Source organism: Larimichthys crocea, chromosome II (assembly GCF_000972845.2).
Source record: "Larimichthys crocea isolate SSNF chromosome II, L_crocea_2.0, whole genome shotgun sequence".
Classification (NCBI taxonomy): domain Eukaryota; kingdom Metazoa; phylum Chordata; class Actinopteri; family Sciaenidae; genus Larimichthys; species Larimichthys crocea.
Genome location: NC_040012.1, coordinates 564,569 through 636,657, shown reverse-complemented (window position 1 = coordinate 636,657; position 72,089 = coordinate 564,569). Strand labels below are relative to the sequence as shown.

Genomic DNA, 72,089 nt, shown 5'->3' with positions numbered 1-72,089 from the left:
GATAGATATATATATCTAAAATATATATCTATATATATATAAAATCTTTTTTTAAATATAGTTTTCAATTTGTAGAAACCTTTTATTTTCATGGTCACTTATTTTAATATATTTTTCTATTTTAGAAAACATTTTTATCTCTATGGGTGACTTTCTACTTTTTATATAGTTTTTGTATAGATGTTTAGCACGGGTTAACTTTTTAAAACAGTTAATATGTAATATAATAGTAGTTAATATGTATATATTATATTATATGTGCATATATATATATTATGTTTATCTTCTATGCAAATGTTTAATTCCTCTGCGCATTTGTAATTCCTCTGTACACATTTTAATCCTATGCAAATGTTTAATTCCTCTGGAAATGTTTAATTATGCTACAAATGTTTTTTTTTTATTAAATGTGTTTTATTTTTCTGTACATATTTAAATTTAGATCCATCTGAGGTTAATTTTAACATATTTACTTACTGTGGTTACTGTGTTATAGGTTAATTCTAATGTATGTTCAATGTATGTTTGCATGCTGCTACTGGATGCTTGAATTTCCTTCAGGGTCAATAAAGTATCTATCTATGTATTATAGTGCTTAGTAATTGTGAATTGGTTGTACATCTGGGCCAAGTGAGCCCCTTTAAGCTTCAAGTTTCTGGTGTCAAAAATGTAATGCTGTATCAAAGTGACCAGTGTGTGTTTTATCTAGTGGGCTAATTGTTGCAATGCAATCTCCTCACCTTGCTCTCACCTTCCTAGAGTGAAGGAGAAACGACAGTGGCAAAACACATGAAAAGCCCCATCTGGGGTCATTGTCCGTTCTGGGCTACTGTAGAAACATGGCTGAATCCATGGGAGAGGACCGGCTCCAACTGTAAATATAAAAGACTAAAATATTTTTATTATCAGGTTATTATACACTAATGAAAACATAGTTATGCGTTTCATGTCTGCTTTATTTTGAAAATAGGTCATTTAATAGTTGTATTGTAATGTGCACCACTAAAGCACACTCTCAGCTGAGTCCTGCTTTATTATCCAATCTTGTAGTTCTGCGTCTGTGTGTTAAAGTAGTTTTATGGCCTTTAGCGTTACTCTTATATACTGCATAGTCCTAAAATAATGTCATTAAACATATGAACACACAGCAGATCTGAGGACAGGTAGTATTTCAGCGTAGAAAAAAAACAGTAGACGCTGCACAGAGCGGGGGCAAACAGGGGTTAATGGCAGTCCACCAGCTACATTTTTGGTAAAGTAATCAAGTTTGCCCATAACAATAAAAGAAACTGGAAAGTCTCTCAAAGTAGATATTCTGACAAGTATACCTCTGTTAAAATCACATAGAACACTGGGGAGCATGTCGAGAGCAATTCACATGAAAACCACCTCTCTGAATGTGTCTCTATAATGTAACCTCATGTATATTTTATTATAACCCCTGTGGTGTTCTGTATGTGCTCTGTCCTGTGACTGTGGGTTGTTCATAAACAGACAAAATCAGGCTTTGCAAGTTTTTATTAGTCAATACTATTGATATACAGACTGTAATCCTCTGCCACACAATGTTATAGAAATACTGTTAATCGTGTTTTTCATCTAAAGCAAGTTATATTATTTTTATTTATGTAAGAACAAAGTGTTACTCGGAAGGTGGTCAGAATGGAGGAGGGTAGGAAATAAAGAGTGCAGTGACTGCTGTTGTTATGATGTGTTCAGTATTTAGACTAGGAATATTTTGTTATTGAAAAAGTTGCCAGCGTGTATATATGAATCTGTTGCACAAGGTCAAACAATTCTTCTGCATCTTGGAGGGAGTTTCAGCACATTTGAAAGAAGAAGAAAATGACAAAACATAAACACACTGGGGGACTTTGGAGGTTGAAATTCCATAATTGTGCAGCAGGGGGAAGAGCAGGATAGCAGATTCATTAGGCTGAATGCCACGGTGAAGCAACCCAACAGCGGCAACATAAAGGAAGGCTGGATTCAGTAGATTTGTAGGAATTTTAAACGTCCACTTGCAGAAACATTTCTGCCAGAAACAAATACAATAGACATTTACAGCAGTTTTTTCAGGACATTCTAAAATGATATTTTTTTTTTCATAAAGGTGTATATTGAATATAGAGAATGAATTGGGTTTACATGTTTAGATGGAATAAAAGACAGGATACAATTTTGGCTTGTGATGTTGGTGTTTGGTTGTGCTGCTGTCATTCTGAAACATTGACTGCTCTATTAAAACACTTCACAACTTTACTTTAGACCAGCGCTCCCTTTTTATCTGTCCTAAGGCACCAAACATAAAGATTAATGACCATGATGTTAAATTGATTTAAAAAAAACAAAAAAACCCCACAAAGGTTAATTGTTAAAACTAATGAAGTTGTCAATGACAAGTCATAAAGTCAGCAGAAGAGGACTAGATACTATTAAAGCTACTTTTATGGTAAAGTTACATGATATATTATGTACTTAGCCATTATTAGTTTAAGTGGTTGTCTGTGTTAAAACGTGTCTTTTCCACGGTATCATTAGTTTCTTTGTGGGTGCAGAAAAGCTCTGGGTGGTGCTCACTTCTCACCTGCTGCACACACACACACACACACACACACACACACACACACACACACACATCCATTCTTTTAAGAGCTCAACATCCACATACATGACTGGGCTTGTTAGAGGTCACGCGGCTTGTACACAAAGGAACAACATTTAGTTTGAAGCCACATGTTTCTAATTAAAATAGTTAAAATTGCCTCAATGTTGTTTCTCTTTTGACTCAAATCCCCAAAACTTTGTTTATTAAGTGTCTAACTGACAAGAAATGAGGCATTATTGGTTTCAATCAGGGTCGATCACAGCAGTGAGAGTTCGCCTTATGTGTACACATGGAGAGTTAAAGAAACAGAGTGAAGAGAACAGTCTGTTTCACATTGCCCAATGAGCACCCTGCAGCTTTTTACTCTGGACTCCATCAGGACATTGCCAACGACTCTGTGGTGGTGTTGAACTAACATACATCATCACAATAATTCATTATTTATTTCCCCATTTATGACAACTGGAACTCACAATGAATAAGTACATAATACTGCACAGCTGAAGAGCTGGATATTGTATTAAAGTAAAACCTTAAAGGAGAAAATACATATTATAGTGAGGCTAAAGTACATGGCGGTACTCCTGAAGTCTTCCAAACAGGATCTGGACCAAGATCCAAGGAGCCAAGTCAAATAAATCTACCATCTAAGTCACTGCGGGTATGTTTATTCTGAAGGCAGTGTTACAAGTGAGGTAGGATCCATTTTGATAATGATGATGACCATTGGGATTATGAGTCCAGGCCACACTGTGTAAGTCGATCTCCTGTGTAGAGAAATGTTTGGCAGGCTAGGTGTCCAACACAGATGTGTGATGCGTCTTCTTGTGGCTCAGTGGTAGAGCAGGTTGTCCACTAATCACAGGGTTTGTGGTTAGATCCCCAGCTCCTTCTGCCCACATGTTAAAGCATCCTTGGACAAGACATTGGATTCCAAATCTGATAGTCAGTAGTACATTTGAGGTAACATATTTTGGACAAAAGTGCTATATAAATACAGCCATTTATATACATTTATTTTCTCCTATATTTAACTAAACAGCATTCTTTGACCCCAATTAACATCATCTTCAACCACAGAAAAGGATACTACTTAAGATTACACTTTAAAGGCAAAGGTAAATGTCAAGCTGCTGGTGTCCGGACAAATTAAAAGTGACAGTCAAATAGATACGATTAATACCCCAATTTCTGCATTGCATTCATGTGGACAAAAGATACAGGATTTGAGTATCTTTAAAGTAAGCTTTCCTCCAGTTTAAGACCTGGAATCAATTATTCAGCTCATCCAAGGTGCATTTCAGTAAGGCAGAGGTGGCATGTGGCCAGTGTTTGAGACATGTAAACAGCATTTTGATTGCAATGTATGATTTTCATAAGCACATCCAGAGTGAAGACCCCCAGGGAACAGGGATTGTCTACTTTAATTTGAATATTTTAAATGTGGGTCATGTGTAGATAGAGAGTGCAATAAGTGTGTGCTGTGCTTATTCAAATACAGTTTTCCATGTTAATGCATACCAAATACTGCCTGGGGCCATTGTTTCAAACTCTCTTGTGTTTTTAACATTTTTGGAGTGTTGCAGCCTCATCTCCAGTATGATATGTATGTTTTACGTGTGCTTGACAGTAAATACGCCATAGACTATCACATATAATATACGAAATGAACTATTCTCTCTCCTTGAAACAATAGTTTCTGCCCTTTTCTGCACAGCTTAACACAACAACAACAGCAAAAATGTTGCTCTGGATTGGGGTTTATTTGTTATCAGGCTTTCACTTTTACTTTTCTCTTCCAACTAAAGTGAAGTCAAGTTAGGTCAAGTCAAGTCAAATCAAGTCAAGTCGAGGGGTTTTATTGTAATTTCAACCATATGCAGAGTACAGAGACAGAGACCAGGCCAAAGACTATGGTGCTACCCAAAATATAAAACATAGTGCAGACAGGACTACACACACACACATTACAACACAAAATACAAGAAGGGCTACAAAAATACATTCACATTCATACAAATCAATTTGATAAGAAACAACAGACGGAGCATAACAGACTAAGGATGTGTATTTACATGTATGTATGTTTGTACATGTGCTATATATGGATATATACAGTATGCCTATATTAGGTATATACAGTAGTGAGGTAGATTGAATAAAAAATGAGTAGCAGCAGAGATAAAAGGTGCAAAGTGTGCATGGATATAGGTGCAATGTGCACATTGTTTCATGTTTGCAGTCATATAATATAATAACAACATCTGCATGCTATTTTTTTATTTTTTTTTCATTTTGCTGTTGTTTAACAGTCTGACTGCCTGTGGGAATCCTCTTTTTGGATTTGTAATACACATGCAACGCTCTATTATTCATTACCCGTTTAATTGTCGCTCCTCTGGTCACTTTACTGTGCTGCTAACTGGAGACATTGAGAGGTGGTCCCTTAGACTTCTTCACCTGCCAACATTTGCTTCTGATGACTCATAACACCTGTGAATAAAAACTTTATATTCATAGTCACGTGGCAGGCTTTTAAGGATAAGCTGTTGGAGGTTTTCAAATCCAAAAACTGTTGAAGCATGATAGATCACTCACCGTAAAAAAAAGCCTGCAACAATGAGAGCCATGTTGTTTTGTTTATAGAGAGGACACAGGGTCTTTATCCAAATACAGTCATTCACTTTCTGTGCCATGAGCTCTGGTCACGTTTTTCCAGCGCAGGATGGGCTGTGTGTGAACCAACACACACACACACACACACTACGGAGAAAGAAAGATGAGAGATGACACTATGAGGGTGTGTGTTTGTGTCAGTGCCGCACATAAACCTACTAAACCATGTCCAATGGGAATGGCAAAAACACTCTCTTAGCACAGCGTTGACAAGCAGTTGGCATATTTAAGAATATATACATCTCCTCTTGTTCTCCCCCCTCCACTCAACAGTCTCTCCTTCAAGCCGCTCTCACCTTGATGGACGTGGGACCTGGAAACTGTGGGAGAGATGACTTTTCCATCCCAGTCTGGTTTTTCTCTCGAGCGAAGAGATGAGGACTGCAGCTGTGTGGGAGTTTACAACATCAACCTTAGCCATGAATATGTTGCGATTTTCCAAATTCAAAACGTTCAAAAGCAGAGTGTAAGATGAAATAAGTCTCGGGAGGATGTCACATTTCAATGTAACTATACAATTTACAATGTGTCACACTGCAATACTAACTGTTTTATAACAGAGTAGCAAACATCCCAGGACTTTCACAACTACATATTTAGAGATAAGGAAATGGGAAGACAGAAATGAATATGGATATTAACACTAAGCGGCTGATTTCTATTAACACATTCCATACACACACATGCTGAACACATGAAGTGCACACACATGCATAGTTCAATGACATCTAATATTATTGAGCAAAAATTCACATCAGTCTGGGTAACTTTTATGCATTTCCTCCCAACTGTTAAATTCACTTCTCATCATCTCACGTCCTGATTAAGACTTCACAGAGAAATATTTAGCAGTGTGTGTGATATAACGAGAGATTTATTTCACTTAATGAACATAGGAAAAGCTAACTATTTAATGGTGCTGAGGGCTACTACTCACTAGTTCAGAGTGTCCAATTGTGGTCCTGAGAGGATTATAGCTGCCTATCTGGCCCCTGCACACCATGAGCTTGTGACTCAGCTATTGTTCCAAACAATGAGCCATTCTGTCGTGTTGTATAGGATTACAGTGCCGAAGAAAAATCTCATGATTTCACATGAGAGAGGAGCAAAAGACCCACAGAGAGTTGGCTAGCTGCAGTGAGACAAATGGATTTCTCCTTATGCATCTGGTTGAAACTTATATCCTATATTCGGCTATAAAAACAGAACAACAGCACTTTTGTTTTAATTCATTGTCTTAGCTTGATTTGGAATGCAATATTTTCTGTTAGGCACTTTTACACAGATATTGGAATATGTTTTAAATTGTGTTGCATTTCAGAGGAAGTAGCGTGTTGATAAATTCTAATAACGCGCCATATGGTGGAATAGAGGGGCGGAAGGAAAGGTTTACTAAAGGCTGTCTTCAATTATAGAGCTAATCTTAAGTTTAAAGGTCCCGTCCCTTTGCCATTCTCTAAACATGCACAGAAATCAATCCAGTTTTTCTTGTTTTTCTTCAGCAGCAGCGGCAGCCTTACCGTCTGTGAGGTCTCAGCTGACCTCATCCATCACAGGCAGGAGGCAGTGCTGAGAGGGAGAGAGAACGATGCGAGGTCGCAGCGGAGAATTCCCTTGTTATTTGCTCAACTTCAGCGTTACACTTCCCCCTAAAGGCTTGCAAGAATTCCAACTCTCCTGTCATTGTGTCTTTTGCACGGTGTAAAAATTAGGGAGACGTCACAGTCAGATTCTTCATCCCACTGAGATCACAGCTGGATTGGACAGCTAACTTGTGAACTGCGTGTACTCAATCTTCCATGTTTTTGACGGGAGCCAGAGAGTGATGAAATACCTTGAACGTGAACATGTGTGACTTTTTGGAGCACTTGGTAAAACGACTGATGCTGTTGCCTTATTTTCAGCCTTTTGGCCATTATTACTGTTGACTATGATCAGATTGCACTTACTAATTCGTAACACTGTGGCTCTGAGGCAAGATAAATTTATTTGGAAACTCCTGGGTTATCCAGTGCAATGAGGGATTATAACTGACATTTCAGATGAGCTTACTTTCTTTGCACTCATTGATTTGTGTTTCTTGCACCAGCAGTGTATCATTGACACTGTGTTTCCAGGTTTGAGAAATCTGTTTAGTGAGTACTATGATACTAATAAAGTTGAAAAGGATGGCCAGAGAAATGAAAACAAGAAATTATTAAGAATCTGTTTTTATTATTCATATTTTTAAGATGTTTGATTTAAGATGTTGCAAGATAAAGCAAGAAGAGGCTTTGGGTCCTGCCCCGGTGCAGGAGAATGAGAGGGAGCTGGGCTTTCCCTCTGGATTTGTGGGAATGACAAGAACAACCATTATGCAGTTTCACAGGGCAACAACTTAAAATCATGAAGAGAGGGAAACTTGAATTTAGGACCTGAAGCTCTGGCAGTGGCTCCTCTTCACTTGTAATAGCTTGGTAGCAGACTGCATGTCTACATTTCAATAATATGACCTTTTGTAACTCTTTGGCACTCCCTGCATGTGGTTAATGGCAGCTTCATATACTGGAGTCCAGCGGGTTTCTGTGCCAACAACGGCGTGATTCACTCGCAGAGGAGCAGCACAAGAGCTGCTGGAATGAGTGAGAGGGAACCTCAGTGTTGGACATCATCCTGCGAGCGAGCGGCAGGGGGAACTGCGGGATGTGTGGGGAATGGGGATGGGGGTTTGAGGGGTTGAAGGAAGAACAGAGTGAGCAATGAATAGCGCTGTCCAAACCAACAAACACAGTTTAGTTTTAGTGGGTTAGCGTGGTGTGGTGAGTATTAGTCTTGGATGCTTTTCTGCTGTGGAGTCTCAGCAAACAACCAGCTTTGATCGATTTACTGTAGAATGAGGTCCTGACTGGCAGAGAGAGGAGGCGTTTGTTTCTCTATGTTTTTTTTTTAATCAAAAGAAATAAACAATTGTTATCCTGCACTATTTATCATCTTGATGGTTTTCATTTCTTAAGTACTTAGTTTCTTAAGAGAAATAACAGGGATCTAAGAACACCCAGGCGCATAAAACATCCTATAAATATTCAAACATAAAGAAAAAGAGAGAAGGAAACATTTGGCTCAAAACTTCTAACCTGGCACAACAGACCGAACTCCTAATGACGCCTTCCTCTTGTGCCAATTATCAAATCAACAAGTTGAAACTGGAGCGCGTTAAGTGGCCAGCCTCTCTCGCCTCGTGTGAAAATGAGCCCACTGGAAGTGAGTAAACCTCCAGAGAAAATGAACTTTACACAAAGACACAGTCAGGAAATGAGCTGATGTGTTTTTCCTCATTACAGTTGCCAACACAAGGTTGAGGTGTTAATTGTCCTCTTTAGAAGTGCACGCATGAGTTCACTCACCTACATTTTACTGCTCTTGTGATCACAAGATGTCCAACTCAGTTTTAACTGACAGACTAACTGACATGTTGTCCGCAGGCATACAATTTAAGGATGTGTGCACAGACAAGAGCAACTGTCTTTCTCTGTAACTGGAAACTTTTTTTGCATACGAAAACTCCGAAAAGGACACAAAGGTCACACACTCACACACACACACAAACACACAGCTCCTGTTTTTTCTCTCAGATAAACAGCTGGATGGGTGTTTCTGTTGGAAGAGGGATTAACTGGCCTCAAACCCCACTGGAAACCCACTGGGCTAAGGGTCACATACATGCATAAACATGAAACCATGGTGGGAATACACACACACACAAACATGAAAGCAAGAATTGATAATTAAAAAAAGATGGATGTTGCTGTGAGGTGACAGATGTGGTACTGACAGACCTCTTTGGCCACTGACATGTTGAGAAATGTCACACAGAAACCACATATCAAGGAAATAGTTGGCGAGGGGTGAAGCTGGCGATAGCAGCCTAGATAGGACAATAAATTACCATCTGAGCATCTATCTTTTCAGCTTGCTAACATGGGATGCAACAACGTGACACTGAAATTTATGTCCAGAAAAATAGTGGAGATGAGCAATTACATAGATAAAGATTTATAGGGCTCAGGCAGCTGTGACACAGGACGTAGTGCGGGTCGTCCACTGATCAGATCGGATCATTGTGGTTGGTTCTTGGGCAATACTGAACTTCAATTGCTCCCGAAGGCAATGTGTGAATGTGCATGAATGGTTTGCTCTCAAATACTGATGAGCAGTTGGCACCCTGCATAGAGGCTAATGCCATCATGAATGTATGATGAATGAGATGCGCAATAAAATCATTGCAAATGGTCCAGAATGCTGCAGCGCGACTGGTTTTCAATCAACCCAAAAGGACACACGTCACCCCACTCTTCAGCGACCTGCACTGGCTGCCTGTAGCTGCCAGAATTAAGCACAAAGCTCTGATGCTAGCCTACAAAACCATCTCAGGATCTGCCCCTGCCTATCTCAGCGTCTTACTAAAGGCTCACGTCCCGACCAGGGCGCTACGCTCCGCTCATACAAACCGTCTAGTTGTACCCTCGCCTCTCACAAAGCGAGGTCACTCTAAACTCTTCTCTGTGGTTGTCCCCAAATGGTGGAATGACCTACCAACGGCTACTAGAACAGCAACATCCCTTTCGACCTTTAAAAAACTTGTAAAAACCTTTCTGTTTCGAGAATGCTTCCCTGCCTAACAAAACTAACAAAACTAACAACTACTCTGTGCTCCTTTACACCTTTGTCAGCTTATGTCCTCCTCTATAAGTCGCTTTGGATAAAAGCATCTGCTAAATGCAATGTAATGTAATGTAATGTAATGTAATGTAATGAGATATGTAGAGTCTTGAGTAGTCGAAGACTAGAAGGGATATATAATTACAGTCAATTTACCATATTTACAGAATATAGCAGAGAAGTATTATAAAATTCATAACTATGTTTTTATTAGTGTAGTGTTTTGTTTTGTTTTTTACCTCAGAACTGCAAGTCCTCTTGTATTAAGTCTGTCATGTTGAACCACCATGTTTCTATAGTAACCAGTGGCTCCAGATAGTTTCTCCTTCAAACCTTTTCCATTTTCATTCCCAGGTTTGTCAAATACTGACGTGAGAGGTGTTTAGTTGGTTGCAATCTGTAACCTTGCTGCTAGATGGCACTAGATCCTACACACTTACACGCTCCCTGAAGTGCTATATATAACTGACGCACTTATGTAAACATGTTATTTTGTTAACACGGAGTGTAACACGGAAAACGTTTTGGATTTGGGTTCATCTAAATCTAAAATGTATGATCCTTCTACTCATTACAATGTAAACACATACAGAAAAAACTGCAAAGAGCAAGAGCTGCTGTGAAGCACCGCGCCCTTCTGGTGACCAGAATGTTTGAAAGAAGTTGTGAGAAAATGTTTGCTTCTAATAACTTCCATGTCCACAACCATCTTTATTTGTTTCAGTGTCATGGACACAAAAGTAACACCACAGATGAAATGAATGGAAGAGGTGAGTCTGTAAGAGAGGAGCAAAAATAGATGCACATCACCGCCCATTTTGATTATTTTTTTTTTTTTTTTTTTTTATTTCCATAACCTCATTGTAATAATTGCTGAAATGGGAAGTTCCCCCTAACATCCGTCTGATTAGTCATTTACGGTGCATGCTGTGGACAGCTGAGAGGAAATAAGGAGTGACCAAAGCCAGAGATCAGTGGAGACAAGTGGGGAATTTGTCTGGGTTGGTTTGGTATCAACATTTACTCTTATCATAATCTCATGGAGGAGGCCACAATGCCTTGAAATGAATGGTCACATGAAGAAATTATAAGACACGATCAGAGACAGCAGTGTGCAGAAACACGAAGCATTTGGAAGTTGTGATAAAAATTCCCCTGTAATAAATGTATCCTGAAGTGATTTATGAAACAAATGACTTGACAAAGAAATGCGCTATAAAAACTGGAAATACAAGTCCAGACAAACTCGTCATTCACCTTAGGGGAGGAAAATTAATCTAGTAGTCTATCCTTTCAGTCTTAGAAGATTAAACCTTCTAATCTTGGAAAAAAGTGTTTGGAACGCGTTTTAAAGGTTTCAGGCTCCGATAACTTAAATCATGATGAACTGCAGCGACACAGGTGTGCAAGCCTTTGTCCTTGATGGTATACATCTGAGAGCCAGACTCAGCAAGTTATGAGTGAGTCACTGTGAAGTGCTGACTCTCATTATCAATGCTTTTTCTAGAGATGACTCAGGTTTGCTCTTTGTTTCCCTCAGGTCAACATTTGGCAGATCTTCCTGCATGTCCCCTGTTCCACCTCGAGACTTTATGTTTTTACATCAGATCCCATTTATATTTGAATCTATTAATGTAAACACTTATAGGTTGATGGTTTTAATTAGAAAATCCACATAACTGATTGTATCTCTGTCTGGGCAAATCTTAGACTTTGTGTCAACACTTTGCAGCATTTCACACTCGTGAAGCTGGAAACAGAGGCATGTTGTGTGTGATAGTGCAGATGTGTGTGTACGTGTGTGTGTGAAAGAGGACGAGAGAAAGCCAGGAATCATTTCAGACAGGAATGTCCTGATGGGACAACATAGCATGGGGTCTTGGCCAAGGGAAACACACAGCGAGCCAGGGAGTGAGCACATGTCCTCAATTTTCCAAAGCAGTGACAAGTTTACTCCATTACCACTCTGCCCACTTTCCTACTACAATTGTCTGAGTGGATTAACTGGACATTCAGGGCACACTCTTGTTGAACAACTGTCTCAAATTCAACAAATGGAAAGTGCTGTCATGTAACTAAAATGGCTTTGAGCTCCGGACTATTAGACTTAGAAAGCCTTGTAACAAGGTCCAGAAAACTCAGATCATCATTAGTACATTTTAGAGGTGGGTGGAAATCTTAGGTTCGGAGCTGTATATGAAGGCTACGCATCCACATGCAGTGAGTGATTATAAAGCCATTTAGCTAAACAGCAGCTTGGCAGGCAGTGCAGATCCCTGTGCAGAACATGGGCCCTACATTTCTGCATGACTATATCATGGCACAAACTGCCGGGTTGTGTTTTTCTACATGTCTCTCACAATTCAAATTCTGTTGGCAAAAATGTTGCAAGGTTGGCCAAAACACACACAGACGAAACGGCTCCATGTAGCAACTGGCATTGGTTCGACGCGCGGGCTTCACGCGTTCAGACTTATTTTAGTTTATGTTTTAACATTTGGCAGGAGAGAATTATTTACACTCTTTTGATTTCGTCACTACAGAAGAGTTGAAGAGTTTATTGAAATGGCCGCTGAACTCATAGTAGATGGAGTTGCTTCTGATGGTTTGACAATAAACGCTGATTTTAGAGGAATGTCAAAACATCAAGAAAAAAATCTAAAAGGAAGTGTTTGATCGAATTCTAACCTTTAAACTTCTAAACAAATCCATATTTGCTTCACTGTTTGTGTGCTTTGTATTTGGTCCTGTCTGATCTTCCCTCTTCATACCGCATCTGAACTGCACCGGTTTCCATTATTTGTGTAAAAGAAGTTGACACAGCAAGTGACTTACGATAACACCAACTTTTAATGTCCTGTTCCAGCATGTTGAATACCAAAATCACAACTCACTTTGCAGATTTGTCTCCATCTTTGCTGTACTCAAAGTCACGCATGGTGCAGGGAAAGTGTGATCAGGCAGCCAAAAACATCTGCCGACATCTGTCAATGTGCAGACTATGCACCATTACATACTTTTATTGTTAACAGATTTTCAGAATCAAAATAAGGTGACCAAAGTAGGGAGTGTTGGTGTTTTTCACAGGACTTTCCCCCATATGAGATGAAAAAGTTTCTACAGTAGCCCAGAATGGACAAACCAAACACTGGTTCTAGATAGGGCCTTTTACATTTCTGCGTGTTTTGCAGCTGCCACATTTTTTTTCCTTCAAACTAGGAAGGGGTTACTGGAACAGGTACTTGCACTCTTCAACTACATCGCTAGATGCCACTAAATCCACCAACAATGACAAAAAAAATCTGCATAATAATGAAAATGTTCATGCACATGCAAAACATCACGTAGATGTCTCAATTCAACAAGCAGCCTAAAATGTTACCATGACTTGGCTACAGAGGGGATGTTTGAGAAACCGAATCTTAGTGGAACCTATTGTCTTAGTGCTTGAGTATAAGGTGTGACGGTTATATGAGGACAATTCTGCTAGTAGGAATGTCAGTGCCTGTTAAACTTCCCAGCAGCTAGAGGATTTCATGTTTATTGCTTCTGTCTGTCTCCCTGTCTGAGACATGTAGGTCATATCTTGTTCTGAGATCAACAGCTGCTTGTGGCTTCTAGCCTTTCCGCCCACCCAAAGCCATGAGCTCTCTGCAGTGTGAACTGGCTTTGACCCGCTTGACATGAAATTGTTGCTTTCATGTCCTGTCCAAGAAAACTGCTGACCTGCTGATTTACTGCTCTGTGATGGGGCTCAGATTGAGAATGTAAGGGGATTTTACACAAACTGTACTGACTTACCGTCACTGTGGTATATGGATATATTATAAGGTAGCTGGTGACCAAATATGACAAATTTATTCAGAAGAAAAAAATGCTTTAAACCAAATTAGGAGCAGATTGAATGTCTGTTTTTGAGGATAGATGTTGTTATTAAAAGGAATGTAGCCATGACTACAGGGACAGGTAGGGAGGATAACAGATTAAACAATATGAATAACGTTTTTTTAATGTTTGACAGAGCAGATGTGACAGCAGTACGTGATTAATCCTATAGTAATTGTAATATTAATTATATTATAATATATATATATATATATATATATATATATATATATATATATATTATATATATATAATATAACAATATATATATGCATGTTTGCTGAGAAGTGGGTGTATTAAAGAATCACCAATATGATACCTATGCAGAAGAATGACCATGACAATGACATTCCCACAAACCCAGCCTGAAAGTGGCCCACAGTACAAGTTAGCAAGACAGGGGAGCAATATAAATATGTCAGCCCATCCCAATATGCAAAATAAAGCTTCAGAATAAAACCTTGAAGTATAATATTATCAAAGTAAGAAAAAATAAACTTCTATCAGAACGAAATAACAGTACAGAGCTAAGAGAAAGAAAAGAGAAAAAAAAAAAAAAATCACCTACCCTAGAATACACTTACAACCGCTGTTGTGCTGAGTTCAACACAAAGCTAACTTCACACAGTAATGTTATAACTTTAGAATGTAAATATGTGTGTGTGTGCTTTTAATCCTGTGTTAGTTTGACGCAGTTTTGATTAAAAAAAATAAAAAATTGTGAACTGTGATTAACAGCTGTATGCACTACTTGCGATTAGCGCGTTAGCAGAAAGCAGGTAGGACTTTAATGAGCAACAATGGAAAACAAAGGAAACACATAAACAGTGTGTGAAAAAAGAGTTCCAAAAATATAGAAGGTGAACAGAAGGTTCCATCGTATGGAAGGTGGATAAGGTGAACTTGCACCTGTCCAGCTACCAGTCAACCCTCCATACTTTGGTCCATGCGGGACCCAGCGCGCAGATAGGTTTGAGAAACTGGGGGGGACGAAGCTCATGAAAATCATGACAAATGAATTAACTGTCATCACACACAGAAACCCCTCACAAAAATGCTAAACTCGTTTTAAAAAATGCTGAGAACTGTGCTGGGCTAAGTACGTTTTGTCAGTCCTTGTTAAACAGTAGGCCATGCTCGTGCGTGGCGAGGAAAGTCAGATTAACATAAAACGGCATTACGTTATTAATGTCCAACGAGGTATTTACATGTAGGCCTACAGGCTACGCGGAGACAGAAGGGCGAAGTTGTCTCTTGCCTCGTCGATTTTACGTTCCACGAGAGGACATTGCTTCGAGACTCTCAGAAATGCAATGTGGTGTGATGAAGTATATATTTAAAAAGTACAATTTACTTACAGAAGTGACTTTTTGAAAAAATGACGCAATAGTCTTTTGCTTTTTTGTTGTCCTTCTCATCATGCCATGCCGTGCTGAACGTGCAGCTAGCTGTCCAAGTGATCAGTTGGTAACCGTGGCAACCAAAGTCGACGATGACTCCACACTCTTTGCTGCACAGTCCAAACGAGTCACTTGCTTGATGCGTACGCGTTGTTACACACAACGCATGCACATCAGCACACACCTCAGTAAACCAAATATTATGTTAATTCATATTTTGGTTTCCTCGTGATGCTTGAATCAGAAGATTTGAAGAAGACAAAGTTTTTAAAAAAAAACAAAAAAAAACAAAACGTTAAGCTACATAAAAGTGGGTGGGACGGATCTACGGTCATTCAAAAGTGGGTGTGTCATGACACACCTGACACACCCACTATCTGCGCCCCTGCTTGAACCTGCCACCCTCCGGACTGAGCTTCTGTCGTCCCAAGTAAGGTATCTTTAGAAATGAACGAAGCTAACCCTGTAAAATGTCTTCTAATGTGCTGTGTTCTGCTAATATTTATCTGATTTTACTTTTAACAATCAGTCACATCATAACTAATACCCCATGTGCTTAAAAAGGCCAGTATTGACAGTAGTGATGTGGCAGAGAGTATTAGATCAGTGTGTCATTAGTGAAAGCAGATAATAAATAGATAAAAGCAGTGAACATGTGCATGGACTGAGGCAATGTGAACAAGATGACAGAGAAATGACTTTTGGTTCCCTCCCCCCTGTTTCATCTTAAAAAGCCTGTGAGTAATCGCACCAAGAGGACTCGGCAGACTCTCAGCTGGCCCTCTCCGCCCTGGCCTGGATCTCGGGGGCTGACATATTTATATTGCTCCCCTGTCTTGCATAACCTTGTACAGTGGGATCCAGTTGAACAAGTGCCATGGAGAGTGATAGCAGAGATGGAAAAGCCCAGCGCACCCTCTGGAGACAAGAGTAAAAAAAAATTCTGCAATGCTTTTTCTAATTGAAATTGAAGAGCAGGATGCTTTGGTAGGGTTTATCACAAAAGCTTAGTTTTTGTGGTGTTCCACTAATCCCCCCGAAGGAGACTTTTATCTCTTTTGGTTGCTCCCTCTGCAGAGCTCAGGATCAGCTTGGCAACATGGATGTAGGTTTCACAAAGCTGCACTGCTGGTTTGGATAAAATCATTGATGTAAAAACTTAAGCAGTTTATTCACTCTGAACCAAACCCTCACTCACTGATTTGGCTCTAAATTTCAATTGGGAGCAAAATTCAGAGTTTAGATATGAATTATTCTTAAGTAAAGCACAAGAAAGTTATTATCATTTCTCAAGAAACCTACTATTGGCTCACAAACAGTCTGCGCTGATGCATTCTTTGTAATGTGCTCCAGAACTGAGTTGCAGTTTCACAGCATTGCAATGAGCCGAAGTCAGGGCTTTTCAGCACGCCATACTCAGCACCTCACCCTGGTTCTTTCCAGTTACTGGTTTATATTGGTTAAAGATTTGCAAACAATTTGGCATCCTGCAAAGAGCAGTCAGTAAGACACACTGTGTGCTTTCTGTTGTTGCTCTTGTGGGGTATAAAATGAAGCTTCAAGCTGGATGTTTATAATATTATCAGATTCTTAAAGTCAGAGTCTTAAAGTCCAGATAGAATTTTACAGTGCTGATTAGACCTCCATTGTCACGAGGCGTGATGTTTGATGAGAACAAGTGCAAAGGAAAACACCTTCTTTGTGTTTGTTTAACGCCTCAGGAGCATCAGTACCTACTTCAGCATGTCAGTGAATAAGTTAAATTTTCTGCTTTGTTTCTGTGTAACCGCAATGAGCAGTCCAATATTTCAACTAAAATATTTAATCACATTTAAGGGTCTGCAATTGTAACATTTAATAGATTTAGAACAATGTTTCAGCATCTGTTACATATCATTTATATAAAATTTCTTGTACTAGAACATAGTTTGGCAGTATTAAAGTCAGTGTTTGGACCTTATTAGAAGGAAAAAAAACAGTGACTGTGCCCTCCAAGAACCCTCATTAAAACAGACTTAAACAGCAGCATAGGCTGACCCTTTTCAGATATAGACAGTTTACACAACAGGCAGGTTTATTCCTAATAAAAATATTATTTACTGTTAAATCCTCATTCAAACAATTAAACGAAGCAGAGCTAATTTTGTGCCTGATCCCACTTTTGGCCTGAGTATACAAGTAAATTAGAAAATGATTGTTGTATGGGTATGAGGGTATGTAATAAATGCTCACATGGCTTTCATTGGGCATGGATTGGGAACATTTTCTGTTAAAAGGAAGATTTTATTTCACATTCACTTTCATGTAACCGTCACATTAAAGGGATTAAGGGCTCAAATATTTTAATAGAAGGAAAAAAGTAGAGCATCAAGAGCAATCAAGAATATGCCCTGAAAGTGTTTCTTGGTTACATTTTTGACTTTAAACTCTGTTACGCTCTGCTGTCTTTATGTCGTAGCCTTATCTTCTCTCTGCTCTCCTTCCACACAGATATACTTTACAGAGGGACCACCCGGGACCCTTTCACAAAGTGGAGTCCTTCCTTGGCGAGGGCGGTTGCCACAGCCTGCAGACCAACAAGGAAGAAGCAATCAAAATTAACAAGAAGAGTCCGGAAATTGTTCATCAAGCCAGACTTGAGATTTCAGTCTGAAAGGATCGCACACCTGTTACATAATCAGATGGAATGGGTTCTTTTTTGACAGGATTTGTCCTAATTTTGACCTGCTGGACCAAAGTCTTCATGTGTTTTTGGCAGACAGAAATAACAAAGACTTTAACATGACAGAGCTGAGGCTGGTTATTGAGCAGCTGGCCATCCCTGTCCCACCTGAGGTTAATAGACCTTGTGCATGTGGACCTCATGCAATCAACTGCAATTGACTGCAATCAACAACTGCTTGAAGTCAGGCTAATTGACTTTGGCCTGGTTGCAGCTAAGCCTGGTACAGGGCAGAAGCTGCACCTCCCCGCGCAGAGCTGTCCACAGGATGCTCCCTGTAATCCGGCAACATGGACTACGACATGTTGGTTTCATTTTTGAAACACAAGGGCAGCCAGCACACAATGTACTGGACCGTGAGTTGGGACTAGTTATCATTTCAATAGAGATAATTGGCCAACAGCGTGGGACATTTAAATTTCCCTCAGGCCTTCGCTCATGAAACGGGTTCTATGCTCAGGAGACAAGGCAATTCAAACTTGACAACCTGGATGCCCTTATCTATTTGATGATGGAGGAAAGAGAGCAAAGTCATCTGGTAGATCTCTTAAAGAGGATGTTGCACCTTGATCCACATCTACATATAAAACCTCTGGAGATGCTGCAGCACCTGTTCTTCCACAGTTCCTCTATAGACCCCTCTGTCAATACAAAAACAGACAATCGATCAGCTGATATGGAGGACAACACCAATAACACTGATAGCGATGACGAGACTGAAAACACAGAAAACATTGAAAAAACATTGGGAACACATTGGAGGGCCCACCTGTGGAAAACAGTGGCTATGGACAGACAGAATAGAGCTTCTTCAGGAGGATGAAGAACACCCTGCAAGCCTGCTTCAGATGGAAGAGAAGGCCAGCCTCTCCAACGCCCCCATCTCTCTTTCTGTCTCTCTGCCTCTCTCTACTGTCTAAATAAATGTTATTTAGAGTTAAATATATCTGTTGTCCTCAGATGTTCTCACTCCATATGAAAAGTGTCCTGACATTATGACTTATATATAAAAAGTTAAGGTTTCCTCTGCATTGCTTGTCTACTTGTCTACTATCTAAATAAATATTATTTAGAAGTAAATATATCTGTGTGTGCTTATTCATACCCTCCAATATGGGCCCAAACATATTTTTATTTAGTATGTCTTTATTGTTTTAACATAAAAAAATAATCTCTGACATCCTGATGATTGGTTGAAGTTCTCCACTCGTTTTTTTCTCAATATGTAAAGAAAAAAACAATTTAATAGTAGAGATTAAATAATAATTAGTTGGTTTATTTTACTGTACCTGGCAGCTGTGTTAGTTGGAATTGATGCTAATGAGAGAGAGAACTAAAAGAGTAAAGATGGGATCCTTAAACCAAAACAATTATCTGAAAGATGCTAAAACATCCCATGAGAAACAATTAGCTGTGGGTTCATCAATACAAGCAACCTCTCTCTCTCTCTCTCTCTCAGACACACACTTGGATGGGGATAAGTAAGATAAATAAGGTCTGATAGGTGATATAAACCCTCAGGTTCTCATCACTGTCTTTCACTTTTTGCACTTGTCATTTGAACTCATCAACACTCCATTAGCATTCCAGCGCTGTCTTTTGCTTACTTAAGATAAATCTTCACAGGTTTGTGTTTGAAAGGGGCTGGCTCAGACATGAACATTACCTGCAGCCATCTGTGTGTGCGTGTGTGTGTGTGTGTGTTTGTATTTAGGTTCATGATCGCGAGCCTATCCCTCTGTTTCAGAGTCACACTTGGATAGGTTTGCTTGCTGATTAGTTTCACAACACGTTTCATAACAGCGATGGCATTTTGATTAGGGAAGGAAAGACACATTTGTGAGCAATAAGTAGGTCATAAACAACTAAATAAAGAATTCAAGTAAGCAATAAAAACAATATGCTGATCAATTAAGACTTACTGTTATATGTGTGTGTCTCACATCTGTTTACATTGTGTGAGGCCCCCCACTCATTTTATCAAACAGTGAAAACATGCTGCAGTAATGAGCATGCTCTGTTAGCACAGTAAATAAACCTTGAGCTGCTCTTATACACTTCACTTCTGCTGTCACATAACGTCACTGGGCAAAAATTTCACGACTGTAGCCACACTACCAGCAACAAAAACGGCTATGACTTAGATGGAGTATGATTTCTGGCAAGTGTATATTTGCTTGTAATGGGCTGTCATTTTCAGTGTTTGGTCAGGGGCGGTATGATGTCAGAACTCAAACAAGGATGATATAACTTTTGATTGTGAAGGTTATACCGTGAAAGAGGATGAAGACACCAGGTGAACTCTTGTTTAATGATATGTCATTATGTAATGTGACATTGTGTTTCAATGTGGACTTACAAGGAAAACATTTTTTTTTAAAGTAAGTAACATTTTATTACTTCTGATGGTGGTTATTCAAATTAAAATGGAAAACACTCAACAGCAAAATTTCTGTCCACAAACAATATTGTCTTTGCCACTTTGGATAATCCCCATACATCAGCGGTAGGAACGAATGTTAAATAGACTGTATTTATATAGTTCCTTTCAAGCCAAGGTGCTTTTACACTACATATCTCATTCACCCATCCACATACACATTCATACACTGACAGCCATTCATATACATTCACACTGCGATGTTAGGGGAGCGATTTGGGGTTCAGTATCTCACTCAGGGACACTTCGACATGCAGACTGAAGGAGCCAGGAATCATCGGCAGCAACCTCTGTGGCTGGGTGATGTGGAATTTCAAAAAACTGTGATTCCTCAAACGGCCACTTGAGGCTGGCTACAGAACACTTCAACCTCCATAAGCGCCTATTCAGACAGACCATGGGCGTGTCTACACCTGCTAAATGTAACCACTGTGAAACAATCAGGAAATAACCTTTTATTTGGCTGATTTACAGCTTTATCGAGGCCAGTGCTCGCTCTCTGTTGTTGTTACAGTATGTCTCTGTCTCTGTCTCTGTCTCTCTAATCATCGGACACAAAAATTGCGAGTCGGACTCAGATTTATACGGAGCCCCTAAAGGGACATGGTGAAAGAAAAAAAAATGGAAGTGTTTCTGGTGCGCACTAGAAAGTTTCTCGTGCGCACTAGAAACACTTCCGTTTTTTTTTTCTTTCACCATGTCCCTTTAGGGGCTCCGTAGATTTAGAAGCTGGTACATGAAATAAACAAAGTCAGAACACACACACACACAGGTAGATTATCAGAGTTTAGTCCGTGGTCCACCTTGATAGGCTGTCTGTGGAGATTTGACCGATCTGAGTGTCTGATTGGCTTGCGGGATGTGACGTGGGGCTCCGGTTTCCCAAAAGTTGAATCTGGCTCAACTTCTCTCCCGGAGGCAGCGTCATTTTTTGCAGCAACCCCTGCGTTGATGAATTTAAAAAACGTTGCCGGCGTCTGGTTTCCCTGTTCCTGTCTGAATGTGCACTAACTCCCCATGTTGAAATGTCCAACTTCACAGCAGAAATAAACATGTTTACAGCCTGGTACAAAGAACAGTTTTGGTCTCTGTAGCTAATTTTCCCGTTCATGACAACTGTACTGAGGGTGAATTTATGTACAACTGACCAGTTCAAATTATATTAGGTCTGTCGATGATGCACGACTTTGCTTATATTTAGGATAGCCAAAAGGCACAATGCATATTTTAAGCTTCAGAACAGCTCATCTGAATCCTGTGGGTGATGTCACCCATATGCCGTCCATTCTTTATACTGTCAGTGGTAGAAAATAGTTCCAATGAAAATGTTCTGTGAGGTCCTGACCTTTGTTTCTGGAACACTCTGGTGGTTTCAGAATACATTTTCAACACTGTGATCACAACAAACAAAATTCCATTGTACTCTGCCTTGTTAGGTTTGGTAGCATAAATCTTATAACCTTTGCATGTTGTGAGAAAATATTCCATGCTTTTCTTTGTAGGAAATTACCCTTTAAATCAACATTTGGAAAAAAAAGTTTATGTTTTTTTTAATCACCTGGAGTCTGTAAACGTGTACTTTATGCCTCATTTAAAAGTAATTTGTCAGCACAGTTAAATCAGAGCTGGTGTTTTTGGTGCGTATTATACTTTATACTATACCTAGATTTAAGTGTTTACACTGAGAAACATTACCTTTCACTAAATCACCCAAACTGCATAAAGCTCAAGATGTGAATCATCGGTGGTTTCTCCACAGAGGCAGTCGTTACATGGATCTTCTTACCACTACGAGTGCTTTGCTTTCAAACTGAGTACTTGAAGGTGAACGCTGAGTATGTAACATTAGACATGGTCACATTCTTTGGTCATGTCGACTTCGACTTCCTGCTTCTGCTACATCATTCAGATTGACTGAGTAATGATGCTAGCAGTCGAAGTCTGGTCTAGACCAGTCTGTTCTGGCCTTGTGTGCTATGGCCCCCCTTGGCTTACATAACCATTCACAACTGTGTTCAATAGAAGCCGATCTTCAAACGAACAACAGACTACAGACTCATAGACAACAAGTAAAGACATGTGGAAGGCAGATTGCCAAACAGAGAAGAAAGTAAGAAAGGTCAAGAGAGTGTATGCCGGGGTATTAGCAGGGGTTTTTAAAAAATGCATTTGATGCTTGGATGCTGCTCAGTTTGAGTTGTTAGAGTTATAAGAGTAGAGACCAGTGATCTGTTCACTGGCCACAATTGAAACCACAAGTTTTGTGAAATGTGTTGTACTTATCGTTATTTCACTTGGATGTTTGATGGCTGGAGAGGTGGCAGTTCATCTTCTCTGCACATGAGAGAAGCACTGAACCTCTAACTGTTTGGGTCGCTTGACTTTTTGTCTTATGACTTCTAAACTTGTCTGGACTTGTCTGCTTCCTTTAGCCCCTCACAAATAGATCATCTTGTTGATAGTACTACAGGCTCATTATGGACAACTCTAGACTCTATTGCTCTATCTGAAAAAGAAGACAATTAAACAAAGAAGGCTAGCACCATGGTATAGCCAGAGGACTCGTAACTTAAAGCAAGAGGCACGTAAACACTAATGGCATGCCACTTAACTGGAAGAATCTCATCTAGTCTGGCAAGATAATCTCAAAACATACAGGAAGGCTCTCCGTAATGCCAGAGCAGCCTACTACTCTTCATTAATAGAGGAGAATAAGAACAACCCCAGGTTTCTCTTCAGCACTGTAGCCAGACAAGTAGTAATGACTTCATGAGCTTCTTTAATGATAAAATTATAACTATTAGAGACAAAATCCATCACCTCTTGCCCTCAACAGGCATTGATCTGCATTCTGATACAGCAAGTTTGGAAACAGCTGTAAAACCTGATATATACACTGCTCAAAAAAATTAAAGGAATACTTTGAAAACACATTAGCTCTCAATGGGAAAAAAAAATCAGGAGACTGGGTAATGTGTTAGGAATGAAAGGATGCAACGTCATTATTGGAAATAAAAATGATCAACCTACAGAGGGCTGAATTCAAAGATAAAGACATCAAAGCAAATGATTACTAATTATACAGTAGGCTAGTCCATTTTGCCAAAATGTCTTTGTAGCAACTCATAATGGTAATGAGTAGTTTGTATGGCCTCCACATGCTTGTATGCATGCCTGACAATGTCGGGGCATGCTCCTAATGAGATGAAGGATAGTGCCCTGGGGGATCTCCTCCCAGATCTGGAACAGGGCATCACTCAGCTCCTGGACAGTCTGAGGTGCAACAAGGCAGTGTCGGATGGACAGAAACATAATGTCCAAGAGGTGTTCTATTGGATTTAGATCAGTCGAGCATAGGGGTCAATCAATGGTATCAATTCCTTCATCCTCAAGGAATTGCCTGCATACTCTCACCATATGAGGCTGGGCATTGTCATGCACCAGAAGGAACCCACTGCACCAGCATACAGTCATAACGTTCTTCACAGCGTTTACAGACCCGTTCACGTCTATCACATGTGCTCAGGGTGATCCTGTTGTCTTCTGTGAAATCGCAGGGCGCCAGCGGCGGACCTGCCAATTCTGGTGATTTGTGGTGAATGCCAGTCGAGCTCTACAGTGCCGGACAGTGAGCACAGGGTCCAGGGATGTCGGGCCATCAGGCCACCTTATGAAGTCTGTTTCTGATTGTTTGGTCAGAGACATTCACACCAGTGGCCTCCTGGAGGTCATTTTGTAGGGCTCTGGCAGTGCTCATCCTGTTCCTCCTTGCACAAAGGAGCAGAAACCAGTCCTGCTGGTGGGTTAAGGACCGTCTACAGCCCTGTCCAGCTCTCCTAGAGTAACTGCCTGTCTCCTGGAATCTCCTCCATGCTCTTGGGACTGTGCTGGGAGACATAGCAAACCTTCTGGCAATGGCACATATTGATGTGCCACCCTGGAGGAGTTGGACTACCTGTGCAACCTCTGTAGGGTCCAGGTACTGCACCATGCTGCCAGTAGTGACACTGACCCTAGCCAAATGCAAAACTAATGAGAAATTGGTCAGAAAAGATGAGCAGGTAAAAAAATGTCAGCAGCCTCCACTTGTAAAACCATTCCTATTTTCGGGGTTGTCTCATTGTTGTCTCTCTAGTGTACCTGTTGTTAATTTCATTAACACCAAAACAGATGAAAATGATTAACAATCCCACCAACTGCTTACCTGACCGGATCAATATCCCAGAAGTTGAATTTACTTGATGCTATACTCTGATTAAAAAGTGTTCCTTTAAATTTTTTGAGCAGTGTATTTAGACTGTTTATCTCCCATCGACCTTCATGAAATAATAATTTCAAACAAACACCTCACCTCACCTCACCTCACCTCACCTCTTTCTAGAGACTTGGTTACTGACCAGGATTTGTCCTTTAACGTCCACATAAAACAAATTTCGAGGACTGCATTCTTCCACTTACTTAACATCGCTAAAATCAGACGCATTGTCTCTCAAGCGGATGCAGAAAAACTAGTCCACGCATTTGTTACTTCAAGGCTGGACTATTGTAACTCTTTGTTATCAGGCTGCTCTAATAAGTCTCTTAGGACTTTGCAGCTAATTCAGAATGCTGCTGCACGTGTTCTGACAGGAACCAAGATCAGAGATCACATCTCTCCCATTTTGGCTTCTTTGCATTGGCGACCTGTTAAATCTAGAATATTTAATCTAGAATTTAAAATGATCTTCCTTACATACAAAGCTCTTGATGGTCAGGCACCATCATATCTAAAAGAGTAACTAAACTTTTTCCCTGGAGTTTCTGTGCTCTCTCATCCAGCAGGTTCTCATGGATCGTGGCTGCTGCTGTGGTCCTGCACAACGTCCACTACATATATTATTACTGTCATTATTGCTCTATTACAGTTTATAGTTAGTTAATGTTTTGCTGCTGCTGTGCATCTGTGTCTATCTATCTCTCTCTATTTATCTGTCTATCCTCCCCCTCTCTCTCTGCCCCTATCTTATCTCTAACTCAACTGGTCGTGGTGGATGACTGTCTACCAATGAGCTTGGGTCTGCTCTTGGTTTCTGCCTGTTAAAAGGAAGCTTTTCCTCGCCATCATCGACAAGTGCTTGGCCATGGTGGAACTGTTGGGTCTCTGTAAATAATATTATAAAGAGTACGGTCTAGACCTGCTCTGCATGAAAAGTGTCATGAGATAACTTTTGTTATGATAAATAAAAATGACTTGAATTGAATTGAATTAAAATAAACACTATTTGTGCAGAAGACGGCACAAAAGATGCAATTTGATGAGTTTTAAGATAATTAATAATTGAATTCAATAATAAAGGATCTTTAATTCTGTATTTTCCACAGATGATCTAATCAAACCATATCTGAATACAAAGCCAAACAACATAAACAAACAAATCCAAAGAATAAGAACAGTAATGAAATTTGGTTAAATACAATGTTGTCATGCTGCATCTCCAGTCACAAATAAATCAAGGTTTAGTGTTGATAAGTTTTGTAAAAAAAAAAAAAATATATATATATATATATATATATTAGAGAGCATATATTGTACAACAGATGTTTTTAATGTGCACTCAGCTGTAAAAAAAGAAAAAAAATCACTATCACATTATCTTTCCATCTGGCTTTTACAGTCTTTGGTCCCTGTTTGTCACGCTGGGAGCTTGCTCCACTGCACAGTAACGGTCTGCTGGAATCTATGACTCAACCCCAAACATCACATGTTGACTTCCCGATGTGTTATGGAGACATCATCTGTCAATCCACGTGTCAACACAAACTCTGTCCTTATTCCCACAAGATACACAATTACTATTAGTACTCATCATCATGTGTTAAGTGACTTTAAGTATAATATGTTTACAAAGAAAGATTCTGATGATTAATGCTTTCATTTCCTCATGTTGTATTAGATATGATTATAGGGTATATTAAGAGTAATTGATAGGCTGATAACATGTGAGACACTAAGAAGCCTTTTCTTTGATAAATCTTTCATTCACACAAGAACTGATGTGAGTTTATCCAAGTCACAGTGATATACTACTAATACTACAAGAACTACTACTATTATTATTATTATATAGCACCTTTCAAAACACAGAAACACAGTTACAAAGTGTTCTACAATAAAATAAAACACAATTCAAACAAACAGTGATGTTGATGTGATATTGATTTAATTATGTTTTAAACGTGTTACTTTTAGTTGTCTACAAATGAATTCCTTAGGTGAAAATTTATAAGCTAGAAATCTGTGCATCTGTAATTTAAAAAATACATTTTTAGTTATTAAACTTTTGAAGAACATCACTGTATTACACAGGCGCCATGTGGGATTATTCAGCCACATAAAAAACACATTTGTAGCTCACATGTATTACACTATCGTGATCTGACCTTGACCCTGGCCTGACTGACGGTGCAGTGAGGTCAGGGACAGAACACATGGATTATCTCAGGGTTAAGTGTTGTTATGTACCTTGGATGCGAGGAATTAAACAGTTAAATCCACACTCTCTGGTCAGTGATCCTGAATAGCAGGAAAGTATGAATGATAAAAGAAAAGTATAAAAACACAATGGCCATCTGTTATGTTCTCCATGTCTGTAACAATTGCTTTGATTCATGCTGCATCACAGTCATCCACCCCTGACAGGAAAAATAAGCTCGCACATTCTGTCCGTGCTTCTCTAAACACAGTCCTGGAAATCTGAATGTGTCTGTCATCACAGCAGAGTTGGAGCATGGCCAGCAGCCATTTGGCACTTCACCAGAGTTAGATTGACAGTTACACGGCACAGTGGTTAAAAAGGTGAAGGTGATGTATTAAAGAGCACCAGCGTCTACATTACTTTACTCAGCATGGAGAAAATGGTACCACTGAATTTTTGATTAGGATTAGGCCGGAGTACAAACTCTTAAGGCTAAATTCTAAAAAAACTGGATAGTGGTTAGTTAGTCTGGTTTGGATGTCCCTGTGTTAGATAAAACATGACAAAGTGCCCTCTGTGGTGGCCCATCCAGTGGAGCCACATAACGGCTACCCTTATACCAGCCTCCATTATTCTCCTAATGGAGAAAATGTGATAAGAATCGCTATCTGCTGTAGAATATGTGATGCAGGGTCATGTAGGCTACCCTACGTGCAAATTCTTACCTGTAAATTCTAATGCATGAGTTGAGGCTGGAAAAGGCTCTTGTTGCTTACTGTATTTTCACAGGGGATGGACCTAAGTGTGGGTGTGGATGTAAGATTTTACAGAGTGTCAGGTTTGGATGTTCAGCTTGTATCAGACATTTCAAACCAGCCCGCTGGAGAAAAACCTGAAGACCTGTCAGTCCATTCGCAACCCCAACACACGATGAGAGGGATTAATTGTGAATTCCTTTCCTTTAAACCACTCAACAAAACTGTCAAGTGGATGTGATGCTGGAAAAACTGAGAGAGGGGATAAGTCACAAAAGAGAGAACAAGGGGAGGGTTATAGTGCATGTGCATCTGTTCAATGACATCACTGGCGAAGCCTGTTTGAATGGAGCGTCGATGTCTGTCTGTAGACAGAATTATATTATATATATCTGTCTGTTGGCTGCAAATTCTGCTTGACCACATACTGACTTTGGTCATTTGATAGACCAGAAACATCAATAACCTCAGGGACTGATGGAGGACAGTGTGTTAGACTAATACATCTCTATCTGTAGAGAGCAGGGAAATATTGGTGTTGTTAAGGGGAAATGAAAAATAGTGACTAATTGGCAATAAGAGAGAAAGTCACAGGTTAACTCAGCCTCTTGTGTCTGTATAAAAATGAAAAAACACTGGTGATTTACTTTTTGCAAAAGAACATTAATGAAAAACAAAAAGAGAATTGTGCTGTGAGGAGAGGAAAAACTCCCTTGCTGCAAGTTATTTCAGGCTGAGCAAGGGCGGTTGAACTTTCTGTGGATAAGATAAAGTGGAAGTTTCTCAGTCTGGTCTGTGTCAGGGAAAAAGTCAGATGTGTCATGCAGCACACTCCTTTGTCTTGAGCTGAGCTGAATCTTTAATCAAACAATTATTATACGTGATGTCTACAGTGTTGCCAGTAACTGGTTACATGTAATTAGGATTATTTAATTATATTGCAAAATTGAGAAACTATAATCAGCCCTTACATTTGAAAAAATATGCAATTAGACTATAGTTACATTGTCAAGGATTACTTTTTTCATTATTGAGTTTGTTCATGTTAAAGGCCAGTTAGTCATGGAGTTCCTCAAAGTTCAAGTATTATTACTTATTAAGTTATCATGTTTACAACATGACAAAAATAACAAGATAAGTAGTATACTGTCATAACGTTTGTTGTTATAACAAGAGTACAATATAATTTTAAGAAAAAGAAAAATTGTGCATTGTTTTGACAAGAAAAAGAAGATTTCTTGTTACATGATATGTTTATATTTTGTAATAATGTGAAAACATCTTGTTAGAATGTGAAAAACAAATGGAAAACCATAAAAAAATAAACATTTCACATTATAATGTCTTGCTGATTTTTATTTTTCTGGCATTACAGCAACACGGCTCTGTACTATTAACCCTTTGAGAGGGCAGTGGGATAAATGTTTCATTTTGTAATGCATCTGAGATCAGAAGTGATCACATACAGCCTCCAACCAAAGGCATCATGGGATTTCCAGTGGATGGAACAAAAACAATGTTTTCAACATTTGACTAAATGTAAATGAACAGGACATGCAAAATGAACTTGATTCATATTGAAAATGTTTTGGAATGTTTAAAGAGAAAACTCTCTGGAACACTGTGTGTATATGCATATCCTGCACATGGGTGTTTGAATATTTACCATCGGCCGAACAGTATATTTCCATAATTTGTGGGTCACTTATTTCAGCAGCGATTATTCTCCTGCCTAAACTGCGCCGTGGGCTTCTAAAAACAAACTCTGTGCCAAAAAAGAAGACAAAGGAGGCTGTATGAGATGGATGGATTTCATTGACTATGAGTGAATGGAAGTAGACATGATTGTGGAATTGATCTCTCTTTGCTTTTCCCCAGCTTTCATCTCTACACCACTGACTCACAGCAAAATAATGGTCACACACTGGACCATGTGTGCTTCAGATAAACACCGGCACGAATGGATGCACCAGTGCTTGTACACACACACAGAAGAAGGCAGGGAGGTGTTTAGTGACTTTTACAAGCTCTTTTAACTGTTCTTTTCCATTAAAAGGTTGTATCATAACTAAAACTGGCTGTGGAACTGAAGAGGAAAGTGTTTTCCCACTTCTTTCACAGCATCAATCGATGCCTTGATTTTGCAAATTGTTGCTTTACTTGAAGTCTGAGTCGGAAAGGAAATCCTGCACAAGAGTCCAGCATTTTTGTATCATCATTGTGAACTTATTGTGAACAATAACCTTAAACTCATTAGAAATGATATAGACTGTGGGTTTGATATCAAAGTTGTGTAAGTAAAAATAATAATAAAACAAAACAAAACATGTAAAGAAGGAACAAATAACTGCACTGGTTTATGTTTTGCATTAGTGTGTGTGTATATGCAATGTGGAAAGTTGTGTGGACTGTCTGGAAAATAATTTGTTTATCTTTTTGCACATTCCGTATGACATATAGGTTCATGATTACAGGGGTGTTATAATACTTTGAGGAAGGAGTTGTGGGAGACAGATATTTGGCTCCAGCTTGGGGCTGGAAAGTTAAAGGCATGGGGGTGGGAAGAACAAGTCTGAGTCCGGGCCCTGGGGACATAATTAAAGCTTAAAATGATCCTGAGTGGGATTTTAAAGTGGGCAGGTACAGAGCCTATAGAGGAGTTTAAGTTTCTCAGACACACATTTTAACCAAACGGCAACCTTTGGCTGGGAAATGGAGCCGAAGTGCAAAAAAAATGAAATTCCTTAAGTGGCCACTTGAGGCTGGCTACAGAACATTTCAACCTCTAAGTCACAAGTCCCCATATTAAAATGTCCAACTCCACAGCAGAAATAAACAAGTTTACAGCCTGGTACAAAAAACAGTTTTGGTCTCTATAGCTAATTTCCCCGTTCATGACAACTGTACTGAGGGTGAATTTATATACAACTCACCTGTTCAAATGATATTAAGGCTTAAAGTTATACAGGATTAACAGTGTGCCTGCTTTGACTAACAGGTAGGTGCTGTTACAGATGGCTTATTAGAACACCCAGGCCCACCGATGATCCACATGTGTGCCCATTTTTAGATTAGCCTGCGGGAAGCGGAAGAGGCAAGACCACAGTGGTGGTGCTTCAGAATCCTATGGGTGACATCACTCCATTCTTTATACTGTCATTGATTTCAACTCTCTTAGCTGTGATGCTAACATTATAAGACAACACGTATTAGACAAGTTCAAATCTTGACGTGATTGTGGTGCTAAATGAAAAGTCAGATCAAGACAGTGATTACTGTTCATCCTCAAGGGGCCTCAACGTTCTTCTAGAGACAACTGAAAACCACAAACATCCATCCTCATGGTGGATGTTTGTGGTTCACCTACAAGTTCACCTACAAGCTAACAGAGTTTTGCAGCTACATGATTTCAGTGTAGTTAAGGTAATTTACTTGGTTAGAATAAATCAAAGATCGTGATCATGTTTGTCACCTTCACTCCTTAACTGATCCATTTCACTCACCCAATGCTTGCAGAAACTGACAATTCTGAATAAATCATGTTTTTTTTAACACCACAATTAAAGATTTGCCTTGTGTGGGGTCGTGGTGATAGTTTTGGTGTGTGTGTGTGTGTGTGTGGTGGCCTCATGAGTTGATTCTTCCACTGCTTATATCATGCTTTGACCTTAACCTTTATACTGTTTATGGATATTTACAAAAGAGTGTAAACGCTGAGCCGTACGTAGTTGCCGAGCGCTTTGAACGAGGTGTGATTAAACTATTCTGTGGTCTGTACGAGGTCCTCGTGCCTAAACACAGGCCCATTTCATGCAAAACACTTCTGACTATTACTTTGGATATTGTAAACGGACCAAACCCTCTGGTGCCTAAACAAACACTCATACACAACATACATGACTTTAGCCTGCGCTCGGTTAATGTATTGTACAGATTCCCATGTCACAAAGTTTTACAGGGAGACAGTATTGTTTGGTTTGCGTCCTATATGGTTGTTTATGGGGCTATAAATCTCTCTGTGTGTATCCTTTATCAAGTAAATAAAACACAATCAATCTCTCTGGAGGATGCAAGCACAGGATGTGGATATCAGATATCTGTTTTTGACATGACTGCATGCCCTCTCACATACTCGGGTCAAACTCTGACCTGTTCAAAGTCAACCATGTCATAAAAAACACTCCGAAAAAAAACCTCAGACGGTTTATGTAACACGAGCCCATCAATAGAACATTGGCATATTAGAGATGTGAGGACAACTTCATCCTTAAACAGTGGGAAAAAAACAGCTGAATGCACAGCAATCAGTGGAGGTATACAATTCACACAGTTATTGCTGTGTGCAATGTATAATGCAAAGCTCATGCTTTGATCAGGTTTGACAGCCAGAGCACTGCAGAGTTTCAAGTGTATTTTTTAAAAGGATGCAGTTAAGTGATTAAAGTGTTTCAACAAAGTGGAATTTTAGCAGTCAGAGAAAAAGTTATTCCCGTGTGGAATGACGCACTGCAGACATGCCCTTCCCTTTTCCTGTGTACGCTCTTTGTTAGCCAGCATGTGTTGGCCACAGAGTTCAATGTTGTCTGTGAAGATTATGGTACAAATTAACAACCTGCATGGGTTGCTTTCTTTGAATGAGGACTGTTTGCCTGATCAAGTTACCTTACAAAAAGCTTGTTGTATTCTAAAAATGAATGTTTGACTCCCACCACATGCAGAAACATTCGTTTTGTATAATCATATGAGTAAACAGCTTTTTAACAAATGTGTTACTGGTTTACTAATCTCCATTCAAATGAATTAAGCAATGTGATACTATTTTGTGCCATTATCATTTTTTTTGTTTTGTGCATTTCTCTCTGCAAATTAAAGCCAACTGAGAATCTGTGAAGAATATTTATTAATTACAAGCTGTTAAATCCATCCATCCATTTTATTCCGCTTATCCAGGGGTCGAGATGGCAGCAGGTTTACCAGGGTGCTCCAGACGTCCTTCTCCTCAGCAACACATTCCAGCTCCTCTTGAGGGATCCTGAGGCATTCCCAGGCCAGATGGTCTGTGTAGTCCCTCCAGAGTTTTGGGTCTGCTCTGGGGTCTTCTACCAGTTGGATGGGTCCAGAATCTAGAAAATGCCCAGAAGGCATCCTAATTAGATGTCCGAACCAGCTCAGCTGACTCCTTTTGACATGAAGGAGCAGCAGCTCTACTCTGAACTCCCTCAAATGTACAAGAATGTCCCCATTTTCAAGGATGAGCCCAACTATCATACAAAGCAAGCTCATGTTGGCCACAATCACATTCTTTCAGTTACTACCCAAAGCTCATAGCTCAAGAGGTAGATAGAATGAAAAATGAAGAGCTTTGGCTTCGGACTTAGGTCCGGGACCTGAGTCCGACCTGAGGTCCCTCTTCCCCACAACAGTCCAGTACAACATCTGCAATACTGTTGTCACCGCACTAATCCGTAAGTCCATGTAATGCTATTTATACTAATCACTCGGGAGCAAAACCCCAAGATACTTCAACTCACTCCCAACTCAGAGGGAGTAGTCTACCGTTTTCCGGCAGAGAATCATCCATCCATTTTCAGCCAATTATCCGGGTCTGGATTGCGTTGGCAGCAAGACAAACCAAAAAAACGGCACATCCTTCTCTCGCTCCCTAGCCCTATCCTACAGTTTCTCCCAGGGAATCATGAAGTGGTCCTTGGCCAGATGGGATATGTAATCCCTCTATTGAGTTCTGGATGTTGGAGAATCAGCTTGTTGTGCCAACATGAAGTTTAAACACAAATTACGGTCTTGTAGCCTGTGGTAACTCTAACACTCTCACTTCCCGTCAGTAAGAGATCAGGACTTCCCGGTGCAAAGCCTGTGAGGAGGACTACTATCCAACTTGGCTCTTAAAAAAATAAAGAAACTGATTACAAGAGTCACATATCAGAAATAAAAATGCATTAGTCATTAGTCAAATCACTCATTAATGATCCCAGTAATCAAATCAATCGTCAGTACTTTGTGTGTGTGTGTGTGTGTGTGTGTGTGTGTGTGTGTGCACATGTACATTTGAATGCCCTCTCCAGAGAGCTGTCAGGCCTGCAGTGACATTCTCCATGTCCGGAATGGAGGACAGATTGAGCTTTACGGATGGAAAAATAATCACTGTGTTCACACGTGTGTGCAACTTTACATTTATGTGCACACACGTGCAGAGGTCAGTAAGCGGCCCGTGCTGAATCATGTGATGAAGATGGTGAAATAGAATGAAATCATAAACCTTGAGGAGGTTTTGATGTCTCCCAGATGATCGCTGCTCAGCGGAGTAAAACAGAGGTTAACATCGGTGAAGACATTGCTGGATGGTTGTTATATATTTGTAGTTTTTTTTTCGCCATTGAAATATATTTGGACTGATTGAATCAAATATGCTGTACGCCTGAGTCAGTCAGTAAGTCAGCGAACCACACACACAAATACGCCTTTGTAACTTGCTCTGTAACTTCCACATTTTCTGTAAATGATGCAATTGGCTCCATTACTGTGTGGGGTCTTTATATAAACAGTCCATAAGGTCATACTGTTTACAGTTGTTTATGTGAAGTATATTACACCATAGGCTGTTGACTAAGTGAAACAAGTTTGTTCTTTAAACACGGTTCAGTTGATGAGATGCTGGTAACAATTTGCATTTGTGTAGGTGAATAGACAGACTTATGGAAGTTATTTGACCACATCTGTTGGTTACATGAAAGTGAAGACGTCATGCTATCTCACGCACTTCCATTTGTTCACTTTAATGTGTCCATATTTTCTCATCAGGTTATCTGTTCGGGATAATAAATAATGAATAATAAATGAAGGATCATGAGAAGATTCACTGGCAAAGTCATGCTGGAAATAAAGATATTCATTGTAGATTCTGAAAGCTTATTTTGTGGTGAACTGCAAAGAAAAACCCTAATGGTTTTAGAGTACAATGAATCACACAGACTGTAGAAAGATTTTTAACATTTACTTGTGAGTAGTCCAACAGAAATGTAGTTGTTTCTTCTCAAAGTTTTGTTTAATTTATAATTATCATGCTGTAATACATTCGAGAGATGAAGTTTGTAAAACTTGCCTGCATGTCTGTTTGCTTGCAAGAGATGATAAAAGTCACTCGATCATTTTCGTGGTGTGCGTCCCTTTTGTTTGTCTGCTGGGTTTGATTTGACACAAATAAACAGATGCTGATTAAAGTGCACTTGTGTCTCTGGAGCCTTCAAATCTTTGCATGTTTGTTTTCAGACTATTCAGGTGTAAAACTGAACAGATGATCAGTCACATTTGGAAAAAGCTATTTGGCAGCCTACAGACATTATTTATGAATCTGTCATTAAAGTATTGAAATCTTCATCAAGAGGCAAACACTCGTTCATCTCATTATCCTTATTGTGCAACAAATTTATGACTTTTTGGTGTATTGACTGCTGTTATTATAATGTATATGTATATGTATCTAATGTAATTCCATAATAAAATAGACTCTTCAATCATACCTGTGAAGTTTGCCTCCATGGTGTAATTGAAATAAGCATCTAAAACAAAGAGAGCATAAATCAAAGGAGTTCGGTTAAGACAGAGCCTGTAATCAGCTTTATATTTTGTCTCTGAGCACGTACCCAGCCTTTAATTCAGGCTGTGTATAGGAAGCTAGAAAAATGAAAGGTCTGTTTGCTTTTGTGTATTCGTTTGAGCTCATATGACGAACAAACCTGATCCTTCTCTGTGAGTCCACCGAGGCTCACAAAGTTTTTGTTCGCAAAAGCCAAAGAATTTAACATTTTTCCAGTGAAACCATCCATCACTGAAACACTCAGAGTGCATGTGCAGCACGTTTCTTCCTCATGCAGGTTGGCACATGAGAGAAGGACTTCACTGGGGCGTATCTCACAGTTGTGTGTTTGTTTTTTAAGGTTTTCATCTGTCAGCTGCAGGATCCTGCTGTAACACACTGAGATCATCATCGTCTCCACCCCAAGGAAACTTGAACAGCTCTATTCCAAACACACACACACACACACACACACACACACACACACACAGAATGTCACTATAATGGGAGAGTCATTTGGCAAGTGCATACCTGCGCCCCATCTGATCATGGAAAAAAGAGTAAACCGAGGAATGTGTGAGAGATTGTTCAACACAGGTGACACTGACTGAGGTTCTACTTGTCGGACCTGATTGATGTTTCCATATTGAGCACTTAAAAGGATTTTCCAACAGAGGATTTTACCCCAAAGGTTTTTTCCTCACTCATAAAAACACCGGTCAACAGTCCATTCGCTGATGATTAATTTAGTGAGACGTTTTTGTCCACGGTCTTTCCAACAGAAAATGAATAATTTGGGTCTTGATCCAAAGACTTTTGTCCTCCATCTCAAAGAGGCCAAACAATCATATTCAACTTAATTTTTTTCTGTTGCTCATCAAGTCTCTTGGTGAAATGGCTACCAGGACACTTTGTGATCCTTCCAAGTATACTCAACAATTATTACCGGTATCTGACCTTCAGAAAAAGTTCATCAAATTATTTTTTTAACATTTTTCTTTTATTTAATGTATAAAACATATTTGTCTTACAGGACTTACCACTTCGGATATATATATTGCTTTCCAAGTTGCTACAAGTAACAGTAATACTCATAGATTATGCTGACATTTTTGGCACGTCTTGAATACTCCATGTGTTGGTATTAGCGTTGCCTTTAGCTATGGGGTTTGACAAATATACAGTGTCAATTGATTAGAAAAAGCTTAACGTTTGTTGAAGCTGCACATCTTTTCCACTTGTTGCTGCCAGTGATTTTTTTTTCCTCTCTCAAGCTTTTGAATCAGAAAAACTAATGTGCGATTTTGTTCTTTTCAGTTGGCGTGTTTGAGTTTGCCATTGCCATTCTTTAAATTGACCATTCTCTGCCTGACATTTAAGAACATTTTCAATATTTTTTCTAACTTTCTACCCATCATCCATACTTCCTTCACTCCAGCATTTGCGTTGTGTTTCTGATAATAATTTAAATATTTCATACAAAAAAAATCAGTAATAATAATTTAAAAAAAATAGCTTACTTTTCCTAAACCCTTTAATAATAAAGTTTCAGTCTGAGTTAGAGCCTAGAGTGGTTCCTCATGGTGATGCCATAGGTTTTTTCAATTCTGCAAGGAAATTTCTTCCCTGGAGTTTCTGTGCTCTCTCATTCAGCAGGTTCTCATGGATCGTGGCTGCTGCTGTGATCCTGCACGACGTCCACTACACATATTACTACTGTCATTATTGCTACCATATCTCCATTACAGTTTATGACTTGCTGCTGCTGTGCATCCGTGTCTCTCTATCTCTATCACAGGCTCCACTGCTACTGTAATCATCCCTCCTCTGTGGCTCTTCCTGAGGTTTCTTCCACCTTTTTTCCCTGTTAAAGGTTTTTTGTGGGCAAGTTTTTCCTCACTCGAACCGAGGGTCTAAGGACAGAGGGTGTCACTCCCTGTACAGATTGTAAAGCCTCAGAGGCAAATGTACTTTGTGACTTTGGGCTATACAAATAAAATTTGATTTGTTTTGATTTATTGGTAGAGCCAGTTGCTGCAAAGGGTCAATATAAAAAAAAACAGTAATCAGTTTTCCAAAGAACATTTAAAAGAATAAAAAAGATTATTAAACATAAAAATGTTCAAAGCATCAAAAATGCTGCAATGATGACTTAAAGACCTTTTTTTGCATTCAGTTCCAAAGAACCATAAAGGTTGCAGAGCACTTATCAAGAACCAGTTTTTCAGAGAATGCACTGTAAGATGATGTAAAGACCCTGCCTCGTGTCATATTTGTTACTATATCAGTGTGCAGTGATTATTGTTATTTCTATGACTTTTTGCAGTTCTTTTGAACAGCCTCATCTCACTCTGTCCTGTCTAGGATGAAGGAGAAGTTATGGTGGTGAGACAATGGCAAAAGGCCCAAGAGCCAGTTTGTCAGTTCTGTAGAAATAAAAGGCTTTCATCATTCTAATGTAACAAAAACATTAATACAACATTCTGATTTTCAGATGATTATAGACAAATGTAAACATAGTTATGCATATTATATTCTGTAAATAGAGTCACTTAATCTTTAATAACCAATCACAACTGTACAGTGTACGTTTGAAATGCTGGTAGTTGTGATTGATAAATATTGATTTATTTACTGAATTATTCACAGTGATGTGCAGTATACTATTTTAATTCATTCATTCATTAAATGATCATAATAATCATTCCACACAACTCGTTTCATAGACAAAACAGTGCCGTCTAAAACAGGAGCTCTGAAGTGAAACCCCGATACAGAGTGAGTGAATGGAATGGAAGCGATTGAGTCGCTGAATCATTGCTCATTCGTCATGTGTGGAGCTGCAGAGACCTCTCACAGATGCATGAGTCAGATATCCCTGGGTTTTCTACATGGTCATTATTTTGTCCAGAGCCCTGTTGACAAATGAAAATGGCTTGTGCAGATGGTAAAAAAAACTCCCCTGATACTGTAATGGCAACTTTTATTTATTCAGACTTAGGCTATTACATAAGATATATGACATGGCATACATCTGTAGGCATGGCTGTGTAGGTTCGGGCTTTAATGCTGTTTCGATTGTTTATATTTCAGTGTTAATCATTTTGAAATGGTTATTTCACGTGAATTATTTGACAGCTAATGATGAACAGTGTCTGTCAAACTCCTGTGTATCAAGGTTATGGTCTAGTGCAGGGTGTGTTTGCCTTCCTTGATATAGCCGAGCAGGAGAATCAACTATCAAAATAAAGGAAACACCTGTAAAAATATGGAACACAAACTATAAAAGCTGATGGGGAACAGTTTCCTCTAATGTCTGCTCAATGCCCCAGGACAGAGGTTCTCCAAGTTTTAATGACTGCGTGCCAAAGTACCTAACTGTTATGATGAATATACGATTGAGGGCCACACAGGAAAAGCCTTGTCATAGGATTGACATTGGTCTGATGAAGAGTTTTTTTTTTTTCCTGAAACCTCCTTTTCTCCTCAACCATACAGCATTCTTTCCTTGCTTGCTTCTCCATCTCTCTTCCACATGAAACTTTAATTTGAAACTAACTAACTTTAACTAGCAGCACTCGGACTGATGTCATTCCAGAGACATTTGTCTCACTTTTATGTAGTGTACTGTGTACAATATACCTAGGGTAGTGTGCTATTTCATGACATTGCAAACTGCTTTTTCTTCTTCTTCGGAATTGCAACCAGATGATTTAACCAGACGTTTAAATAATTGTAACAAAACACACCAAACACACATATGCACAACTTCCATTCGTACATTGCAGTATTCACCACAACCGCTTCAACTCCGGCGGCTTCCTCTGCCACAATTTTTACAACATCGTGGGAGAAAGTGTCCAACAGTCCACACTCAAACTTTTTGACCATTATACCTTCACCATCTAGGCACTCACAGTACACTGCATTTTGCCATAAGTGACAGTATGAACAAACTTGTTTGATATTTAATAAATTAAATATCAAAGTATGCAAATTGAAACGCAACATGTTACCCTTCTATAGAGCTTTTAAATGTTCCTTCCTTGAAACCACCTTCCCGTCACAATACCTGAAATATATAACAGAACAGGGCTGTTTCTTGCTTTATGCGGACTATGATGCATAGGGCCCCACAGCCACAAGCCCCCCCCCTCATGTCCCTTGTGAAGTTTTAAATGAATAATTATCAGTCCTGATGTGATTGGTTGCACTGATGGAATATAATTTCCATAACAGAGTGGAGCTGAATGCTGATGCAGCTCTACAGTTTGAAAGTGAGTTTTAAAAAGTGCGTTGTCTGAACGGGTTTTAAAGCATATGTCTTTATCTTTCATATGTCGGACCCCCACTCTACCAGTGGATCTTATCTTATCTTATCTTGTCTTGTCTAAATTTACTATATTTGTTGAAGAAGTTGAAATAAAGCCACTGAATATTTTAGTTTTATGTGTGAAGGCAGACAAAAGAATAGGCAAAATCTGGAAAATAAAATGAAATAAATGTCAAAATATCATGAGAAATAATTAAAAGAATGAATGAATAACTAAATATAAAAGAACAATGATGATGCCATAGAAAAGGGCACACAATAGGACCCAGCAGAGATTACAGTGTGTATTGTTTGTTTCCTTATCCTCAAAAGGTAATTAGGCGATTGCTTTTCTCTTGAGTATTTTTGAGTGAAAGAAGCATAGAAGCAAGTGTGAATTCAAGAAGAGGGAGAACAGGTTTTATGAAGAAAAAAAACGCTGCGGTTTAACACTAAAACGGGTCAGCACCGTGTAGAGACATGCGATCACCTGAACCGAAGCCTAATCTCTGTAACTGTGGTGTAGTAGTGCTTTCTTGCTTTTTCTTGCCACTTCCTTGACTCAAGGAAAATAGAGAGAGCGTTTGCTCTTATAGGACCAGCAGCTGATTTTCCTCTATCAGCAAGATTGTGAATGTTTCATTGAATTACCCCCAAATCTCTAGAGACATACAAGAGGAAGCCCTGGACAGTCAGGTAAGAAACAAACATGTTCCATAATAATCAAAGCCTTATTAATTGCAATCACTTTCACTCAAACTAAAGAGATTAATTCTTTTTTGGGGTAATTTGGTAGTTAATTCAGGCAAAACTTTCTGCTGCTTTCAATGAACAGTCATATACAGGTGTAACTATTTTACCACTGGTTGAAATTGAAACAGCTGAGGTACTTGTACTTCCCATTTCTTCTGAAAAAAACATTTAATGGTTCCTGCTTCTCAAATGGTCTCACTAGTTGAAATCAAACAATTCATAGATTAATGACAGAAACAATCGGCAGAATATTCCATAATAATAATTCAGTAATTAGTATTTATGATGTAATGATATAACACTCACATTTTCTGCATTGTACTTAAGTAAATTTCCTGGTTATACATACAACCTTTTACTTACATTAATTAACATTACATTAATCTTGCAGTTACATGTGCACAGATTGTAGTAAACAAACCTTCAGGCTAAAAACCTGGAGAAAATAGCCTGCTGAAATCATTACATCTAATGTATATGAAACCCATTTTCTCCAGGTATTTATTTGCACTTTTACATGATGTGAATAAAAGTTATAAATAATCCACACCAGGGCTCTAAATTAACTTTTTTTGATCACCAGCCAATGTGGCTGTTTGTGGATGTTTCTGAAGTTACCAGCCAATCAGAATTTCCACTAGCCAACATTTTATTATTCATTAACCCTTACATACTATTCAGGGACTAATTTGACCCATTTTTTGTACATAAAAATAAAAATCATTAAAACTTTTCTTTTTAGATAGAAATTTGACAATTTACCTTAATGTGAGCCTGAATATACAAAAATGGAAATATGTTAGAACTTTCTAAACATGTTTCAGTGCAGATAATGCACAAAATTACACACAAAATTATGTATAGAGAGACTATTTATAATTGATTATGTATAAGGTATGTATAATATGTCATACAATTCATTATTTGATTTTAGGTTGTCATATCACAATATGTGTGTAAAAATAGATAATTCATCAAACCAGTCAAGCCTTATTCTTATAAGCCTTAATCCCCAGTAAGAGAGGAAAGCCTGTTTGACCAGTGAGAGCATGTGCTGCTGAATGGAGAGCAGGTTCCCATAGAAACTGAGCAAGTAAACAAAGTCTGTAGGGATAAATGCTCCTGAAACGCACCAGGTGGGGTTTAAAATCCCAGGAGAGGGAACCTGTTTGACTAGTGAGAACCTGTGCTGTGCGGGTTCCCATAGAAACTGCCCTCAAGTGTCCTGCGAAATAGTAAAGTACCTTATTTATCACCCGGCCAAGCTGGCTAGTGAATTCTTTTTAATACACGGCAAAATGAATTTTCACCCGCATTTGGCGGGTGTTAATTTAGAGCCCAGACTAGCCCAGAAGACTAGTGCAGAAGAACAAGATGCCAAACGTTTAAAACCATGGTGCTATTTAACAATAAGACACATGTACCCCAAGGAATGGGCTTGTATGGCTTAGTCAAGCAGGTGGATACATGTGTAAATAGACTGAAGAAAAGTAGTTTGTGAAATGTTTGTAGGGCTTCTGTAAAACATGGCAGTGATTACTGGCTGTGAAACTGTGAAACTAAAGAATTAAAGAAAAACTGTATCTTGTAGATGATATGTTGAACTTTGTGATTTCTCTCTTTTATGTTTTAGGAACCATGGCTTTACATGGTATTTGTGGAATATTTGTAGTCCTCAGTGTTGGTCTGATTTCCTTCACACCAAGTTGTGATGGAGGAAACATTCTGGTATATCCAGTAGATGGAAGCCACTGGATCAATATGAAGATCTTGCTGGAAGAACTTCACGCCAAGGGGCACAACCTCACTGTGATAAGGGCCTCCAACAGCTGGTACATCGCAAAAAAGTCTCCTCTCTACACATCCATTACCTTAAAAATGGAAATAGGTTTTGAGGAATTTTTTGATGTGTTCCTGCAGGAGCATATGAGGGTATGTCATTTTGGATTATATATTGGGCTCCATGTGGGTCTTTCAGTCATTCATGTCTCAAGATCAATCAATTTTTAAGCACTTTTTTTCATAATATTTTTTTGCAGGCACAGATTGAGCGGGCTTCAGCACTTACTTTCTTCAAACTTACCAAGGATTTCCTTTCTATGATTTCTACAGCCCATTCATTGTTGTGTGATACCCTCATCAAAATGCTCGATGATGAAAAGATGATCAAAAGCTTATTGGATTCCAAATATGATCTTGTTCTCACTGACCCAGCTGTAGCATCAGGGGCTGTACTGGCCAAGTTTCTCAAACTGCCCATGGTCCTCAACGTTCGCTGGATCACCAGTGGAGAAGGCCACTTTGCGCTAGCCCCCTCACCACTCTCTTACATCCCAGTGCCAGGATCGGGCTTAACAGACAAAATGAACTTCATCCAGAGGGTCAAGAACATACTTTTCTACAGCATTATAGTTTTCCAGCAGAAATTCTTGGTGGGGCCAGGCTATGACGCTATCTGTGAGAAATATATTGAGGGTGGATGTGATGTTTTCTCGATTCTTCAGGAAGCAGACATTTGGCTGTTTAGGTCAGATTTTGTGTTTGAATTCCCTCGGCCCACAATGCCAAATGTTGTCTATATAGGAGGGTTCCAGTGTAAGCCAGCCCAACCTTTGCCAGCAGACTTGGAAGATTTTGTTCAGAGTGCTGGGGAGCATGGAGTGATCGTCATGACTCTGGGAACTTTGGTTAATGCCTTGCCCAAAGATGTTGCAGATGGAATCGCCAGTGTCTTTGCCAAGATGCCTCAGAAGGTTACACAACCTCAGTTTTTTACTTTTGCACTGACATGAAATGTTAAAAGACTGAATGGTACAGTTTAAAGCATTTTACAGATCCATGCAGCAATGAATCAATCACCAAATACATCAAATTAAAAGCTTTATTAAAGTCTAAACAGACAGGGAAATTGATCAAAGTGTATAATGAAGAAATCAGTCCTCCAAGGCTCACATCAAATTAAAAAGAGCATCCCTAGCCCTGTGAGTGAGATTCCATAATGAGTGGGTATTAAAATGGACAGAAACAAACATGAAGTAAATTCATGATTCTTTTCATTTCCTTGTCAGGTAATATGGAGGCACAAAGGAGAGCGTCCATCTACTCTGGGCAACAACACCCTGTTAGTGGACTGGATGCCACAGAAGGACCTTCTGGGCCACCCACAGACCAAAGTCTTTGTAGCTCATGGAGGAACCAATGGAGTCCAGGAAGCAATTTACCATGGAGTCCCTGTGCTTGGCATACCCTTGTTCTTTGACCAGTATGATAACCTTCTACGTCTGCAGGAGAGAGGAGCTGGGAAGATCATTGAGCTAGGTGATGTCAACAAACACAGTTTTGAGCAAGGTATTAACGAAGTGCTCCATCAAGACAGCTACAGACAGAACATGCAAAGACTGTCACGTTTGCACAGAGACCAGCCAATGGCACCCATGGATCAGGCCATCTTCTGGGTGGAATATGTGATGCGCCATAAGGGTGCTCCTCACCTGCGTACAGAGGCCTATAAGATGCCCTGGTACTCATACTACTGTTTAGACGTCCTGCTACTATTGCTGACTGTAGCAACTGTACTGCTGTTTTCTACTGTGGCCATTTTCAGGTTCCTATGCTGCAGAAGTAGAAGAAAGACCAAAACCAAACAACACTGATACACATCAATTCATTTTATTGAGATATATGCTACAGTGAGATTAGAATGAGCACTGTTTTCAGACAAAAACATACATCTGAAGGTATCATTTGTCTGTATTTATCATCTATTAAATAACATGACGGTCAATGCAGTCAATTGATTTAGACACATTAAACACTCATATAGTTTAGGTAATGTATGCTTTTGCTTTTTTGCTTTCTGCAATTTAACCAATCAAATTTATTTGTCACGTCATAATCATATAAAGTACAATTATAGTGAAATGTAGCCCAACCAATCTGTACATTTGAATAGTACAATAGTTTGAATTAAATGTATGTTTGTGATTCTTTAAGCCTCATTCTTGCAGTGTCTGGGCTAAATGTCTTTCTCGGTAGAGCACTGCTCATAGTATGTAGCCGAGCTAACCACTTTTTGCACAGTTTGCGCTCTGTTGCATTATGTTTCTGTACCATGCAATGATATTCTTGATAGTGCACAAGTAGAAATTCTTGAGTATTTGAGAAGATAGTGGAATTTCCTCAAATGTATGAGGTGAAGGAGTCTCTGACTTGCCTTACTCACCATAGAGTCAGTATGGAGGGCCCAGTATCAGGCCCTTGTCGCTGAACATAACGTTTCTCCACATGTTCAGGTGGCAGGCTGTTGTGGCTGTATATGGTTCTTCCACATGTTACTGAGGCTTCTGTTTGTTAAATGAATAAAATGATAAATTGCCAATATGTCTTGTATCTTCAGGACCTCAAACATACAATCCACCAAATAACACCAAACAAGAGTCAACAGCAAAAAAAAGCTGTTTGGCATTGGCATAGAAGATTTGATACATTTTTCATGGGCGCAAACCCACATACTCAGCTCTGCTGCTCACCCCACAAATGCATGTTCCTTACAAATGTGGCATCATTGAAAAGGGAAATGAACAGGCTTTCCATTGGTATAAGATTTATTGCCAAGAAGCATTGTTACAACAAAGAATAATCTACAAAGCATACATTTCCTTACTTTTTGTGTGTAGATTAGTTACTGAAATGACTGACAGCTTCTACGCTACTAAGCCTAAAGCATGTTCACTGACACCCTGGAAATTTCAGTGACTGCAATAAACAATTATTTTTATCTCAACTGAACTCTTAACTTTTATCACAGTGACACTGATTACGTTAACAGTTAAACACTACCAGGTCACGCGGTGCATCACAATATGAAAAGCTTTTTAATCTATTAAATTGAATTAATCACCTATCATGAAGTTAGAGCTGAAATGACTAGTCGATTACTTGACTAGTTGTGTCGGTGATCATCACACAATTTAACCACAACTGTTTTGATAACTGATTCATCACTTTAATTGCCCTCATCTTCCCTGAAAAAAACATTTAACGGTTCCTGCTTCTCAAATGGTCTCACTAATTAAACAAGTCATAGATTAATGACAGAAACAATCAGTGGATGACTCCCATAATAAAAATTCAGTAATCAGTATTTATGATATAATGATATAACACTTGCATGGTCTTTTCTTTTCTGCATTTTACTTTTAATACTTTAAGTAAATTTCCTGATTATATGTACACCCCTTTACTTACAGTAAATTACATTTAAATGTAGGAATTTTACTTGTAATGGAGTATTTTTACAGTGAGGTATTGGTACTTTTACTATGAAATGATCCCAGCACTTCCTTCACCACTAATATGAGAGTCCATGCCTCCAGTCAACTGAGTTTCATTGTCAGACCTGCAACCTACATTCATCTTGCAGTTACATTTGCACAGATTGTAGTAAACACACCTTCAGGCTAAAAACCTGGAGGAAATAACCTGCTAAAAGCATTACACCTACTGTATATGAAACCCATTTTCTCCAGGTGTTTACTTGCACTTTTACATGATATGAATGAAAGTTATAAATGATCCACACTAATGATCTAATGAGAGAGGTCACAGATTCTTCTGATGGAAACATTGTTTGCACATTTACAAAACTACACAAACAACATTATTAAATGAAATAATGAACTGAAATCATTCCAAAGTTCAAATTGTGACATGACAAAGAAGAAATAAGCATTTTGTTTATTTGCCTATGAACAGATTTACTATGGCTTCATGTGACATGTGTGGCAGGTAAATCATTTACCTGAAAGGAACAATGATCTCTAACACTGAAGTTTGAACTCACACATGCAAAGAATCTTTTATGGGTTGTCTGCAGAAAAGTAGGATTACTGTTGACACTCTGAGCGTAAGTAAGTGAATTTTATGTTGTGGCTGGCAGTGTTTGTGTCAATGACGGTGTAGCAGTGTCTTTGATTTCAGTCTCAGTCTCATGTAGTCCTGGAATTGACCACATTTTAACTCGTTCTGGTCTTGATCAAGATCACAACAGTGAGGATATCGCCTATGTGTCCCTTTAATTACTTGTAGTATATATACTTCAGACAGCTGAGAAATGTTTTAGAGAGAGAACAAACACCTGTGTGGACACAGAAAAACAAAGAAAGGAAAGGAGTGTTCAGCCCGTGGTTTAACCACGAGACCACAACAACTCATCAAACTCTTCTATATATGTATTTGTGAAGGAGATCATTTAAAAATCAAGAAAGTGAAATAATTCTTTTTGGTACTGAGAACTGTGTTTAAAAAAACATGGTAAGTGCATTTAAGTCATTTATGAGTAAACAGTAAACTAATTAAGAAGACACAAAATGGTGAAATAAGAATTAGTCCACTAGAAATAGACATACACTGCAGTGTCATACATATGATGTGGAGAAAATGAGTTTCATATACATGTCATGCTTTCAGCAGGTCCTTTTTTCCAGGTTTTTAACCTGGAGGTTTGTTCACTATAATCTGTGCCAAAGATAACTGCTGAAAGCTGAATGTAGGTTGCAGGTCTCACAGATAAACTCAGTTGACCGGAGACATGGACTCTCATACTTTACTAATGCTTCATGTGACATACACAATTAATTACCAAAATAAAAACATTGTCAGGTGATCATAACAATATGATAATTTATTAAATGTTCGGTGTGTAACCTTTTCTACTGACATAAATGGAATATAAAATCCATAGCTATGTTTTCAGTCAAATATAATCACCTTAATAAAACATAACATAAACATTTTATTATCTTAAAATTTTAGCTTTTTATATCTAGATAAAGAGCGGGTCTTAAGTGTCATTTCTCTCTTTTATGTTTTAGGAACCATGGCTTTACATGGTATTTGTGGAATTTTTGTAGTCCTCAGTGTTGGTCTGATTTCCTTCACGCCAAGTTGTGATGGAGGAAACATTCTGGTATTTCCAGTAGATGGAAGCCACTGGATCAATATGAAGATCCTGCTGGAAGAACTTCACGCCAAGGGGCACAACCTCACTGTGATAAGGGCCTCCAACAGCTGGTACATCGCAAAAAAGTCTCCTCTCTACACATCCATTACCATCAAAATGGATTTAGGTTTTGAGGAATTTTTTGATGTGTTCCTGAACGATACTATGAGGGTATGTCATTTTGGATTATATATTGAGCTCCATGTGGGTCTTTCAGTCATTCATGTCTCAAGATCAATAAATTTTTAAGCACTTTTTTTCATAATATTTTTTTGCAGGCACAGATTGAGCGGGCTTCAGCACTTACTTTCTTCAAACTTACCAAGGATTTCCTTTCTATGATTTCTACAGCCCATTCAGTGTGGTGTGATACCCTCATGGAAATACTTGATGATGAAAAGATGATCAAAAGCTTATTGGATTCCAAATATGATCTTGTTCTCACTGACCCAGCTGTAGCACCAGGGGCTGTACTGGCCAAGTATCTCAAACTGCCCATGGTCCTCAACGTTCGCTGGATCACCAGTGGAGAAGGCCACTTTGCGCTAGCCCCCTCACCACTCTCTTACATCCCAGTGCCAGGATCGGGCTTAACAGACAAAATGAACTTCATCCAGAGGGTCAAGAACATACTTTTCTACAGCATTATAGTTTTCCAGCAGAAATTCTTGGTGGGGCCAGGCTATGACGCTATCTGTGAGAAATATATTGAGGGTGGATGTGACGTTTTCTCGATTCTTCAGGAAGCAGACATTTGGCTGTTTAGGTCAGATTTTGTGTTTGAATTCCCTCGGCCCACAATGCCAAATGTCGTCTATATAGGAGGGTTCCAGTGTAAGCCAGCCCAACCTTTGCCAGCAGACTTGGAAGATTTTGTTCAGAGTGCTGGGGAGCATGGAGTGATCGTCATGACTCTGGGAACTTTGGTTAATGCCTTGCCCAAAGATGTTGCAGATGGAATCGCCAGTGTCTTTGCCAAGATGCCTCAGAAGGTTACACAACCTCAGTTTTTTACTTTTGCACTGACATGAAATGTTAAAAGACTGAATGGTACAGTTTAAAGCATTTTACAGATCCATGCAGCAATGAATCAATCACCAAATACATCAAATTAAAAGCTTTATTAAAGTCTAAACAGACAGGGAAATTGATCAAAGTGTATAATGAAGAAATCAGTCCTCCAAGGCTCACATCAAATTAAAAAGAGCATCCCTAGCCCTGTGAGTGAGATTCCATAATGAGTGGGTATTAAAATGGACAGAAACAAACATGAAGTAAATTCATGATTCTTTTCATTTCCTTGTCAGGTAATATGGAGGCACAAAGGAGAGCGTCCATCTACTCTGGGCAACAACACCCTGTTAGTGGACTGGATGCCACAGAAGGACCTTCTGGGCCACCCACAGACCAAAGTCTTTGTAGCTCATGGAGGAACCAATGGAGTCCAGGAAGCAATTTACCATGGAGTCCCTGTGCTTGGCATACCCTTGTTCTTTGACCAGTATGATAACCTTCTACGTCTGCAGGAGAGAGGAGCTGGGAAGATCATTGAGCTAGGTGATGTCAACAGACACAGTTTTGAGCAAGGTATTAACGAAGTGCTCCATCAAGACAGCTACAGACAGAACATGCAAAGACTGTCACGTTTGCACAGAGACCAGCCAATGGCACCCATGGATCAGGCCATCTTCTGGGTGGAATATGTGATGCGCCATAAGGGTGCTCCTCACCTGCGTACAGAGGCCTATAAGATGCCCTGGTACTCATACTACTGTTTAGACGTCCTGCTACTATTGCTGACTGTAGCAACTGTACTGCTGTTTTCTACTGTGGCCATTTTCAGGTTCCTATGCTGCAGAAGTAGAAGAAAGACCAAAACCAAACAACACTGATACACATCTACAGTGGTCCCTCGTTTATCGCAGGGGATACGTTCTAAAAATAACCCACAATAAACGAAATCCGCGAAGTAAGTTTTACAATTATTATACATGTTTTAAGGCCGTAAAACCCCTAACCACACACTTTTATACACCTTTTTCCACGCATTTTGTACAGTACTCCCTTAGTTAATCAGGACGCAGAACACATGTGCGGTTCTCCCTTAGACAATTTAGGACGCAGAACACAATGCGCGTTCATACTGTACAGTACGCTGTAAAAAAAAAAGCATGCAAAATTACACTAAAAAAATCCGCGAAACAGCGAGTCCGCGAAAAGTGAACCGTGATATAGCGAGGGACGACTGTATATATTACATTTATTTAGACATATGCTACAAAAAACAAACATCTGAAGGTATCTCATTTCTATATCTTTATCATCTATGAAGTAACATGATGGCCAATGATTGATTGATTGATTTAGACACATTAAACACTTATATAGTTAAACTAATGTATGCTTTTTGGTTTCAAAATCGATTGTTAAATGTATTTTGATTTTTTCTTTATTAATATCCGCAAATCATTAGTGAAAATCTAAACATGTTTCTGTAGTTTAATCAATCAATCAAGCATATTTGTCACATGTGGTCATATAAAGTACAATCACTGTGAAATGTAGTCCAACCAATTTGTGCATTAAAAATAGTTTGAATTGAGTAAAAATATTAATAAAATATATCTAAAATATATGTATGCAATTCTTTAAGCCTCATTCTTACAGTGTCTGAGCTAAATGTCTTGCAGGGTACTAACCGTTGGTTGCACGGACTTGCGTCCTGTTGGGTTCTGTTTCTGTATCATGCAATGATATTCTCAAGAGAAAGTAGAGATCAGAAAGTAGAAATCCATCAGTATTTGAGGGGATACTAGAATTTCCTCAAATGTGTGAGATGAAAGAGTGTCTGCCTTTCTCACCACAGAAACAGTATGCACAGGGGACTGGGCCCTCATTAAATTATGAAATGATTCAAAAAATTTAAATAGGCCTATTTGTGGAAAAAATATGTAATATTTGACTTACGTAGGAGCTTTTTATTTGTTTTCTTCCTAATTGTCCTTGACATAGTGGTCAAGAACCCCTCCACCCCAAACACAAAAATGGTTTGGCCACTGATCAAAATTTGATGTTGCCATTTGATTTGAAGTCAGTACGCTCAAAATGTCTGGTCAGCACAAGTCCCGTGCTCAGAAAAGCAAAGAAAAGAGAAGAAGAAAATAGAGGCCTTACAGATATTCTTGACAAATATTTTTTTAAAAAGGTGGTGACGGTGAAGCTGAGACTAGTAAAGTGAACTTAGAGATAGGTAAGAAACAGCGCAGCCAACGTTTACCAGTCTTGTAACAGCCTAGCTCTAATGTTAACATCCATTAGCTTGTATAAAAGCCTAACACAACATGTTATCTTTGACAGAAACCAGCCAGTCCTCAGCCATCTCACTTGGTGTGCAAGCTGTCAATACAAAGGAACTGGAGGTGGAGATTGCCTGCATGTGTGCATCATGGTACAGTTTTCTGACAGAGGCAACTGCTGTTGCCACGTCCATGGGCATCAAATCCCAATTAGAAATGAGACAGAGAAAGAGGAAGCATTTCTTTGATGAGTCAAAAAAGCAAAGGACAGAGGAGCAAAGCCCAGAGACCCTATTCAGAGTTGAGGTGTTTCATGTTGCAATGGACAACATAATCTCTCAACTACATGTACGGTTCTCATCAGTGCAGCAGATATGTGACGAGTTCTGCGTCCTGTGGAAATTCAGAGATATGCTACAGGACAGCATCAGTGCATCATGCGCAAAGCTCTCTGAGAAGTATAAGAATAATCTCACAGAGTCCTTTGAAGACCAAATTCAGCGCTTAAAGAAAATATATAGTGCAACTTTTGAAGATGGTCTTGGACTTCTGGACCTACTTAATGCCATATACACAATGGGACTACAGAGCATTTATGGAGACTGGGGTTTGGCAATGCTCCCCATAGAGCGTCAACTTGCCAAGAAACTTTAAAGACATCATAGATGATTTTGCCACAAGTTTAGAGTTCAAATCTAAACATGTCACACCAGCAGTAGCCTAAAATACAATGGTAAATATTCATTTATTTCCTGCTAGTGTCAGAATTCCAGTACACATGAAGAGTGTATTTGGCAACAGCTTGTGTGTAGTTTGTTAATGTTAACCATTATTGTCAATGCCTGTCTTTTGCAGAGAGAGATGTGAGGAGAGGAGAGGAGAGGAGTCGAGAGGAGAGGAGAGGAAGAGCAGAGGAGAGGAACATGAGAGGAAGGGTAGAGGAGAGGAAGAGCAGAGGAGAGGTCCTGGGCCCAGGCAAGACTGTCAGCAGGCCTGCACAGGATCCACATGCACATGCACAGTGTGGCCCACTGCCCAGACACTGGTCATGATCAGAATCATTAAATCTGTTGCAGTCCATTTCCACACAAACAAAACACTTTTTATCTTGAAAGATTTTTTGGCTAAAGTCATTCAGATATGACAAAACCAATAAAGTCAATTTAATCAGTATATATTCTGAATTCTGTAACGTTATTGTCTCCATTTAGAGGATTTTTTTCCCTGCAATAGTGGGCATTCTGCCTGAAAAATCAGACTACTAACTTGAAGGATCACAATACACAATGCTGTAATGAAGTTCTGATATCAGCATGTTCTTGTCTGTGACCCACAAACTTGGGTCTTGCTGTCTCTAAATCTACATTCATTTTTCAGATGTCGAATGCCCACACTATTGGTCAGCTGACATTTTTATGTAACTGCTTATCATCAGGGTCACAGTGGAGCTCATCTGACATTTGGGCAAGAGACAGAGTACACCCTGGACAAGTCACCAGTTCATCACAGGTTACATAGGGACAAACAACCATTCATACTCACATTCACACCTACAGGCAAATATAGGGTCACCAATTTAACCTCTTAAGTGCATGTCTTTGGACTGTTGGAGAAAGTCAGAGTACCCAGGATAACCCATGCAGACTCTGTCAGGCCGGGACTCAATGAGGACTCAGATGCAGAGTTTGACAGACAGCTGTTTTATTCAGGTCGACAAATATCCTCGACTGAGTGAGGCTATGAAAAAGGCCTAAACTAGAAGAAACAAAAATCACTCCAAGGAGGAAAAAACACTGAACTACTCTTAATAAAGATTAACAAAATCAAAATCACTCTCAACGAGGAACAACAAAAGGCTATGAAACATTAACTTAAGGCGCTCAAAAAACGAGGCTGAAGACACACTAGGTTAAACACAAAGAAACAAAAGGACTAGACTAAGAAGGTACAACAGAAAATCACTCTTACGAGGAAGGCAAACAAAAGAACACTAGAGCTAAGATGCTGTGACTGTGGGCTATGAACTAAGGCTTTGGTGAACGCTACGAGAGACGAAACACTTCGGCACGGGACAAAGGGAGACGCAGACAATATATACACAAGGTAATGGGGAACAGGTGGAAACAATCAGGGCGGGGAAGACAATCAGACCGGTGACACACGAGGAAGGGCAAGTGACCGCGGTGTGACAGTACCCCTCCCTCCAGGGCCGACTCCTGACGGCCCAGGCTAGTCAGGGTGATCTCTATAAAAGTCATCTATCAGGCTTTGGTCGATGATGTGACGCAAAGGAACCCATTGTCGCTCCTCCGGGCCGTACCCCTCCCAGTCCACCAGGAACTGCCTGCCCCGGCCCCGGTTGCGCACAGCCAGTAACTTTTTGACCTTATAGATGGGACCCCCATCTACTACTTCAGGAGGAGGAGGGGGTGGGAGGGCGCGGACCATGGGGCATGGGGCTCTCCTGGACCGGTTTGACCTGACTTACGTGAAATGTGGGGTGGACACGGAGAGACCGGGGCAGACGAAGGCGAACCGCTGCAGGTCCAACAACCTTGGTGATGGGGAATGGACCCACGAAGCGCGGTGCCAGTTTCTTTGAGAGGGCCTTGAGATGGAGATTTTTGGTTGAGAGCCATACCCTGTGGCCCAGCTGGTACGCCGGAGCAGGTCGTCTTCTCCAGTCCGCTGCCCTTTTGACCCGGTCCCCTTGGCGGATGAGTACCTGACGGTGGGTGCCCAGATGCGGCGGCAGCGGCGGATCTGAGCTTGGACGGAGGGCACCGACGTCTCTGGTTTATTGGCTGGGAACACAGGGGGTTGATAGCCATAGACACACATGAATGGGGAAAGGCCAGTGGCTGAGGTGGGCAGGGAGTTGTGTGCATATTCTACCCAGACCAGGTGCTTGCTCCATGTGGCTGGGTTCTGTGACACTAGACACCGGAGGCCGGTTTCCAGCTGCTGGTTGAGGTGCTCGGTCTGGCCGTTTGCCTCCGGGTGATATCCTGAGGTCAGGCTGGCTTTGGAACCGATGAGCCGGCAGAATTCCCTCCAGAACCGGGACACAAACTGGGGCCCCCGGTCCGACACAATGTCTTTGGGAAAGCCGTGAATTCTGAAGACGTGGTCGACCATGATCTCTGTAGTTTCCTTGGCCGAGGGTAGTTTAGGCAGAGCAATAAACCTTGCCATCTTTGAAAATCTGTCCACCACGGTGAGGACAGTAGTGTTACCTTGCGATGTCAGGAGCCCCGTGACGAAGTCCAAAGAGATTTCTGCCCAGGTCTGGAGGGGATGGGAAGCTGATGCAAAAGTCCCATGCGTGAGCCGGTGGACGTCTTATTGCGGGCGCAGACCGAGCAAGCCTCCACGTACTCCCGAACCTCCGGTTCCATGGACGGCCACCAGAACCTCCGGGAGATGGCGAACATGGTCCGCCGAACTCCCGGATGGCAGGAAAGCAGCGAGGTGTGGGCCCAGTGGATCACCTGTGGGCGCAACTCAACTGGGACAAACAACTGATTCTCTGGGCATCCACTAGGTGGCGGAGCCTCACCATTAGCCTGCTTAACCTCCTTTTCTATTTGCCAGGAAACCGCTCCAACTACACAGGACAGTGGAAGGATGGGCTCAGGCTCCTTGGCAACAGGCTTGGGGTCGAAGAGTCGTGACAGGGCGTCAGGCCTGTAGGAGAGGGAAAAAGAAAATCAGTTAAAGAAAAGCGCCCACCTGGCCTGGCGAGAATTTAGTCTTTTGGCTTTTTTCATATACTCCAAGTTCTTGTGGTCGGTCCAGACAATAAACGGCTGACTGGCCCCCTCCAACCAGTGCCGCCACTCCTCCAGAGCCACCTTCACCGCCAGGAGCTCTTGGTCGCCGACATCATAGTTCCTCTCTGCCTTGGACAGCCGTCGAGACAGGAAGGCACAGGGATGCATCTTACCATCCCCCTCGGATCTCTGGGACAGCACAGCGGCGATTCCCTCATTGGAGGCGTCCACCTCCACCACAAACTGCCGCTGAGAATCGGGCATGGTGAGGATGGGGGCCGTGGTGAAGCGGCGCTTGAGGTTCTGGAAGGCGGACTCTGCCTCTGTAGTCCAGTGAAAGTGCACCTTGGTGGAGGTGAGTGCATGAAGCGGAGCTGCTGTTGCGCTGAAGTTTCTGATAAACCGCCTATAAAAGTTAGCAAAACCAAGGAACTGCTGGACCTTTTTGCGGCTATCAGGAGTGGGCCATTCGGCCACAGCGCTCACTTTAGCCGGATCCATCTGCACCCTTCCAGGGGCTACAATGAAGCCCAGGAAGGAGATGGTGTCGGCATGAAATTCACTCTTCTCTGCCTTGACAAACAACTGGTGGTCTAAGAGTCTCCTGAGAACTTTTGCCACGTGGGCCTTGTGCGTGTCTAGGTCAGGAGAGTAGATGAGGATGTCGTCAAGGTAAACATACACGAAATGGTCTAAAAAGTCCCTAAGGACATCATTAATCATGGCCTGGAACACTGCTGGGGCATTAGTGAGCCCGAATGGCATCACCAGGTACTCGTAGTGACCAGTAGGTGTGTTAAACCCTGTTTTCCACTCATCTCCATCTCTGATTCTCACCAGGTGGTAGGCGTTGCGCAGGTCTAATTTCGTGAACACCTTGGCTTGCTGGATTTGGTCAAAAACAGACGACATGAGTGGTAGAGGATATCGGTTCTTAATAGTGATGTCATTAAGCGGGCTATAGTCTATGCACGGCCTTAACGACCCATCCTTCTTACCAACAAAAAAGAAACCTGCGCCGGCTGGAGAAGAGGAGGGACGGATGAGCCCTGCCTTCAGGGAGGTCTGGATATACTCCTTCATGGCCTCTCTTTCCGGCCCAGAAATGGAGTAAAGGCGGCTCTTGGGCAGGGTTGAACCGGGGATTAAGTCAATTGCACAATCGTAAGGTCTATGTGGAGGGAGAGACATGGCTTTGGACTTGCTGAAGACCTCCTTGAGGTGATGGTAGCAGGACAGCATGGCACTCAGGTCTGGGTATTCAGGGTCTGCTTTGGGATTCACAGTCACAAGATTAATCATTGCGCCGTCATCACTCAGAGACGGTGTGGTTATGCCGTGAGACACACAATCCCTTCCCCACCCCATGATGGATCCTGTTTCCCAATCAATGTGTGGGTTGTGACTGAGGAGCCATGGATGTCCCAGAATCAGAGTATGTGCAGGAGACTTGAATAAGAAAAAACTTATGTGTTCTGTGTGTCTATTGATGCGGAGCTTGAGAGGCTCTGTGATGTGTGTGATGGTGAAAAGTTCCTGTCCATTTAGTGCTCTGGCATGGATGGGCTTGGCCAAAAGTTCAGCCCTGAGGCCTATCTTCTCCGCTAACCCCCAGTCCATCATGCTTTCATCGGCCCCTGAGTCTATGAGAGCTCCTAGTGCGGTGGTAGTGGCGTGGTGCATTACCTTAACTGGTGTCAGGCGGCGTGGAACGAGGGCTGTGGCTGGAGGTTGACTCACCTCCCGGGGCTTTCTGGCCGGACAGGTGGCGACGAGGTGATTAGTTTTGCCGCAGTAAAAGCAGCTGCCCTCCTGCTGGCGTCGTCGTCGCTCCTCCGGCGTCAGCCTCGCCCTGCCAAGCTGCAGGGGCTCCTCCTCCCTGGCGGTGGAAGAGGGAAAGCTGTGCTCTGGCGGCGAATAACGGAGAGCCTGCCTGTCCGGGGCTGTGAAGCGTGGAGTCCTCTCCGGTGTCGAACCGCTCCGTGGTTGCCGGAGCTCGCGAACCCGGTTGTCTGTCCGGATGGCGAGAGCGATGAGAGGGTCCAGGTCCGCAGGCAGGTCCAGTGGCAACAGTAGCTCCTGGATGTGAGCCGCCAGCCCTTTCAGGAACACGTCGTACAGGGCGGTGTTATTCCAGCCGCTCTCCGCCGCCAGGGTGCGAAAGCGGATGGCGTAGTCACACACCGAGGCTCTGCCCTGTGTCAGACTGCTCAGCTCCCTGGCCTTCTCTCGGTCCGTAGACACTGGGTCAAACGTCATCATGAGGGCAGCTTTAAAGTCTGTGAGGGAGGAACAAAGTGGAGAGTCACGAGCCCACTTGGCGGTGGCCCAAGCTCTGGCTCTCCCGGTCAGGTGGGATACCATGAACGCTATCTTGGATCTATCCGTGACGAAAGCATGAGGGAGCTGCTCAAAGTGGATGGAGCAATCAATGAGGAAGGCCTTGCATTGGCCTGGTTCCCCAGAGAAACGCTCCAGGGGCGCCAGCTTGATTCCCACCCCTGCGCCCTGGGACGGAGCCGTTGCAGCTGCTGGAGACTTCGGCGCCGCAGGTGGCTGGGTGGTCTGCCAAAGGTGGTACACCAGGTCTCTCACCTGGGAGGAGAGCTCCCCGAAATGTGCTGCCATCGCCGTCTGAAACTCCTCCTGACAGGCGATGCGGGCTTCCTGAGCCCGTAGCACAGCCGCCCACTGGCCAGCCTCTGCTGAGTCCATACCGGCCGCAGTGTACTGTCAGGCCGGGACTCAAATGAGGACTCAGATGCAAAGTTTGGCAGACAGCTGTTTTATTCAGGTCGACAATATCCTCGACTGAGTGAGGCTATGAAAGAGGCCTAAACTAGAGGAAACAAAAAATCACTCCAAAAGGAGGAAAAAACACTGATCTACTCTTAAGATAAACAAAATCAAAATCACTCTTAACAAGGGACAACAAAAGGCTATGACTACTCTTATTAAAGATTAACAAAATCAAAATCACTCACAACGAGGAACAACAAAAGGCTATGAAACATTAACTTAAGGCGCTCAAAAACGAGGCTGAAAACACACTAGGCTAAATACAAAGAAACAAAAGGACTAGACTAAGAAGTACAACAGAAAATCACTCTTACGAGGAAGGCAAACAAAAGAACACTAGAGCTAAGATGCTGTGACTGTGGGCTATGAACTAAGGCTTTGGTGAACGCTACGAGAGACGAAACACTTCGGCGCGGGACAAAGGGAGACGCAGACAATATATACACACACACACACGGTAATGGGGAACAGGTGGAAACAATCAGGGTGGGGAAGACAATCAGACCGGTGAAACACGAGGAAGGGCAAGTGACCGCGGTGTGACAGACTCAAGAAGATGCAGACTTCACTGTACCACTGTGGGAAGGCATATGAAGAGGATCACTTGTGAGTTAAACATGGACATTGTGTTTCAAGTTAAAGAGTTGAATATGTTTTATCTGTACATGCAAGGCCTGTTGCTACACACTGCTACCAGTACTGTCTGTGTGTATGCAGACAAATTCAGTGGATGATTCAGGCTGCTTAACTAAATATTGATCCAGTTATCAGGTGAGAGAAACTGGTTTGCCCCACCAGTCAAACAGTGGGGGAGCCCAGCAAACACGGACGTACCAGGACGTGTCCCAGAGTGCCCGATTGGGTCGTGATCACGTCAAATCACAACTAGTCTGATGATATGACTATCACAACCAATTACTTGCGCACGGACGGACCAGTACAAGTCCGAAAGAGCCCAATGGGGTCGTGATTGAGATATCATGACCAGTCACATCAGAGATCTATCTATCTCTATTATGTATTAATTAATGTATTTATTTATTCATGTGATTTAGTAAAGGCGCACAAAAACTTTTTAGATTGCGACTGATGTTTAAGTCTTCTTTGTGATTGGTGAAGAAAGTGGGCGTGATCTGACCTACGACCCAGCACATGATGCTTCGCGCTGCAGCACGTTCCATGGCATGTCCGCTTACACATTACACCACAGAGACGAGGAGGACTCAGCAACTCAGCAGTACTCAGTGAGCAAATGTTACTAACAGAGCTGTTATGTAAGTAACCTTACACTATTCTCATTATTTCAGAGTTTGATTTAAGTGCTAGCAACTAGTAGCACTTCAGTTTAACATAGGGAGGATGAAATAATAATGATGATAACGGTGTAATGTAAATGAGTATTGAATATTATCATGATTCAGATTGCAGACAACCATTAAAAAATAGTTTGGATAAGAAATGTGTTTTGTTCACAGCTCTAATAAATATTAGAGAAGGTATTACCAGTTAACTTCCTAACAAGTTTAGTTTAGTTTATTCGGATCCCCATTAGCTGTTACCATAGGCAACAGCTACTCTTCTTGAGGTCCACACAAAATTAAAAATACATACAATATAATTCATACTTAAAATAAAGGTTTTAAAGCCCTAGCAGTTTGGAATACATAATTAAATTATCAATTACAATATATTTTTTAATCAAATCTAAATAAAATAATTTATTTTCTAATCATTTAAATTTAAAAGAGTTTGAATATACTATTTCTTTGTTATCTGTTTTAATAACATCTGTGTTGTTGTTGTTTTTTTCTTGCAGGATCACAAAAGACAACAAAGAGGAGGGGGGTATAATAAAAGAAACCCGGCAAACAATGTGGCATATGATACCCCGTGAATCTCCCGTGAATCTCATCTCGAAACCCTCTCCCCTCCCTATAACACCAGACACAAATAATTGATAAGTAAATAAAAGTTTTACAGTTAAATAATACAGTTGTATAGTTTAATACATAGATAACAACATAATATATGTTAAGGTAAAAGTTATAAATAGTTTTAAAAAAGTGTTTTAGTTCAATGTAAAATATATTTTTACACACGCAAGTGAGGGGGGGAAAGACTGATTTGTGGAAAGCCAGCTAAAAATTGTATCCATGGCCAGGCTATCTATCTGTATATTAATACTGATTTTATTTTATTTCCCAAGTCTAAAACTAGTCTTTGCAAAATGCAAAATTTGATTTGGCACTTTTCTCTCGCTCTGGATGTTTAAATCTGATGCGATGACGGCTTTTGAGCGACGTTCAGGAATGGGCCTGATCACAGCTGAATAGGGGGACATTTGGACATCATTTCCAGAACGTGGTCACCAAGATGTCCTCTCGACAACATAAATTGGATGATTATGTGGTCGATAGTGTTGGGAAGTTCGAGTATTTTCACTGACTCGGATCTCTCTCGGACAGTAAATTGAACAAATCTTTTTTTGAGTCATTAATCATTTCGTTCGTTTTTACAGTGGGTGAAGCTGTAGCCCTCTTGTGGGCATTGTAAAAAAGACCACGGTTCTCAAACACTTAACACTGAAGGCAACATGGTTTGCTTCGGCTGACGAAGCATAATAAACAAAATGCCACAGGCAATAAATTCAAACTATGTGAAAACCTAGGAAAGGAAATACACACCACAATAAAGTGACTCATGTCCTGTATCCTCCCTGCTATTGTTGTTTAACAGCACGACAGTGACTAGGTAGCTGTCATGTGACAAATAAACGAGATCTGAACGAATGTACTGCTCGTCACACAGCCTGAGCTGTCAGTTATGTGACAAATGAACGATCCGGATAAACGAACAAATGAGAACGAACAAACTGCTCAGCCTGAGCTGCCTGTCACGTGACAAATGAACAAATCATCCACGATCGACACATCGGTTAGGATCATTAAAAAGTCGTCGAGGTGACGTCTTGGTGAGGACGTCCTGGAAATGACGTCTAAAACATTGCCTATTTGGCCGTGATTTAGCCTAGTCTGGAACGTCACTGAAAAACGTCAACACAACGTTAACCGGACGTCATTTGGCTTGCTGGGAGAGAAACTATACTGTGTTATGTCCATGGCATAGTGGAATTATGTGTGTATGTGAGAAGAGACATCATTAGAAGGAACTCTTGTTGCACTCAGCATGTAGAAAGAAGGTGGTGCAGTTCTCTGTGTGGGTTAAGCAAGCAGTGGCAGTGCCAAACACTGCAGTTCCTCAAATGGCAATTTGAGGCTGGCTACAAAATAAATCAAAATAAAGTTCCCATGTTAAAATGTCCAACTTCACAGCAGAAATAAACATGTTCACAACCTGGTATAAAAACAGTTTTGGTCCGTACAGCTAATTTCCCCGTTCATGACAACTGTACTGAAGTTTCATTTTTATAGAACACTGTATGGAACTCCCCTCACCATGCATATCACCACTCTCTCTGCAGAAAAACAGTAGCACAACCAGCATGTATGGGGGGCCTTTGTTTGTTATTCCTGCAAATCAGTGACACTTCTCCATTCACCAGGTCCCTGATGGACTGGATTCTCAAGTAATAATGAAACCAATCTTCTGTTTTGTGTTTGCAAAAATGTTGCAAAGAAGTTTTTTGTTTTTTTTTTCTAGTTGAAGGACACATGGACATGTGCAAGTCATTGGGTTTAAAGTGTAATCTGCCAAAGTCTTAAAAGTCAAAGCTGAGATAAGAGTCAAGGTTTTACGCAATTCCTGCACTTGATATCACAACTGTGCTGAGTATAATCATTTTAAGATGTTTCAAGAGAAGGTAGACTAATGGATGTGTTAGTTGCTTTAAGAATCATAGATGTTTCCTTTAGTGTGCTTCTGAAGTAATAGATTGAGCCTATTACTAAATAAAGAAGAACAGGAAATAAATTTGTGGACTTCAAAGTGAATCTGTGTGTTCTTTTCACAAGAGCTATATGGGTTAATGTCAGTATGGTTTAGACACTTACATATTAGAGACACTAAATGTTATGTTATGATACAATATTTAATTTGGTAAACGATACTCGTTGCATAACAAGTGTATATAGAAGGTTGGTCACACCACCTCACCTGTGAATTTAAACCACAGGAGAGTACCATCTTATGCTACTTGTTAACTAGTACAGGATATTTAAGAACCAAGCTGAGCTGGGGTCAGGGGCTAGGGCCCTTTTGCATACTAGTAGATTAGATGTATCTGCAGTGTTTTGTTGGAGATGCCTGTAGTATTTGTGTGAGAAACAGTACAAGTCGATTTTAATATCATGAATGCATGTGTCACTATGAGATGAATTATGCCCTGCTTTTGACATCAATCCATATACTGTACATCATCTTCTAAACTAAAATCAAGAGCAGCGAGAGGCCCAACCTCAACGATGACTAAAGAAAATCCTATAATTTCAGAACATAGATCATATTAAAACCATTCCCTTTTCTAAACAGTCCAGAAACAAATGGCTTGAAACAATCAGAGGTAAATCTTTCTTTGATAAAGCATAAACTCATATGGTTTGGATTAAAAGTGATAGGAGTGGGCTTGTCTTAATTAATCTAACTACAATCCAAATTACATTTGATGATACATTGCTTGAGAATCCTCAGTTTACCGATTTACTGGAAATCTGTGAAAAAAGTATTTTACGGTAGAGAGTAGGCAGTGAGGTGATTTATGTGATGTCTGGGACCACATTAAGTGCAGTATAACATTTAAAAGAAAAACAGATGAAGAAATAAAGATAGACGAGAGATGAGTTATGTCTGTTTGGGTTTGCATGTGTGTGTAGGTGTTGGCGTATGTGTACTGCGTACTCACACTCACACACTGCTTTGGAAATGATAAATACTTAGCTTGTTGCTTAATAATTGCATAGTCCTTGCTTTAGTGGGGCACCACTTTATTTCACAACAATGTTATGTAGGGATGTGATTAGGGAACCTACTGGAAGTGTAGTCCCACTTTCATATTAAGCTATATTATAACAAATCTTTGAAACATATTGAACATATACAGCAGATGGAAAGGCAGATTAGAATGCAGAAGTAGTTTTAAGAGCGTCTTTGGACATTGTGATTCTTTTTTCCCCACAGGAACTTTTCACCATTGTGATGCGTTGCACCCAGCATGAATTCAAGCTGACCACAGCTGCTATTCTATGCCATTCAGGAAATTACAAAGTTTTAACAGGCACTCTAGATAGATTTTCCATGCCATATTGCTGTAATGGCAAATTTAAAACACAGAGCATTGAAAAAAAGGTTAATGAGCTACAAATACAACAGAATGGAGGAGTAAAATGGAAGAATTGATGCAATTGTTTCTTGTGTGTAAATCACATTTTAATGATGCGGTGAAACAATCCAAACAAATAAGTAAGTCAGTCTGTTAAACAAATACAACTCCAATTTGAATTGGTCTAATACCATACTCGAGTATATATAAACAGGCTTATTTGTCTTTTTGTGTCAAAGTGTCCTGGCAGATTAACTGTATTGTCTTTATCATCTCAGAATAAATGCTCTTAATGTCAAGGACAAAGCTGAAAGTCAACATTTATTGCAATCCTACTTCCTGCTGAATAGAGTCAGATACCTTAACATCTGCCGTAAGAGTAGACAACATGCTGATATCAGCAACTTGAGCAAGGCCTTCCTCCCTTTGTGTCCTCTTATCCTTCACTGGATCTGTTTTCAGCTCTGGAGCTTTTCCTGTCTTTCTCCCACCCTGCCTCCCTCCCTGGTTCTGCAGCCTCTGTTTCCTTGGAAAATCCTTTCCCTGATCATTGTTGGTATAGGATGATGTCACTGTGCATGTTCTGTGTTAGAGACTAGTCAAGGCTGAGCTGTAAGCACATGGAAAAGCAGATCCCTTCATATGACTGAGTGCAAAACTGCATTTCCTGCGGAAAGTGCTTTGTGGGTCCACCACCTTGCCCCAGTGGCCCAGGGTGTGCGTGTGTGCTTGTATCTGTTAAGGAGAGAGTTTTACAAAGTCTTTTATTTTGAAGGGACGGTTACTTTGAAAGCCTTTTGTCTTGTCTCTCTGTGTGTGTGTGTGTGTGTCTGTCTGTCTGAGAATGTGTGTGTGTATCTGTCTCTCTCTCTCTCTCTCTCTCTCTCTCTCTGTGTGTGTGTGTGTGTGTGTGTGTGTGTGAATAATTGATTGTTTGTTTAAATTCCTATATCACAGCCAGTTAGGATTATGGAGCAATAAAATGGAAAAGTAACAAGACGACTGAAAATAAATCACCAAGCTTTTCCCAAAAGTCTTTTGGAGACATGATGCAGTACTAATTTCATTTTATAACTGCAGAACCATGTGGTGCGTATTTCACTCTAAAACTATTTTTAAAACATATTTTAAATTGCAGGTGCATTGAAGTCTAGCAAGATAATGTGAAAAGTGGGTCTCAATAAAAACACAGGTGGGCTTATAGGTTGGACTTAAACTGTTTGGGGTCGGACATGAAGGAAAAATCATGCATCATTTTAACCAGGAGTTCCACTTTTGTGGAAAATGGATATGATTGGATGTGAAACTAATATTTTTGGATAAATAGCCTACACAAGGCAGGCTATTTATTTATTTTCTTTGTTGCATAAATATTGACTGTGGTTACTCACAGCTACGAGGGTTACCATTGAAAATAACAAAGACTGAAAGATTAATCATCATAACTATAGTTTTTATGTCCACAGGCAGGTGAGGACAGTTCAGCTCAGTAAAATGTTCTCGTTCTTTCAAGTATTATCCCAGGATGGTCGTTAGCTGCCACACATCACAGGTCAAGAGCCAAGAAGCAAGTAGGGGACATGCAGAGACGATCAGTACGCATTCAAACAGTACACATGCAGTATGTGTGTGTATTCCCTGAATAAACAGGAAGCAGCAGAAAACATGTTTTGTACTTCAAACCATTTCCATTTCATAATTTCCTCACACATTTTCATCACAAGCTCAGAGGCAAACCTGCACCTTGCAGTTGTAATCCAAGAACAACAATTTAATAATTTATTTTCCTGAAATGTAAATCTGAAAGCACCTACGAAAAAATCCTTTGGTTTTCCACTGTACACTCACAGCACACAAAACTGTTTTGGCTCAGACTTTGATTTTAGTTTATACTCTCAGTAGAAAAGAGGTTAGCTGGTAGCAGATGATGGCTGAGTGGAGTCTGTGGACTACACAGCTTTGTAAGTGCACAAGCAGCATTTAGAAAAGACGGACAGAGGACTGGAGCTCACATGACTTCCACCATTAGTCAGGAACTCTGTCAGCTATGTGCAAGTGTGTGTCTGCGTTTGTGTGTGTGGGTCTGTGGCAGTGTAGAAGCATTAAAATTATGTTAATTACATTACGCTACTCTTGTCCTCTTACGTTGGTTTTAGCCTGTGAACTATATTAGCCTCAGCTACACTGAAATGAGTGACTGAGTCTGGAGTCCCCCATTTTTATAGCTAATCAATTATATCATATAATACAGGGGTGTCCAATACTAACATTTTAAAAATAAAAAAGAACAATAACAGTTAGAACCAATTCTGCCTTTCTGAAGTCAGAACTTGCATGAAGTTGGTACAAATCTGAACCTCATGTTCATTTAAACACGACTTATTATGAGTAATACAAAGTCTGTTAACATTTCAGTTTAAAAAGTATCACTCTTCTCTTTCACCAGATCATTCACAAAGTGATATTTTGTGCCACATCTACAGGTACATAACAGCAGCAGTCATGTCCTTAGAAGTTAACTTTAAGCACATTCAAATGCTTCTTTATGTCAACCAAAAAAAACTCTTCCAGCCATACAGTATCTGACAATTCTAGCAGGCCATAAATAATTTATAATAATAATATTTAGATGGGGCAATTCCCTTTGTTCTGTTTTTTGCAGTGCTGACATAGGAATGAAACCTCTGACTGTTTTTTTCTTTATATTTTTTTGTTTGGTCAAAACAGGACATGGAAGTCAATGATTTCTGAGGGATTGTGTCTGTCCTGTGTGTCACTTTTTCAATCCCAAGATTTCATCCCTGTGTTAACATGACTGAAGCTGAAGTGGAGAACAAACCATCTGGGTAATTAGGCTGTCTGTAGTCAGTTAGTTGTAGTAAGTCTGTAATGAAGCATATTACTTAATGTACTGAGTTGAGCCAGAGCAGCAAAAGGCTGCTATCAGTAACACAGAAGCACGGCAACTGGAATACACTCCAAGCAGTAAGATCACTTCATCTGGAAGTGAAAAATAGAACCAAAGGTTTGATTTGAATTAGACTCTGCCTTATTGATCACCATGATCTAAATATTAGAATACTCGTCCTCCTCAGTTTTTTGTTTATTTGGCCAGATGATGGTGGGTCATCTGGCTTTAACATTACTCTATTTTGAAGGCCATTAGCCCAGTTTTTAAGTTAGTGCTGAAGCCAGTGTTAAATTCATTTTATGACTGCAATGAATCTGTTGAGACCAGACGTGTCATGTTATTTTATTTTTTTGGGGGAAAGCTGTCTTTACCACGAGCTCTGTGACCCCTCAATGTTAAATAATTGCTTGCAAGGCTAAGCATTGAAAATATTCTTAATATGGTGTACACTTACAGATATTGGTTATTGTGTGACAAAATATATTTTTCTACTGACCCTGCCCACAGCAGTGCATAGCTCTACTTCTCTACTGTAGCTAGAAGTAGATCATCACTGCAAAATACCACAGCTTTACATTTGAAGGTTCCATATGTAAGATTCTGGAAAAAAAAAAAAAACTTCCATGATGACTGTGAAGGACGAAGAATGAATCTAGCATAAACAATTCATTGAATAAATAATTAAATATGTGAATGAATATTATATTTTTATATTCAGTTAGGATATTATCATCTAAATTCAAATCCTGAAATCATTTTAGGAGATGTATTTCTGTAATATTATCCAAAATCGAGACACAGACTTAAAAATGCCCCAGGTCCCAACCAACAACTGTACAACTACAGAAACTACAAAATACAAAATATAATAAATATAACAATATCTGAACTTGCCTCATATGGATATGAGCTGGTGTCCATGCTTTTTTTCAGGTGATACATTGCCAGAAACGGGTTATTTAAACAGTACCTCGGAGTAAGTCTCGTTTCAGGATTCAGATCAAGAAGCGACATGAGGAGGCTTAGGAATGCCATCCTATCACGATACTCAATGTCGCTTTTTTTGGCTGGGTATGTCTTTACTGCATCCTGCAAATTCTCAACGAAGTCGAAAAACGTGAACATTATTTGGGTTTGGATGCCTGTCACCTGTGTGAACTCTTCTGGTGACCTCAGCCTAAAGCCTGGATTGTAGGGGTCCTCATTGAGGCTGAAATATGCCCAGCTGTATAATCCAGCACTCAACAAGTCGTCTTCAGGCTGACCCAGCAGGTGCACCATAGATCTAATCAAATTATATGAACATTCTCTAGGGAAAAGCTCCCTACCAAAATATAAGAATGCCATAATGCATCCCACTCCCCACATGTCAACAGCTTCAGTCAGGGGGAGGCCTAAGGTCACCTCTGGAGCCCGAAATGAAGAAGGCTGCATGATTGTTCCAATGCTCACTTCACTCACCCGTCTGGCCAGACCAAAGTCAATCAGTTTGATTTTAAATGGCTGATCTTTATGGTTGACCAGCATTATATTGTCAGGCTTTAAATCCGTATGGATGATACCAATACTCTTTAAAGCATCAAATGCTACCATGAGCTGATGGGTTACAGGACGAATTTCATTAAGATTTAAAGGAATCCACCTTCTCTCTTCCATGAGGTCCCAAAGGCTCCTGTCCAGCATTTCAAAGGCCAGACAGGAGAGGTTATTGAACATGAAATCCTCCATGAAATTGACAATGTTGTTTTTGTCTGGATCAAGAGTCCTGATCGCTTTTAGCATGTTTATCTCCTTTCGAATGACTTCTGAGACATTTCCATCGTCTTTGTGGATCTTCACTGCCACGTGACTGCCTGTTGTTAAATTGATACATTTGGCGACTTTAGTTTATAACCTGATAGCATGTGGTGCTGCTGTACAGTACTGGTGTGTACTTTGTGCAAGTTGAAGACATTTTTGCTGTCAAATGTTTCCAAACACAGAATAACTCACTTGTGTTCTTCTCTCTGAAGGTAAACAGAGGGAGCTGAGTGGGTTCAGCTTATAGTCTAAAAGTCTGAAAATGACCATGTGACATCAGTGACATCATCGAGGACATGAAAAACAACAACAACAACAACAAAAAACACTTTCAAATCAAAACATTCCAAAAACTGTGTGTGTGTGGTGTGTGTGTGTGTGTGTGTGTGTGTGTATGTCTGTCTGTCTGTCTGTCCTGGTTGTGCCACTTCACAGTTTAGAACATAAGAAAAATACGGCCTTACCTAACTCAACATACTACCCAACTCCTGATACAGGCTGTGGTCATCTTGCAACTGGATCACTGACACGCCTCCCAGCCTGCATATTGAAGCCTTTTTTTAAATGATCAAGATTAGGTGGTGTGCCTGTTCTAACCCTAAATATTACCCCGCTGCTCATCGAGCTTCACTGGCTACCTACAGCAGCACATGACTACAAAGTAGTCTCCGGTTCTGCACCAACCTACTTGAATGCTCTTATACAGGCATGTTACCTCCCGTTCATGGCGCACCGCTAATGAATGACGCCTGGTTCTGCCATCCGTACACCCAAAGCAATTACATTTTTTCTCATCTGTTGTTCCCTGTTGGTGGAACGTCCTACCAGTTCCGACTGCTAAATGACAAAAGGAGGACAAAGACAATGCAGAGAAAGGTTAAAAAAAACGTCTGTTTGCATTTCATTGATTTGGAGAATGAAATTTACTGTCTGTTATACTGCACCTGAATTGCAGGGAATATTTGGCCTAGCTGGCCTTCATTTGCCTGGTTTCTGCATGAAAACCACTGGACTAAAGTGACACATTCATTTATTGACCTCACTCTAATGAGTTCTATTGAAAATATTTTTTGACTAGGATGTCAAGAGACTCCATTATTTGACTTGCAGCCAAATCTAGAGATCAATTAAACAGAAAAGATAAAAACTAAAATGTTCATAAATTATCTGATACTACACAAACATTAGACGTTTGTGCTCAAATCTATCAAAAAAATCTGCTCAGTGTTTTTCTCTCAAGGCTTAAATTTGTGTGTATGCACACAGTAAATGTTATTTCTACAAAGTCATACCGCTCCAGACCTCTTCTCTTCAAGCAACAAGCATGCACTTATAGTTTCATGTACCCCTTTCTCATCACTCAACACACCACCCACACACAAATTTAGCCCCTTTGGCTTGTGTTACCAAAGGGCATCTGCAAGGCATGACATCATTCTCTCCACAGACACACAGATCACATTAATCGCTCTCTCTAAGGAGGAACTACGGGGCAGAAGCACAAATGAACCTTCAACTGAATCCACACAGCAAATCGACTTCTGCTTCCGCTGGGCATTTGCACATGTTGCTGTCGATTGACCCTTGAATTCATTCTTTAGTGAAATTCAGACAGACAGACAGACCGTATAATCTGTTCTCTGTTCACCCCCCCCCCCCCCCCCAAAAAAAAAAAAATTTGAGTTATACATGAACATGTGAATGGATTTTTATCATTCCCATTATTTTGTAAGTTCCCCAATTCCCCAATAAATTGATTTTAAAACAAGACACCACAGCTTGAGCCTATGTTTGTCTACATTTTGGCAAATTAAAATGTACTATAAAGGTCCAGGACAGAGCTTCAAGGCACTATGTATTATAGCTCCACTTCCTGTGTGAAAATACATGTCATTCTGAGTTGTTGCACAGGTTTTATGTACAGTTCTTCATATTATTGTTGACTTAGTGTTTTATTCTACATTTATTTATACAGGGTCACCATCACCAATGCTACATAATTTGACTTGAATGTAGATGTTAATATTTATGTTGTCTGAATATGATTGACATGATCATGAAGTAGTGAAGGACTACTTAGTAGCTACTCAATAAGATGTATCACTTTACCTGAGGGACACATTATAACTTATTATTATACTTAAATCCTTCTCATATTATTGTATCTCTGTATCCTTCAATGTCTTGTCCCTGTCACATCTCCCTCTTGCATTTTGATTTAACTATCAAGTAATAACTCTCTTTAGTAATTGATTTAAAAAAACATGACACAGAAAGCGTTTAGAAAACACTGTACTTTATAACTACTCATCTTTATAACTAACCCTCTATAAAACCCAGAATACACACCAAGTCTGAGATCAGTGCAAGTGGCACATTTGGAGTGTTTTGGAAATGATTATCTATTGCAGTTCATCGATCATGAAGTGAATCCTCGATGGCACTTAGCTCGTCTCTGCAGAGATGAAATTTTAGATTCATAGCTCTGGTCAGCTGGTTTTAATTCACAGTTGGAGGACAGACAGCAGAGAGTCTGGCACCGAGCTTGGTGCGGAAGAGTGCACTAAGCCTTTGGGTCAAATCCTGGGATGAGATACAATGCAGTTTCAGTATGGTCCAAAATTTGGGGGACGAAGTAGTAATGCACGAACTACTTGTCCCTAAATATACCTCACAGTAGGTCAATAAGAATAGTGATAATATTTGTTTTAATTTTTACATTTATTTTCATAAAACGCTATTCAAAAACACATTTAGACACATTTACTTTGAATGATCACATACACCAAAACACAGAAACAATTAATCAAACAGCAACCTTAGTGAAAGAAGCATTGATAAATGATCAATCGATGCCATATTATGATTCAGATTTATAATTTCTGTCAAAAAATATATATATTTCAGAAAATAGTATATGTGACATACTGTAAATGTGAAAGACGTATGCATGGAAAGCAGTCGAACTGTAACTGACTCAGAATTGTCAGGCGAATCGGATTTGTTGAAGAACAACCCCATTTCCGAAAAAAAGTTGTCAATGTGCCTAAAATATCAATAAAAACAAGATGTGACCCATTCAAAGCCCATATTAATTGAAAACAGCACAACACTTTTGGAAAATGATATGATCATTTAGATTTTGATGGCAGAACAAAAAAGTTGGACATGGTCATATTTACCACTTTGTGCATCACATCATCAACACTCATCTGGGAACTGAGCAAACTTTACTGTGATCTTGAAAGTGAAATATTTTTCCCATTTATGCTTGATGTAAGATTTCAGCTGCTCAACAGTTCAAGATCTGCTTTGTTGTATTTGACTTCATTATGCGCTAAACATTTTCAACAGGTGATAAGTCTGGACGAGCCAGTTCAGCACCCAGACTCTTACTAGCCATGCGCCATGAGCCATGCTGTTGGAATACATGCAGAAAGTAGTTTGACATTGTCTTGCTGAAATAAGCCAGGTCATCCCTGAAAAAGCCGTCATCAAAACCTGTATATATGATTCAGTATTAATGGAGCAGGTTACCCATCATGCCATGTGCACATATGTACCCCCCACACCACCACCATGCTGGCTTTTGAACTGTGTGCTTATAACAAGTCGGATGGTTCCTCTCCTCTTTAACCCAGAGTACTCGGTGTCCATGATTTCCAAACAGTTTCAGATTTTGACTTGTCAGACCACTGGACAGTTTTCCACTTCACCTCAGTCCATCTTAAATATGCCCAGGCCCACAGAAGGCAGTGGCATTTCTGGATGTGGTTTTTATACAATTTTATTCTTTCAACTATCAGTTGAGGATGCAGCAATGAACCGTGTTCATAGACGATAGTTTCTGGAAATGTTCCTCGGCCCATGCTGGGATGTCCACGACAGAATTGTATCTGTTTTAAATGCAGTGCTGTCTGAAGGCCTGAACATCACAACCATCCAATATTGGTTTTCAGCCTTGTCCCTTGCGTACTTGAGAAACACAATTCTTAAATTGTTGCAATATTTGCCAGAGCAGTTAATCACTGATGAACCCCTCCTCATTTTTACTTCACAAAGTCTCTCTCTAAGATGCTTTTTTTAGACCAATCACGTTACTAACCTGTCCCCAATTCACCTAATTCATTGTGAGATGTTCCATTGGGTGTTTTCTTTCAGCATTTCACAACTTTTCTGATCTTCTATTGCCCTGTCTCAATGTTGTTCAAACGAGTTGCTGACATCAAGCTATAGTTCTTAGAGGTTAACAAAAGAGGTTGGCATCAGTGGCCCAGAGACTGTGGGCTAGAGTGAGGTGGTGGTACAGTTCTCTGAGGTAGCAGGGTTATGGAGGGCTTTGTGAGTTAGGAGAAGGACTTTGAATTGAATCCTTGGACAGGGAGCCAGTAGATATTCTGGAAGATGGGAGATCAGTTCAAAGGAATGGGCTGGGTGAGCAGAAATGTGCCATATAAAATGTTGTTGCAGTAGTCTGTTGTGGATGTGGGGGTGGAAATAGAATGGAGTTATTGATGGTATAAGGCAGAAGTTGTGAGTGGATTTGGTGAAGGATTTTGGGCCAAAGATGATCATGTCTGATTTTAGTTTGAGGAAGTTGACTTACATCCATGATTTGTTTTCGATGAGGCAGTTTGAATAAGTTGCAGCTGTGATGGATTTAGTTGAGTGTAGAGCTGGACATCATCGGCATAGCAGTAGAAGTAGAGACCATGACGGCATCTGATTTTACTCCTTGTTAACATTTAGAGGAACATTTAAAGGATAAGCAGAAGAGGACCAAGTACCAAATCCTGAGGGACACCTTGGAACAAAGAGTGGAGGAAGTTAAGGTTTAGAGAGTTTTAAAGGTAAGGGAGATGGATGGTATCCAAATGGAGACCCAGCTTTCTGAGGATGGGGGTGACAGAAAGGGGGTGGTAGCAGTCAGTTTGAGT

The 72,089-nt window shown here is 40.2% G+C and overlaps 2 protein-coding genes and 1 long non-coding RNA gene across 5 annotated transcripts; all 3 read left to right on the top strand.

The window, feature by feature from the left end:
• Nucleotides 1-39,915: 39,915 nt before the first annotated feature.
• On the top strand, nt 39,916-49,236 carry LOC104938825 (UDP-glucuronosyltransferase 2C1). Of its 2 annotated transcripts, XM_027272380.1 has the most exons (5): nt 39,916-40,241; nt 41,932-42,230; nt 42,338-43,051; nt 43,367-43,956; nt 49,196-49,236. In XM_027272380.1, exons 2-4 carry the CDS (start codon nt 41,937-41,939, stop codon nt 43,949-43,951), a joined length of 1,593 nt encoding a protein of 530 aa, XP_027128181.1. In that variant the 5' UTR covers nt 39,916-40,241; nt 41,932-41,936; the 3' UTR covers nt 43,952-43,956; nt 49,196-49,236. The 2 variants fall into 2 exon arrangements, with proteins under 2 accessions (XP_027128181.1, XP_027128186.1); XM_027272385.1 differs by lacking the exon at nt 49,196-49,236 and having other exon boundaries at nt 43,367-44,676.
• On the top strand, nt 46,116-49,234 carry LOC109142320 (UDP-glucuronosyltransferase 2A1). Of its 2 annotated transcripts, none has more exons than XM_027272374.1 (4): nt 46,116-46,203; nt 47,171-47,469; nt 47,577-48,290; nt 48,606-49,234. In XM_027272374.1, exons 2-4 carry the CDS (start codon nt 47,176-47,178, stop codon nt 49,188-49,190), a joined length of 1,593 nt encoding a protein of 530 aa, XP_027128175.1. In that variant the 5' UTR covers nt 46,116-46,203; nt 47,171-47,175; the 3' UTR covers nt 49,191-49,234. The 2 variants fall into 2 exon arrangements, with proteins under 2 accessions (XP_027128175.1, XP_027128171.1); XM_027272370.1 differs by having other exon boundaries at nt 46,122-46,207.
• Nucleotides 49,237-57,707: 8,471 nt separating the features above from the next.
• LOC113747750 (uncharacterized) lies at nt 57,708-59,103 on the top strand. Its single transcript, XR_003463866.1, has 3 exons — nt 57,708-57,772; nt 58,286-58,440; nt 58,983-59,103. It is a non-coding gene; the product is annotated as an uncharacterized LOC113747750 (long non-coding RNA).
• The last annotated feature ends 12,986 nt before the right edge of the window (nt 59,104-72,089 follow it).

Coding starts and splice junctions, on each gene's coding strand:
- LOC104938825 (XM_027272380.1), top strand. CDS start 41,937: ATGGCTTTACATGGTATTTGTGGAATATTTGTAGTCCTCAGTGTTGGT. Junction 42,231..42,337: donor TCCTGCAGGAGCATATGAGG/GTATGTCATTTT, acceptor ATTTTTTTGCAG/GCACAGATTGAGCGGGCTTC. Junction 43,052..43,366: donor TTGCCAAGATGCCTCAGAAG/GTTACACAACCT, acceptor TTTCCTTGTCAG/GTAATATGGAGGCACAAAGG.
- LOC109142320 (XM_027272370.1), top strand. CDS start 46,159: ATGGGTTGTCTGCAGAAAAGTAGGATTACTGTTGACACTCTGAGCGTA. Junction 46,208..47,170: donor TGTTGACACTCTGAGCGTAA/GTAAGTGAATTT, acceptor TTTATGTTTTAG/GAACCATGGCTTTACATGGT. Junction 48,291..48,605: donor TTGCCAAGATGCCTCAGAAG/GTTACACAACCT, acceptor TTTCCTTGTCAG/GTAATATGGAGGCACAAAGG.